The 61,900-nt window shown below is 37.4% G+C and overlaps 1 protein-coding gene across 2 annotated transcripts; it reads left to right on the top strand.

Moving 5' to 3' along the window:
- Nucleotides 1-2,396: 2,396 nt before the first annotated feature.
- LOC117431668 (protein diaphanous homolog 1-like) lies at nucleotides 2,397-41,942 on the top strand. 2 transcript variants are annotated; one of them, XM_058996146.1, is made up of 18 exons: nucleotides 2,397-3,147; nucleotides 24,085-24,111; nucleotides 24,947-25,105; nucleotides 25,547-25,648; nucleotides 25,891-26,021; nucleotides 26,728-26,814; nucleotides 27,295-27,358; nucleotides 27,727-27,866; nucleotides 28,510-28,621; nucleotides 28,730-28,840; nucleotides 29,214-29,332; nucleotides 31,381-31,497; nucleotides 33,410-33,525; nucleotides 34,972-35,036; nucleotides 36,529-36,708; nucleotides 39,149-39,772; nucleotides 41,078-41,192; nucleotides 41,875-41,942. In XM_058996146.1, the coding sequence occupies exons 1-18, from the start codon at nucleotides 3,037-3,039 to the stop codon at nucleotides 41,925-41,927; spliced, it is 2,433 nt and encodes an 810-aa protein (XP_058852129.1). In that variant the 5' UTR covers nucleotides 2,397-3,036; the 3' UTR covers nucleotides 41,928-41,942. The 2 variants fall into 2 exon arrangements, with proteins under 2 accessions (XP_058852129.1, XP_058852130.1); XM_058996147.1 differs by lacking the exon at nucleotides 24,085-24,111 and having other exon boundaries at nucleotides 2,398-3,147.
- The last annotated feature ends 19,958 nt before the right edge of the window (nucleotides 41,943-61,900 follow it).

Below are 61,900 nucleotides of genomic sequence, written 5' to 3'. Positions count from 1 at the left end.
ATATGCTAGAGAGATACAGACAGTTTCTCAGTGATTGCTGTATTCTGTGAACTAGAGGTGTTTTTAGTTTTGTACATTGAAACACCTGCCAACCAAGCACCTACTGAATTACAATCTATCAGATCTGCTGTCTTGCCCAACATGACTAAAACAGACTTGCAGTAGTGAGATACAGCTTTTATATAATGGCAGTCACAAGAGGGGCATCCTGTTTATTTACTCTCCAGATTTCATATGTTTCCCATGTTTTGTCCTGAAGGCAAAGCCAATGTTAAATAAACAGCCAAGAAGGTATGATTTCCACCTAAACCCTTATAAAAGTTTGCCATCGTGTTTTTGCACAATCATCTTTGCAGTTGTATCATGCTTTTTCCCTGGCTATACTATTCATTTACCATAGTTTACCCTAATTTGCCAGGTTTATTAGTATGCTTTACCATACCTCGCTATTCTTTACAATGCTTACCTGTAGTTTGTTCTGTTTTCACTATGCTTTATTACACGTTGCTATGCTTTTACTCTGGGAAACTTTTATAAGAAAACTATGGAAGGGAATACTAATAATCACCAAAGAACCCTAATCATAATTAGGGTATAAGAATGTTTTTGAAATCAAACATCAGCAATATTCAAACTGAGCTGAACAGTTTCTCTCATAGGAGTAGCTTTAAATAAAAACCCAATTGCATATGAACCCTGGATTGTGCAGACCCTGCTGACACCTGAATGTGATACCACTGTCTCATTCATTTTAATGGGTGCTTTGCTGATCAGTCAGCCTTGACAATCCAGATGAGCTTAAAATCTGCATATTACCAATCAGGAATTGAAGTCTATAAATATAAATAGCCTACTTCAGCTTGATAAGATTGCTTTCTCAAATTAGTCTTTTGTGATTCTGATGGGCGCTACTAACTCCTGCATAATTCTCCCAGAATTAAACTTATGGATTGTTTTAAACAAGTCTGTGTAATCTAATTGTACCTATGAACAAACTGCACTCCCAATGCAGCATTTCATTAACCTATACTTCAGTTTATATAACTTTGAAACCAGGAGCTGTGTTAAGCTGTCAAGTTAGGCATGATCTGCATTTAACACAGGTGTCATTCTCACCATTGAAGTTAAAAACAGTGGTCTTGCTTAAGTGTTTAAGGCTTTTTTTTTTTAGCAGACAATTTTGAATAATACAATCAGTTTCACGGTTCATGAACCCTTTGTGCCTTAAGAAAATATTCTTTCAAATGTTCATTTAAGTTTTGTAAATAGAGCCAGACCTGTATACATTGAAAGAATAACCCAGTCCTTTACAGTTACACTTCTAGCATTACCGACAGCTTTGGCTATGGTTAGATATTTGATGATGTGTCCAGGGACAGGCTACTTAGTCCACTGAGTGAAATACAGCTGAAACTGAGAGATATGATTTAAAGGTGACACATATTAGGTAATGTATATGTTGTACCCTGCCCATTCCTCTACTACCACTAGTTACCATAGAGACTAGGAGACAACAGGTACAAACAAAAATGGATATAATAAAGTTGTAGTCTACTGACCTGCGCCACCTAGTGTTTAAAGCAGGTACTAGGAACCTGTGACTTACTTCCAAAGAACAGCACTCATACACCTCATTTCCACACGAAAAAAATAAAACACTCTGTGAATACCAACCAATCACCTTTCTCCTCAGACGGCCGGGAATCCTTTCCACCCACTTCTCCAGTCATTGCATTTAAATCAGCTTGTAACCTGTACATGGTGGTTCATAGAAAAAAAAAAAAGAAAAAAAAACTAGAATAAATCAAACTCCTATACAACAGGAGTCATTTCCATTCATGTTAATGTATGCCTACTTATTGTAATTATCATTATAATAGCGTTGTAGTGTTAAAATAAACACTCCTTCCATGCCTGGCGGTACATTTTACATCTCGTTATCATTAGCAATTGAAACAATTATCCACGAGGTGGCGATAGTGACCTCGATTTAACAAAATAAGGATTGCATATTACTATGAAAGGTTGTTTCTTGTACGTTTCATAACATACCCAGTTTTTTTTTTTTAATGTTGACTACTTATGCATAAGAAGATTGGACCAATACATAATTAAGTATAATGGACAATGCATTTATTTGAAACCTTTCAATAATGCATTTTTGGAAAATATACTATATGTTGGAGCATGCTGTACACTTAGGGTTAATAGACACAAATATTTCAGTTTTCAAAATTAAATTCAGTTTCAGTGTGGTTAAATGTACTTCAATAAAGCTAATTTACAGAATAACAACAACAAAAACTAAACAAATAAGCAAACAAATACACAAATAACGGGATACATGCATTGAAGTCATTTCGTATTTCTCACCAGAAGGTGGTACAGTAGGCTACCCAAAACGAGCAAGATCATGCTCGGCTTTCTATCGCTCAGTTTTGCTTCCTGCAGGTGAAGTTTTGCCATTTTGGTCCCTCCCTCGCTTAGTATTAACCTGTTTTGCTGAGACAGGAAGCGTACTTACAGCAAGTAGTGTTTAGGGTAGCTGGTCCTTGACAGCCATGGAAACAAACTTATGGGAAACCTGGATAATAAAATAAGGAAAACGTGTGCAGGTCAAGGAAACATTAACAATAAACTACTTGTTGGAATACAAACTTTTAGAATCGTAAATACAACTGCATCGAAAACTAATAGCTTCGCGGATTATAATTTAGTACTGAACAGGTACAACTATTGGGAAGACTAGAGGATAAAAAAAAAGATATTCTTTTGTAAAAGAAGTACACATTCTGAGTCCGTTGCTGATATTTGAGCTCTGTTTAAATTTCCCTCCTTTTTAGCAAGGCGGTGAAAGAGGGGGACTTGGAGTAGAATTCTGCCCGGCAGCCTGAGCTCAGGCCTCGGGGTCACAATCTAGAATTCTCCCCCGGGAAGGAATATAAGGATACACGTTGGTTATATACATTTATGTGTTTTAAAGGGAAATAAGGAGTCGTCGGGGTTGGTTGTGTCTTGTATTCATATTTTAACAAAATGGATCAGCAGTGTGGTAGTTCCGCGTCTGCTGGGGTGCCTTCTTCCAAAAGCACCAAAGACAAGAAATCGAAGAAAAACCTGGATGACGGAGACGGGAAAAAGAAATTTGTAAGTAATTAAATTATTAATTTCTATTGTTCAGCATCGGAATATGGTGTGTGTATTGGAATGTAGAAATATATAAGTGCCATCTAAATTAAACTGATTCCCTCTTTCTTACGAAAAGACACATTTAGAGTGATCAAAAATAATAATATATGTTTATTTTCCCCGAGAGTTTTTTTGTTTTGTTTTGTTGTTTAGGAGATAACACAAAGTACCTTTTAATCCTGTTAAAATGTGCAATGTGTTGTACCAATGTGCTGGCTATACAGGGGAGGGAGTTTCTAAAAGTAAGCATGAGTTTACAATGTGAATGCATCTTTCATGCAGCAGTTTTACTTTGATATCTGATTTTAATTCAGTAAGTGTTGCAGTCAGTTCCTTTAGCGTGTTAAATGTGTTGTAATTAAATAAACATCTGCAGATTCTAACGCAACATTGCAAGAATTGTAGGGTGTTTTTTTTTTTTTTTTAAATCGAACATTCAGTATGGAACGTAAAGACAAAATGACCGAAACATGCCGTCCAGCTCAGACTTTCTGAACACTCAAGCCAGACATCACCAGGTTTAACCTCCTGTCATTTAATATCAATGCATGGTGATTAACATCATTCATCTCAAGCCTTGCATACAGCACTAACCGCACAACACCTCTAAATGCAGGCACCTGTTTGGTTTTGATTGTGGAGAATGTTATGTTTTTGAGCTACAGCGTACTGTATTGTAGTTTAATGGGCAGCGGTCTTGTGGGCTGTACAAAACAAACAACAAAGCATGCAGCACAGACGTTTTTTATGAATGACTGCAAAATATTTCAGTAGATGATGCTGCTGATTATTATTATTATTATTATTATTATTATTATTATTATTTGTTTATTTAGCAGACACCTTTATCCAAGGCGACTTAGAGACTAGGGTGTGTGAACTATGCATCAGCTGCAGAGTCACTTACCACAACATCTCACCCGAAAGGCAGAGCACAAGGAGGTTAAGTGACTTGCCCAAGGACACACAGTGAGTCAGTGAGTGAGCTGGAATTTGAATCGGGGACCTCCTGGTTAAGCCCTTTTCTTCAACCACCGGACCACACAGCCTCCTCATATCATGGAGTGATACATTAGTTGCTATAATACATTTTGTTCAATATAGTTCTGGATTGACCAGGATTAATTAGAGACAATATCTGATGTGTTTTATTTTAATTAATTATGAGAGCGACTGTTTTTTATGTGGTGTTTGCTCTACCAGCCTGGAAAGACACTATAACTGGAAGGAGCAGTACAGTAAATACATACTCATTCTTCTGACCATGTGGAGTTCAAGAAGTTATCAACTTTCTTAAACGTTGATATAGAGTGGCCATGTAAACACCTGTGTTTATTCTGATATAAACCTTTTCGATTTAGTGTAAAATGAAACAACAATTTTCTGATGAACCAATCAACAGACCATTTTAGGCAGACATTAAAAATGTAGTCTTGTGATCCCATTCAAGTACAGGGCTGTATCTATTGAGTATTATCCAAGATCAGCAAATATTGCTGAAGTGCTCGTGATCTGTGCTATAGTGCACTCTAAATGGGCTGTTGCACATTATGACAGATATTTAATTTGAACCTTTGCTGTAGCAAGCCAGCGTACAGTACAAGAACCTGTTCAGCCTGTCTTGCTGGCAGACATTTGGATAGGACCTGTTCACATACTTGCAAATGGATATGCATGAAGAAACCTGCAAAATATTAGGTTAGCGGGAGAAAGCTTGCTGAAGCCTGACCTAAAGCAACAGGTCAATATGGAAGGAATGTTGGTAAAATGACAATTCGGAACAATCAGAATGTTCTCAATTGATAGCCACCGTAGAACTGTTTTTGAGTTGCCATGCCGACTGCAAAGATCTACTGCTGTTTTTATCACAGGGCTTGAAAGTCATTTCCTTTTACTATACAGGGCTGCTTGAATGATTTTCATACCCAGAAGTCTGTCAGAGATAATGGCAGACATTAAAAGCAAAATGCATTTTGTGTGACATTGAAGGTATTGCACAGGAAAAGACACATTAACAGCTATTGCAGTTGGCTAATCTGTAATGCATGGGCCAAATGATAAAGCATCGTCTAAGACTAAGTAGTTGAGGCCTGTAACCACCAGAAACCATTGACAAAAAATTAAAAATGTAGGCCGACAATACTACATAGTACACCTGAAGGGTGTGACCTTGCAGTGTGTGAATAGGTACACTAGTAGCACTGAAAGTATCTTATTCATTACACAGGTCTTGGGAATTGTGTTCCTTTATATAGTATTCTCTTACTTATCCAAACTGGACTGGACTGGACCCTGTGATTTGTTCTTGTCGTTGTTTTCAATACTAACTCAATTTATATTAAATCACAAATCATTACTTAACCAATAATAAAACACAGAGTCCCGCTGTATACAAATACATTATAGTACTGTGGATGCTGACGTTTGGTCTGTACTGCTGCAGTATGGTGTTCGTTATGGTGCGGTTCAGATTATACAGTAGGTCAATTCGGAATACTGGGCTCCGGATTAGTGTCTGCTGTAGTGTATTTAAGGTAGACCATCTGCTCCATTAATACTTGGGTGAATGCCATTCCCCTGCCAAAAAACATTTACAAACCCTTGCAGTTTAGGAAGAAAATACGGATGTTTGTGGAGGTGCTAGTTTGCTCAGCTGGTCGCTGAGACTGTGCATTCACAGCTGACCATGTTTTGTTTCTAAAAATAAAAGCACAAAAGGGTCCTGCCAAGCTAGCCAGCCAGTTTTCTGCAAAGGTCATTTAAAATGATCTTTTGGGGTATTGTTCATGTGACCTACAGTAGTTAAGCATGAGTTGTGGACATCTGGTGTTTATTTCAGGATACTACTGTAATATTTGTCAAATAAACTCCAAAATGTGTGCCTAAACCAACTTTTTTTATTATTTATTAAAGATGATCTATAAGACCACTATACATACTAGAATTCTTTATTTTTTTTGTCTTTTGTCCGTTGCAAATCCCCATAAACCTGGTGGGATTTTGATCCAGCAATGTGATCATGCATCTGCAGAAGCGAAACATCGAGTTTCTCCTCAGAATTCTGATCCAGGTGTAAAGGACTTCTTCCTAAATCATGCTTGTACAGTATATTCATACTCGGGCTGGGGCTGTGTTATTCTGTGCTTTGACCGGGCTCAGGAACGTTGTGGTTTTCAAACAGCCCCCTAACAATGTAAGACTTGCCCTGTAAAACCCCTATTGAGATACAGTATTAGGCCCAGATGTCAAAGCCGGTATCTGAATTCTGTAATGTGTTACGAACCTACTGGTGACATTGTTCCGATTTCAGCCTTCAACACTCCAGGAATGATTTCCTATATGGTTGTGGGGTCTCTGGTGAATTGTGTTTTCACAATCAGGTCTTTTGCAAAAATTGTTTGCGCAGGTCACTTTCTGTAAAACACACTTCGCAGTACAGGCAGGATGCAGCCTGGAAAATAGCCTTTTTGCAAACTCTGTAAGTAGTTAGTGTAATTAGTGCAATCTCTCTGAGGTGACCACGTTGGCTTTTTAAACAGATAAAGGATCCGGTCAGTGTGTATCCTAGAGGTTGTCTCCAGAGTAAAGAAATGGTTATTGGATCTTCGTTGACCTCAAGTATATCCTTTACAGCAAGTGTTGCGGTGTTCATTTGTATGTCAGAGTCCTAGAGTGATCCAGCGTACATTGTAAAGTGATTTCCATGGTGTGACACGTATCTTTATGTGGGATTTTGTGATGGACATGAAAGTAAAGAAATATTTGGAGAGGGACTAAGTGCAAACACCTTGCATAAGGATTTCCACAAGTACATACTGCAAATAGTTTGTTTTCTAAGAACTAGACAGGGTCTTAGCCTAATACCCCCCCAAGAAAAAAGAAAAGAACATTGAACGATTATATTTATTTTTGGCTTTGTTTTTGCTGTTCAACTTATTGGTAAGCTTGTGAATCAAGTCTAGCTAAATTTAGTATGGAGCTAATTGGATAAAGAAAGAAGGCCCTAAATAATCATTCAGCAGGCTGTTGTGACAGTGTTAAAGGTTTTTCCCCAGTCAGTAGTGAATGCCAGTGGTAAGCCACTGGAACTTTCTTCGAAGAGTAATTTCTTCTACATGTTAGTGTTGTTTTGCTGTGCACTGTTTAAAGACCTGTCCTAACAATATTGCTGTTTTCTGTTTTAAAATGGAATGGTTTATTTAATTACAAAATTCAGGTAGGAAATGTGACATTTCTGTGAGACTGAAATTACTATAGTAGCAATTCCCAAGTGAATCGATGACCTTTAGAATTTCCCTCTGTTGTGCATCCATGCACTACGTACAATGCCAGGTCATGATTATTTTTCAAATAAGATTAGATAAAAAAAAAAAAAAAAAGTTTGTCGTCTTGTACTGTACTATTTTGTGTACATTCAGTATCGTACTGTACAATCCAAAGCAGACAGTTCAGGTAATAAGAAACACATTGCCTATTTAATCCTTACAGTAGCTTGCTTTATTCTACGGAACATTTCCCCCAAAAATCATTATAGTTAAATATGAAGGGGGACATACTCAGAAATGACCAATTAGGCCAATCTTTTGACTATTGTAGTGTCTCCATAGTAATGCGTTGTGTTGTTTAATGGGTGTTGTTTAAGCTTACACCTAATTATCATTGGGAAGGGTCAGCCCTTCCTTCAATCCAACACATACAATATGAATCATTACATTTATGAAGGTACTGGCTATTTGGCATATTTGATTTGCATTGAAGTTTTAAATACTTACAATGCAATTATATGAGACTGTTCTGAATTAAACCAGACACTGGTATGCTGTGCAGTACACAGTAACCTTTGGCATGCACCACATCAGCATGTCAGCTTAGCGAAGGTCAGACAGCTAGTGGCTGTTAATGTTAAGCATCTATTTCAGAATGTTTGTCAATGTTAATACATTCACCAACACTTGTACTGGTATACTGTAGTGCATGGTTTAGAACCTGGTCCAGAAGTGCTGTACCACTTAATGTGCCAGGATGTTGTTTTAACGAGGTCTTTCTCCCTGTCTTTTAATTTGTATTGATTTTTTTTTTCTCCACAGCAATCACTAGTTACACACTGTTTAGGTTGTTCTATAGTATATGCACTGGAAAGCCATGCATGCTTTGAACAAACAAACAAAAACATGTTTATAATAAATAAATAATTTATTTCTTAGCAGACGCCCTTATCCAGGGCGACGTACAATTGTTACAAGATATCACATTATTTTTACATACAATTACCCATTTATACATATACAGTTGGGTTTTTACTGGAGCAATCTAGGTAAAGTACCTTGCTCAAGGGTACAACAGCAGTGTCCCCCACTGGGGATTGAACCCACAACCCTCCGGTCAAGAGTCCAGAGCCCTAACCACTACTCCACACTGCTGCCCTGGATGAAACAAAAATCCTGCACTGTTGGGAAGACTTTGTACCTTAACACAACCCATCTTTGCACACTGCAAATGGGTGTTTATAATTAAGAGCATTTTTTAATTATTATTTAGTGGATTTCTAGGCATTTTGTTAAGCACAACATACATTATTTTACACAGCAACAATGGTAACAGGTGTGCATACTATTTAGTTCATTTGACCTACAGTAGTTAAGCATGAGTTATGAATAGCTGGTGTTTATTGGGTTTTAGGATACTGCTGTATGAGACTACTTTGCCACAAAAGCGCTAGAGCACATATCATTTTAAATTGGTTGTCAATAAGCTAAAGCCAATATAATCGGCACTGACAGTTTTATGATTGGTTTCAGCAATTAATGATAGAGTATACACAGGCTTCAGTGTATACAAGTAACACATAATACAATGGTTTCAGGTGACAGGTGAGTAATGGTTTGTTTATTCTTGTTTTCTGAAACCCCACGATTGAATTACTGATGTGTGATATGTATTTCAAGTGTTAATGTATACTGTCTTCAAATCGCAATAGAAAACACAAATATTTCATTAAATAATGTATCATGAAAGGATGTTGACGAACTACAGCATTTTGCTGACAACATTTTGTCAGTTAATTCTTATGTTTCCTCTGGTTTGATGCAAATTGCCATTACCAAAATAAAGTTTGCTCTCCCTAAAGCGGATATGTTCTGAATGTTGATGCCTTTAGTTTGGTGCTGAGATGTGAAATTGGAGGTCTTTCAGTTGGGTTTTATCTAAACTAGTTTTGTTGCAGTTTATTTTTTATTTGTGGTATACAATTTAATTAACTTGGTTTCCATTTATTTAGCAAATATTAGTTGATAAAGAGCTTTTTTTTGTTTGAGAGAGAATGCACTCCAAACATCGATTCATGCTTTTTGATCACTTTTACTTTTTCAGTGTGTAGAACTTTTAGTATCTTGGGAACTGCTCACTGACATTAGTTAGAATAATTTACAGTATTCAGCACTGTGAAACTCACTGCAGTTCATACGCTGCCAGTGTAACAATAAGCAGGCAGTATGCCGGCAGTCTCTGCCGTCTAGCAGGTGCTATGAAACTGGAACTCTTGTAGTTTATTAATTGCCCTATGCAGTATTTATAGATTTTATGAATATTTATTGCACGCACACTTAAGCAAGGATGACGACAAGGTGAATGAGTTTTGTGAAAATAATTGAGGATCTAACGATCCTCTGGACTCCATTATCTCAATACAGTATTCCTGGTTTCTCTGTCATCTAAACCTTTAATGTGTATCTTTTACCTGATGAAAGACATTTTACATCTGGCATGCAGTTTGTCATGAAATCAGTGTAAACGTTAAAAGGAAATAAAGACATGCTGAGCCCCCCTATCTCCTTAGCTTATGCCGTAGCTCATTCATTTCCAGTAGGTTGTGATTAGCGCACAGTAACAACAACAGAGGAATTAGAATCTTAATAGTTTCTCTGCATAACTGTTTCGGGAGACCTGCAGTTCCCCGATTTATAAAAGGTTTCTTTGTGAAACCGTTTGAAACAACAGGATTAAAATCCATGCACATTTTAAACCTGCTGTTAACTATTTCAAGACTAAGGTTAAATTACAAGAAACATTGCATGTGTTTCAGGCACAAGAATTACTCTTCTTTATTAACTCATCACAGTGCAGAATGGTTTGAAATAATAACTGCCTGGTTCTGTAATAAATTGTATTTGATCTTATGTACCTGTGTGCATATTGTGCTCCTGAAAGGTGAGGGTCAATGGCACTCGTTTTGCTTGTGACTGGATCCAAAACCTAGGCTTCCAGAGTTGAGATTAATGCATTAGCTTGATGTGACACTCAATAAGTAGTTGCACTTCATGGGTATTGCACTACTTGCAGTAAGTGCCCTATTGAACAATACAAGTTGTACTTACAGTTACATGCATCCTAAGACGGTGAATTTGCTTGAGCACAATTGCTCAATATCTATTAGCTTGGCTCCAGGGATACAAATGTATTATTTGGTATGTGTATTTACAGTAAACAACTAAGTTGTGTGTTTCGTAGATCCATCCATCACCTGATGTTTTTTGTTAGAGAGCTCTTTGTTTGAGGAAACTGGGTATTACTGTAGTCTTGCTTATGAGCCTATTACAGTGGCTTTGCTTCCCTAGGATTCCCTCTCCTAACCTGTGCCCGGGATACTGTACTTGACTTACGGAATTAAAAGTTCAGCTGTCAAAACAGCATCAGTCTTACAGGCTTATGTAAGATGAGGCTGAACACACATACAGTAACAAGGATAACTGGGTGTTCTGAATGTGTGTATCCAAGTGTAATGTTATTCATTAATCTTTAGAAACAGGGACAGACACAGTCACTATCGTCAAAGATGTAATCATGATATTGTAATTTTAGATTTTAAGTAGTTTAAGAAGTGAAATATAGAAACATAGAAGCCCACTTTTCTGATGACTTCGATGTTCCTGCAGTGACCCTTGGACAGGGTTGCACAAACTTCCAGCCACGCAAGGTTCTGACAGTGTTCTGCCCTCTCACACATTGCAGCAACTGGAATGACAGGGAACAGAGGTCGGGAAGATGTGGTGGGGGGAAGTGAGAGCAATTCAACTAGTGATGAAAGATGGCATTGCTGTTTATATTGCATCTATTCTGTGCAGTTTCCGTCCTGATGGAAAGGGTCACACTTTCAACCTAAACTGACTTTGCTGGCAGACAAAGTGGCACCAGTCCGTGGATAGTAAAGGACAAATAAAACCTAAAAACAAACATTATTTCCATTGTTTCAAGGTTGTGACTAGTGGACCATTGTATCGAGGGGTTTTGAACATATAGTAGACTGTAACCACTGTTTTGTGTGTGTGTGTGTGTGGGCGGGCGGGCGGGGGGTTGAACACATTGTAAGCCATTACCACTGTTGTGTGTGGAAGGTTTCTTTTGTGTCTACAGTCTGAGGCCAGACTTCTGTTGGAAGAGAGACTTATTGTACAGTACTGTGTCATTATCTGGTGTACTGTGGTATTTTAAAAGTATTATTTCATAATTACTTTAACAATAGAATGAGGCTAGCCACTTGGGGGATGAGTTTCCCTCGGTATACGTGTACTACATGTAGCCCGTCCATTATTAGAGATAAAGTAGATAAATGAGAAGCTACAATAAGTGCATACAGCCTTACCTCTACTTCTGATGGCTTTGGTTTATGTATTCATATTTTGTCTTCTCTTATAATTAACGTGGTTTTTTTTTCTTTTTGTTACATTTTGAAATGGTGGCTATTTTACTCTTATTATTATTATTATTATTATTATTATTTATTTCTTAGCAGACACCCTTATCCAGGGCGACTTACAATCGTAAGCAAATACATTTCAAGTGTTACAATACAAGTAATACAATAAGAGCAAGAAATACAATAACTTTTGTTCAAGCAAAGTACAAGTGTGACAAACCACAAATCAATAATACAGCAGATAATACTGATAGTTACATCAGGATATGATTAAATAGTGATAGTTACATCAGGATGTGATTAAATACAAAGTACTACAGGTTAAACACTTGGCAGATTACAGTATTCTGAAGTACAGGATTAAATGCAGTAAAATAGGGGGCAGATAAGAGCAAAATAAAGCACATTTACATGAAGGGTGATAGTGTCCCAGGATACAAACAGAGGAGTTCTACAGGTGCTCTTTGAAGAGGTGAGTCTTGAGGAGGCGCCGGAATGTGGTCAGGGACTGGGCAGTCCTGACATCTGTAGGAAGGTCATTCCACCACTGCGGAGCAAGGGTGGAGAAGGAGCGGGCTCTGGAGGCAGGGGAGCGTAGCGGAGGTAGAGCTAGTCTTCTAGTGCAGGCGGAGCGGAGAGGTCGAGTGGGGGTGTAGGGAGAGATGAGGGTCTGGAGGTAGCTGGGTGCAGTCTGGTCAAGGCATCTGTAGGCTAGTACAAGAGTCTTGAACTGGATGCGAGCGGTGATCGGGAGCCAGTGGAGCGAGCGGAGTAGTGGAGTAGCGTGGGCGAAGCGAGGCAGAGAGAACACCAGGCGGGCAGCAGAGTTCTGGATGAGCTGGAGCGGACGGGTGGCGGACGCAGGGAGGCCAGCCAGGAGGGAGTTGCAGTAGTCTAGGCGGGAGAGTACCAGGGCCTGGACCAGGAGCTGGGTAGCATAGTTGGTGAGGAAGGGTCAGATTCTTCGGATGTTGCTCAGGAAGAATCGGCAAGTGCGTGCCAGAGTGGAGATATGCTGGGAATAAGAGAGGCAGGGGTCCAGGGTGACTCCAAGGTTCTTAGCTGAGGAAGAGGGAGAGAGTGTGATAGATTCCAGAGGAACAGAGATAGAGAGATCAGAGGAGGGGGAGGAGGAGGGAAAGAAAAGGAGGTCAGATTTAGAGAGGTTGAGTTTGAGGTGATGCAAGTGCATCCAGGAGGAAATAGCAGACAGACAGGTAGAGATACGGGAGGAGATGGTGGAGTCAGAGGTGGGGAAGGAGAGGAAAATCTGAGCATCATCAGCATAGAAATGGTATGAGAAACCATAGGATGCGATGAGGGGGCCCATCGCATCACTGACCATGACCTTGCAGTAAACCATGTTTGTTTGCTGCTTTCCCCCATCTTCAAAGGACCTGCATCCCACATTGTAACGTCACTTTGACGTCTGCTATCTCTCACTGCTTAAGAGGAGATGGGCAGCGAGCCAGCATGGTAATACCGAGCTAATCAGTGGTACACCCTTTGTCAAGAACTGTATCAGTCAGTGTTCCATACTAGTTCTCTCTCTCTCTCTCTCTCTCTCTCTCTCTCTCGTGTGTATATATAATATATATATATATACACACAGTGTATATATGTGTATATATATATATATATATATATATATATATATATATATATATATATATATATATATATATATATATATATATATATATATATATATAATGTTTTGTCTGGATTCATAATTTGACCCACTGTATCCGAAGCTAGTGTGTTGGTGTCGTTGTGTTTATGTTATGATTGGCCAGCAAACAACAACAGTTGTGGATTTTGTATTTTTCTGCTTGTGCAAATGAGTTGCTTTAAGCAATGCATAATCTGCTTTGGCATGCCTTGTCATGTAGTATGCTGTGTATTGAAGTCAGGATTTGTGTTTGTCATTTAACAAATTGCATTTTCCTGCAGATTATATTGACATTATATTCCTACACATTTATGGTTTCCTTTTTTTTTAGCTTATCAATGTATTAGCTTATACTGTAGCGTTATAACTGACTGTTAAGCACAAAAGAAAAAAAAGAAAATATAGGTCTATAACTGTCATGGTCGAGTAGTAAGCTACAGTGATTTTTCCAATGTTTATCCTGAAGCAGGACAAATATGCTAGTTGGTTTAGATTGAAGCTACATCTGCACTTTAACTAATTTGTGTATATAAACCTAACGCAAATGATTCAATAACTGTCCTCAAACACTTTGCACACTTTTATATTATACAGGTTCTAAAGGCAGGTTACAGTATGAAAACAGGGCACAACCTAACTGCTCTCACTCTGTCCCGTCAGTCAAAACTCAGACCACATAGGGTCAAAAAGAAATAAACAAAGGCGCAGCTACAGTAACGTTTCAAGGCAATTCTGGTGATCCCCATAGACCGCATTGCCCCCAATTAACTTCATGCAGGGAAAACTTATTCTCCGGTTAGATTGTTATGCTTTCCACCTCAGCCTCGCTTTCATTGTTAACCTGGGAATTCTTTAGAAGGCAAAGGGAAAAACCCAACCTTAACTTTAAACAGAACAAGACCAATCCTCTCACTCCCTCGTGGTTATGCACAACTCAATGAATGGGTTCTTTCTGCATGACCCAAGTGGAATTGTCCTTGAGCTCCCATTTTATAATGCATCTTTCTCCACCATTGCAGACGTTTGCCTAATTTCCTTGAGATTAGGTTGCAAAAGTATCTGTTTTGTATGTGCATGCTGGGTTCTAGCTGTTGCCTGATCACAGAGTTAAACAGAACTGTTGTTTCCTGTCTTCAACCACAAGGAGAAGTGGTGTGCCTTCCCTGCAGAGGATGCGCAGTTTGTGCTGTCTTGTATGTCACTTTATGTTGTTGATGAAGCTTCATCACAGTATGTCCATTATCATGTGGTTAAGACACCAGCAGCTACAGCTCAGTGGGTAACGCTGCTGCAGTACACTACAGTGTATGCTAAGCTAGAGAGCCACACGAGGGAGAAACCAGAACATGCTTTGCACTGCTTCCATACTGTAGTTACAGTAATTATGGGTCCTGTGAAAGACTGTAATACAAATAAATGCTACAAAAACTGTTTGTTTCTGTCAAGGAATCGGCTTCAAAGGTCATTTTAAAGACCTACAGTGTGTGTTTCTACAGTACATAATACACACAGATTTCCATTGCTGTTGTGTTATGGTGTGGGTCCAAGGGCTGACAGACAGAGAACCCCCAGTTCTGTAACCGGTGCCACACTTGTTAATGTTTTGATGGTAATTAGTCCTCCACTTCCTCTCACCCCCCCCCTTCACGACTTGAGCATTGACACGCTCGATTAATTTCAATACTGCTCCCTTAGCATGCTGAAACAAAGACAAGACACACAGTATTGCAAAAACGAATCTGTTGAGTGCTCAAAGATTTCATTCAGACTTGATAGCTTGTACATTCTGAGCCAAGTCATGTACTGTTATTATTATTTTTTATTTTATTTTTGGACTAACCGTTATGTCACTGAAAGGAAGTATTACATTTGGTGTAACTAGAAACACTACAATGTACACTACTTCTATTTAAAATACCAGCTGCACCCTTGTCACTTGACCCACCTCTTGTTCTGCCCGCTGCAGTCTGTGTTGTAAAGGTCAGTCCCAGCTTGTAAATGAGTTGAGAGTTCCACTGAGAGTGCTTTTCAGAGTGCCCAGTGTGTTTGCAACTGCCTATGCGGTTTCCTTTTAGTATGAGACTACTGCTGTCAACGGACAGGAAATGTTAACGTAGGTAGGGCATTTGTTTGGAAAGCAGCAGTCTCTAGAAATTAGAGTATCGGCTCTTCAGACCCGGCTCTAAGTTAACCACTCCTGCTGAGTAATGTCTGGTTTTTACACATTATTTCTACATATAATTACCCATTTATACAGTTGGGTTTTTACTGGAGCAATCTAGGTAAAGTACCTTGCTCAAGGGTACAGCAGCAGTGTCCCCCACCTGGGATTGAACCCACGACTCTCCGGTCAAGAGTCCAGAGCCCTAACCATATAAAGCAGGGATGTCCATTCTTGGAGGGCCGCTCCAGGTTTTTTGTAATTAGAAACCGTATTTGCTCAAAACGGCTTATTTTCTCAATCTTCTCTTTACCTGGGCAGTTATTTGGATAAGGGCATTAGAGTGTAGTCGCTAATTGGCCACTGTGAAATCGATGAAGCACCACTTGGGTTACGGTTCAGCAATGGTTACTGGACTAAAAAACGTTTGAGTTAATTTTAACACAAGTTGCAGGAAAACTACCCTTGCTCTCATTCGGAGACGTCGATTTATTTAAATAGATTTCCTCCTCCCCCAAAGCTTTTTATCTACTTTCAAGCCTTTCTACATTTTAAATTAATGAGGTATTGCATGGCATGGTTAAAATGAAACCCTGTCATAATAGTAAAATTAAGAAAATGCCTGAAGCTTGTCTGTGAGCTGCAAACAAAGTGGAAGTGGGGGAATACTGTAACAGACATAATTGAATAGAAAAATTATTTTTTAAACGCTGTCACAAAATAAGTTTGCTTATGTTTGTATTGATGCTATTAGCTGAAATAAATCGGGGATTACTTCATTCCCCAAACTCTTTCTCCTGTACTTGAACCCTCTAACAGCTGCTGTTTCCAGCCATGAAATGGGAAAGCAGAAACTTTACTGTTTTTTTTATTTATTTTTTAACATGCCACAGAAGGCTTGATTTACCATGGCAAAATAATTTTAAAAATGTTTTCTTATTACAAATAAACACTAAACAAAATATAAATCAGTAATACTTGATTAGTTTCATACATGTTAATAAATAACATTTCACATTATTGTGATTGCCTTGCTTGAGGCTTGGGGGCACCAGCAGCATGCCAAAGTATAACGTGAGAGTGAAATAATGTCGAACAGTAGCTCTAGTAACAAAAAAAAAACAACCTTAAATACAAGATTATATCACTGAGTAAAGGAGAGGAAAGGGTCTGCTCTCTCTTCCTTTCTTGATCTGCAGGGGATTCTAATATAAATAATTGCATGTATCTGTTTCCTGTTTTAAGTATTGCAGTAATGACTCCCCCATGTAAGTACATCTCAATGATTTCCTGTTTGAAATGCTGCAGCAGGTGTGGTGCTGCTCTTAGGGTGTGTCATGTGTGATTTGGAAGAATGAAGTAATGGTCTGCCAGCTTGTTGCATCTTACCGTGGTATCAAGCATACTAAAGCGTTCCGTTTATCTGGCTGTCATGGCAACCAGTCAGCAGTGTCATTACTGAACACTGAATCTTACTCATTTGTTGAATGTATTTCTATATATACCCAAGTGATTTATTTTATAGGAATGCAGCACATCAGGGATTACAAGGGCAAACAGTACACATTATCTGAAATGTAATTGTAGTAATTAACAAGATACGTTTACATGAATTAAATGTGCAGTGTTCCCTCGCTATAAGGTGGTTCTTTATAACACAGAATCGGTCGATGGGAAAGGCTCCCATTTGCCCTGTAATGAGATTCCACCAGCACTTGCATTCTCATTATAAAGCAAAACACAAATAACACTGCCCCTTAAATTACATTTTCTGATTGGACTAATGGGTGATGTAGACAAAGAAAAGTGTAGTATTTGGTTTGTACTTTTCTGAAAACATGATTGAGTACACCTCTGAAGAAGGAGGCCTCCCTGTTTGTTTTTAAAGGGTTGATCAAAGGCAGATGTATGTACAGTAAGATGGCATGGCCTAGTGGCTGTATTGTACATTGGGCTTGGTAACCTGAGACTTCCTTTGAGCTTACAGTCATTCAATTATTGTCTGTAAAAGGTTTTAGGGGTTACTGTAGGTTCCTCCACCTCTACCACACTTCTCCCAGCTACAGTATACTGTAACTGTTATTCAAATATCATATGATGATGACAATATGTTGATCAAAACACATCATTCAAAGGCCTTGAATCATTTCAAAGTAATTTCAATTAAGTTCTGTTTCCAGGGGTCTTTTTTTATGTGGTTAAGGCAGACCTGTCTTGTTCTTGGCAGCAATTTATAATTCATATTACTGTAAACTGTCAGTTATGAACCCCTTGTAAGATGTGAGAATTTCTTGTGAAATTAAGTATTGTATCTTGATTTTTCCTTTTGTTACTAAAGCAACAATCCCAGTTTCCACTTTCAGTTGGTATAAGGTGGTGTCATGTTAAGATAATAATTGGAGTTTTAAAATGTCATGTATCATGTAGCTGTCAGATGCATATTTACACATGAGGGATGAAATCACTGGAAAGGAATCCAAGCCAGTCTGTCATCTGGCAAAAGATCTTGGTTGTGCATGGAAGTAAAATATTTATACCTACAAATACTCTAGTTATGAAATCCAGCATTGCTATGTGCACTAAGGGAGTGGCAAAAGTGCCTCCAGCACTGCTTGCACATTTCTGATTGTTTTTTCAGGCTGTGTTGAGAGAGGGCTTTCCTTGTCTTCTCTTTTTTATGACATTTGTAACACGTACCATACTGTAGCCCCTGTTTGTACTATGCATTGTGTTTTTGAACAACCATTTAATCTTAGCTACAGTAACTACTGTGCCAAAAACATATGCCTGTACTGTACTGATGTTTCTTAATACAAGTCTGTCTTTTGTTCTTGTAAGGTGGTTTATGTTTTCTGTTTAGAGCAAAGGGCCTTGAGAGATTGATGGACTGTGCCATTTTTTAACTTTTTTTTTTTTTTTTTTGTCTGTCTTATGTGCATCTTATCTGTTGTAGTATGCAGAACCCCTCCACCTACCCTGAATGCCTGGCATTCCAGTATGGTGAAGTAACTCCCAAAGATCCAACACAGGTCATGTACTGGCCTCTGGGAAACATACAGAATTAAATGTAGGTTGTGATAGACTGAAAATGGAGTCTTTTTCCAGATGATTGCATTTCTCTTTGTGCCTCCCTTATGAATGAGAATGAGTGGGCTTCGTTCACAAGAGATTCAGTAATTAATGCTGGCAAGCCTGTCTTACACACACGCACACACACACACGCACACACACACACACACACACACACACACACACACACAGACACACACACTGCTGTAGTTTATTCTTCCCCGTTAAGTGTTGTCTGTTATGGCTCCTTTACTGTTTCAAGCCAACATTTATTTATTTTCTGACACTCTGAGCCAGTTGAAGATGTTTTGAATCTTGGCCATTGAAAAGAGTTAAGCTTGTAAAAGGCATTTTTGTTTATTTCCTTTTTCATTGTAGCGGTGAACTCCTAACCCCAAGGCAGCACGTGAATTGCTGGGGGCTTTGGGGATGTTCTGAGTTGAAAAAAGACAGTTGTTTATTTTAATAAACTTATTTTTGGAATTTGTGTTTTAAAAACTTGGAGAGACCTTGTACTGTAGTAGTGTTCTTTAGGTTACCTTCCTCACAGCCACCACTGTAACCGCTAGTAGGCCACACTGACTCTGTTAGTTCAAAGAAAAACAGAACATTGATTAATTGATTGATTAGAAGTGTTTTTGAGTTACTGTACAGTAATCTGTTTCCTTGAGGTGAACAGCTGTTCCTTTGTACTCTTGCAAAACTATTTAAGGAATGCTGCTCTGTAACAGGATTCTAAACCAGAATGGTCTCTTCCACAGGGACAGTTTGTTACTTTTACGTATGGCTTAGTGTACTGTCCACCTTTACTGTGAAACCTGCCAGGGATTACTGGGGTACATTTTATTTGGGAGTCTTTTGCACCACATCCTCCAGCTACTGCATCATCACATGACATCCCCCAGCTGTTCATAGTGTTGATTCCCAAAGGAAGATTACCGTTTAGGAACTGTTATCACTACTGTACATTGCCTAATTTATTTGACTTCTCAAATATGTTAATCTGAAGTGTGTACAGTACACGGCACCCCTGCTCACAGTCATTTTCCATTATATTATACGTTAAGATTTCTTTGCGGCTGTACTTGATTTATTTCGTTATGTACTTTTCAGTGTACTCTGCATCTTCAGAAACCAGACTGTGTTGACTTCCCAGTTTGTTTGCTGTGAATTCCATTTCGCCCTGCTTGAGGTGGTATTGCTGTTCTGTCGCTCTGAACTAAACCGACATGTGCTGTTTATTCGTAAAATAAATAACAAAGGGACCTACCTTTTTAGGGGTATGTTTTTGTTACATTGCTTGAAATTCTAATGTGTAAACCCTTTTTCAATCTGTATTGTCCAACATTCTGTAAAATTAGTCCTCTATTATTGTTTCACTTTCATTCCTTGGAATCTGTTTCTCTGCATTTCAATTCATGGTGAACCAGCCAATCTCAATTGTAGGAATGACTGAAATGCTTTGAGGAAAGGTGAGAAAGGAGGTGTCCTATTCCAGCTCTCATTCTGAAGCATGGGGCTGGAAATGGTCTGAGTACGTCACTTAATGTAAATTATACTATAAACAGATAGACCACTAATATAGATTAGCTAATAACACATACACAGTATATTGTGAAATGGATGATGATTTTTTCAATTGGGTTTTTCATAGTCTGGGTGGGATCCATTTCAGTAAATCATGATGCGCTGTAGAAATATTGTGACTTAAAAAATTGAACAATACGTTGTCAACTGTGGTACTTTACAAAAAACATTTAATGAATTTATCAGCTTGAATTGGGCCACTTCCCTGTCCCAGTTTTGTTTTTGTCTCAGTGTTCTAGGGTAGTATCAAGTAAATTGTATCTTGCCCTAGTAACGTCATGATATAAGGAACCATCAACGGAACTGTTTTTAGGATATACAGCACGTAGTACTGTCCCTTTATGCTGGGAGACTATATTATTGTAATAAATCTGCCTCTGATGAAAGGGTTTGGGCAAGTGAAATGGTGTTCATAGCAAATACACAGTACCAGACCTGTGTACTGTAACCGTTAGGTTAGCGTGTAGCTATCATTGACCCACAATCAAACTGTTTTATGATCTCCACAGGGAATGATCTCTGCATGTATTTGTGGTTGTGAATCAATGTTTGTGTTCAAATATTTACTTGAAGGATTATTCTGAGTGGCAATTTATAAACTAACTGTATTCCTGAATAACTATTTAGCTACTGAGACCTGTCCCTTGCATATTAAAACACACTCTTGCTAGAAGGTACAGTATGATTGACTTTAAGGGAGTTGGCATCCTACTAGTAGACATGAGTCAGCCAGCAAATACACATGCTGTATGCCTTAACTGTACAGGTACAGTCATTCTTGGCTTTTATTCTGTAAAAGACCAAAGATATTGAGACCATGATAAGCACAAATATGAGAAACCGTGTGTGGTTCTTGCCTGTGCTTTAAATTTATCTAGGGCTCTGGACTCTTGACCAGAGGGTCATGGGTTCAATCCCCAGTGGGGGACACTGCTGCTGTACCCTTGAGCAAGGTACTTTACCTAGATTGCTCTAGTAAAAACCCAGCTGTAGAAATGGGTAATTGTATGTAAAAAATAATGTGATATCTTGTAACAATTGTAAGTCGCCCTGGATAAGGGCATCTGCTAAGAAATAAAATAATAATAATAAAAGTGCCAGGTGCTAGTGGGATGCATATTTGACTCACAATCAGGTGGCATAGGGAAATGCAAACATGGAAATGTTATTTTGCCCATGCTTTTATGCATGTAGTAGATAAAGTTTGTTTACAGTAGCTGTTGCCTGACCAAAGATCATTTCAATGTGATATTTCTAACTTCCTGCCCCACTCCCCCATCTACTGTAACAAAAAAATATATAGAAATGCTTTTCAAAGTGCTGTGTTTAAATTATCCAACAGCTGGAAAAGTGATCAGTGGCTTGCCATGCTGCTGTTCAGGCGATGTTTTACATCTTTCAGTGCATGACGTTGGTCCTTGCAAACACACAGCAGTTGATTGTACACTTTTGGCATACAGTTTACATAGACACAATAGACACATTGTAAAAGACGCATTAGGTTTAGGGTGTGGTTGACATAAGCAAGTTGCTAATAAATACCGTATGCACATTACTTAATTTTAGTGATGTGCCACACCCACTCTCAGAAATGACTAAATAATAGCTGGAGGTGGTTTTCAGAGTCGTTGCAGTTTTCAATTAACAACTTACAGTAGACAACATTATATTCTGCAGGTCTTGCTTACATTCAGCATGCATATATGAAAAAGGAAAATACAATGTTTAACATGCTACAGTACTGCAGACCGGAGAGATACAGAGCACTCATAAGATCACATGTTTACTGCGCGGGAGAAAGCTTTACTGTAAATACAGTTTGTTATGCCAACACTACAATGCTGCTCTCTTACAATTGCACGATACCACAGTCTTACAACATCCTGTAATCAAGGCAAATTAAACAGACAAATCTGTCTTTCCACAAGTCAAAGTGCACACAAACAGTATAGAAAAGAAGAAAAGGTTGACTTCAGTAATGATTGCTGTAGTTATGCAGGCCTACCGAATACAGGCAGCATATGAGAGAATAGCAACCTAACTACATGTGGATATTATAATAGCAGCAACTCTGTAATTTGTGGTTCTCAGTTTACATTCTCCTTCAGGGTGGGGTCATAAGTAATGATCAGTTTTCTAGCCTCTGATCTATTCTCCATACTGTTCTCCTAACGGAGACAAATTTCTGTACTAGTCTCAGACAGTACACTTCAGCATGAAGCAAAGTTAACTGCCCTAGGACTGAACTACTGTACAACCTCCCCAATCAAAACAAGCACAGTACCCGGTTGATTCCCGTACTATGTTAATACTATTAAGCTGTGTGTTGTTTTTAAAACCCTTTTGATTTTGTCATTTTGAAATAGGATTATGTTTACTGTGTTTTAAAAGGCCCCATCTTTGGTTTATGAAACAGGCTGTCCTTATACAGTGGGTGGTGTACAGTAGAGCTTATGAAATGCTCCATTTGTTATAATTGCAGACTTCATGGTGTACTTTAGGTGGTGATTATTGTTTTTAGTTAATAGTGTACAGGATATTTCAGTGTAACTTAGAATGTTATGTTGCATAAAATGTAGCAGCATTTGTGCTTGTACTGTACATGTACAAGGCTTTAGGAAAATGATTGTCCTGACACTATTTTTTTTTCATGAATTGAAAGGTTTGTTCTTTGCGCTAGTTGTACTACAACAACTATATTTTACATTAAACAGCACCCCCTGGCAGTGCCAAAAAGTACTGAATGTACTTGAGCAGTAGGCCTAATAAGTGGAGCTGTGCTGTCATCTGCTGGTTTAAAAATGAATTTGCAGGCTGAGACTAAAGTTGCTGTCTGTTTAATTATACACTTTTTTAGAGTACAGTAGTCTTCATGTATAGGAACACCTCCTAAGAGAATTTTTCATCTTAGGGAACAATCTTTTGGTGGAACAGAATTTTCCCAAATAAATGCTCTGCCTAAAGGAACAGAAACTTTGCTTAAAAGAACACCTTTTTGGCACTGATAGCGATTTGTTGCTAACCAATTAAAAACTGATACAGCACTGTAACATAACTCCTCATCATCAAATTCAAAATATTATCAAAACTGACTAAATCATCGTGAGAGTAATCTAGAGCTGCTGCTGCATTTTTACTGTATGTTGGGGTGCTTTGTTAATTTAATTTGTCAGTTTATTATTATAATGTATTGACATATACTTGCCTGTTGCTTTTCTCTTACTTATTTTGTTCATTTCATAAGTTGAGGGACATGCGTTATGACATAAGTAATAAATACATTTGTATTTATTGATTCATATCACGATTGGACTTGGCTTATTGTGTCCGATGGTCAGCTCTGTCTGAGAGAACACTACGGCTAAGAGAACAACTCGTTTGCTTCCCGAGGGGTGTTCTCTTAGCCAGAGACTACTGTACTTGTTTATGAAATGGGGAAATAAACTACAGTAGGTTGCTGGTATTTTTTAGCATTGCAGTTTGGTGGAGTAGCGCTTTTCATTAGTTCCGTTTAGGTGTGTTTTATTTTACCTTGTAAAATTGACTAAACTATTTAGATTGCAAGTGATTTGACAATATCGCGATTGTTCTATTCCTTTACCTTTTTTTCTCCTGGGAACCAGATTTCTTTGGTTTCTTCTGGGAGGGTTCTGGGTGCCTCACTGACTCTGTCTCCTGTTCTCTCTTTCTCTTTCTCTTCCACACTCCACACAGACTCTGAAGCGGCTGTTTCCTGATGAGGTAGGAGGGTTTTCTCTTAGCTGCCTATACCTGTCTTGGTACTTGCATGAAGCCCTGGTGCACCTTTTCTTTACTAACTTGATTTCCAACAATTGTATAAAATGAAGTGAGCCGTCTGTTGTTGCAACTGCATTGATAACAAATGCTTGCTTAAAAAATGTCTGCATCCTTAACTGACGTGCTGAAGGCTGGAAGCATTGTGCTGGACATTATTGTACACTTACCGCCTGCTTACAGCTTGCAGGCACAAACTGTCCATTGCGAAGCTTGTTACTGTGGCTACACAAGTGGCTAACATTGTAAGTAAGACCGCTGACCATCCGAGTATACTCAGTCATCCAGTATCTACATGAATGAGCACCCAGTCACTGTCTGCTTAATACACTTTAAAGACCTTTCATTGGGTAAAGTGTAGGTTAGATGAAAAAGAATGCTGTTTACTGTATACTACAGTATATGTTACTAAAGTATCTGTCTGGTCTCCAAAAATGACAGAACACTAGTGTGTAATAGAGTACCATTACTTTTTTATATATATATATAAATGTATTAATTTTCAGCAGATATTAACACATCTACTGCAACTGATACATTTAAAGATTTATGGATAATCAAACCTTACCCGCACTTACATATTTTTGTGTTCTATAATGTACAATTATTATTGAAGCTGCTGTTTTAATGTTAGAAGAAAAAAAAAAAAGAATACAAAATGATACCGGAGAGGTGAAGTGGAGTCAGGCTATTTTTGAGGCGTTCCTAGTTCCTGTCCATTCTGAAGATCTACATCATTTCTTGTTGCATGTCTCTAATTGTTCTTTGCATCTCCATACAGCTGGAGCGCTTCACCAGCATGAGAACGAAGAAGGAAAAAGAGAAGCCGTATGTCTCCCAGCGGCACCCCTCTGCCTCACATTACGAGGTCCCGGCTCAGTCTGCTATGCTTAACGACCTGCCTGACGATACTGTGCTGGAACTCTTTGAACAGATGCTGGTAGGTTCTGAGCCTATTGTCTTAGTGATTCTCTTCCCACTGAAATAGGACTACAGGCATGTCATGCAAATGTAATGTAAGTTATGCTGGCAAGACTAAGAATTTTTTTTACACATTTCTGTGAAAGATGACTGTAAAAATCTTGGGCTTGCTATTAGTCTGATATGGGTGACTTATCAATGTAACCAGCCCACCATTTTCATGGAACAGCCCTTTTAATGTGTCCAACTGATCTTTTTGTAAAATAGAAAACAACATATGTGCTACTTTCCAGTGTCAATGTTAAGAAAAATAAACTGTTAGGCCTTTGACTTTCATGACCTTTTTTTCACCTGTGAACTTTGAGTATTACTTTTCCTTCATCAGTGTGAATGAGAAAAAAGTATTACTTGTGGAGTGTCTATAGGCTTGTACTGTAAGCATGTTCTTTCTCTTGTCCAGGTGGATATGAATCTGATTGGTGAAAAACAGCAGCCCTTGCGAGCAAAGGACATCTCTATTAAAAGAGAAATGGTCTCCCAGTATCTGCATACCTCTAAAGCTGTGAGTGGAGGCACCTGATCTATATAATGCCCCCCCCATCCACTTTCATCTTTTTAAAATGTTTTTTTGCTGAATCAAAGAAAGATGTTTGCATCTTGTATCCTGCTCTGTTTTTACTATTTTGTATTTCTTACAGTTCTCCCTGGTTATTTCATGATTTTTTTTAGGTTTTTTTTTAGTTTTAAATCACAATTCCGGTTATTCCTCTATTAGGCTTATTTGTCTCGTTTTGCTTTGCTAAGGGCCAAAGTCAGAAGGAGAGTTCTAGATCAGCGGTGATGTATATCCAGGAGCTGAAGTGTGGCTTAAGAGAAGGTCAGCTGCTAAGCTGCCTGGAGTCCTTGCGAGTTTCACTCAGTAACAATCCTGTTAGGTAAGAAATGCTGAATATTTAAAGATGATGGGCAGGGTTAAAGGAGAGGTCCCGATTTTAAATTGCATTTATTTTTCAATTCAGGATTGCCAATTCTTTCAAGCAGAACACTATATAAAACACTAAATAGCTACATTCTGGTACCTTTGCTCCAGGTCACATGGTCTCATTGCAGCTATACCACTGGAGTGAACTACAGTGAAATGTATTTGCTTACGATTGTAAGTCGCCCTGGATAAGGGCGTCTGCTAAGAAATAAATAATAATAATAATAATAATAATACAGTACACATGAAGTGATTAGGCACCAGGAAGCAGCAGCAACTTTTCACATATAATGTTGTCTTTGAAATGCCTGCATCTCCCTAATTGTAAAAGAATAACATTTAGCTTGCTTAGCACTCCTTTAAACTCCCATGTCTAGTGTGTTGTCATATTACTTTCATATGATTAACTACTTTAATTTAACTTCGGTCTAACTGTATTAATGCTTCCCTGATACTGTAGAAATGGGTTTACTTCTGAAATAGCATGAACAACAACATTCCAAGCTGTCTGGGTATCTCACTACAAATCTACTGGTGGATTTCTTTAATCTTCTTCCGTTTTGCCATGTATAAGGATTACAGCAAAGTATATAGGTGTCAGGATCTGTCATTTGTGTTAATGTACTTGGAATAAATGGCTTTTGTATATTTTCTTGTAGCTGGGTCCAGAATTTCGGGGCTGAAGGTTTGGCATTGCTGCTGGATATTTTGAAGAAGTTACAGGATGATAAAGACGATCCATACAGGTAAATTGATCATTTCATTAAATGTTTTTATTTGGTTTCTTTTCTTAATCCGACCCATTGCTAACACAGTAGAATTTTTTTTTTTTTAATACCATGTTGTGCTTCAGTAGTATAAAGCAATTATTGATTCATTTTAGGATATTTAACTAAGTCAAGGAGCTGGTACTGTAGAAACAAGGTACCCTGTAAACTTGACACTTTTACTGTCTCTCTAAAGTGGTCAGTTATGCCCTCAGCAGGTGTATCATAAATTGTGTTGGTATTTTTATTTTAAATCAAATATGGTAGGGGTTCTTCGGCTGTGCCCTAACATGCAGATTTTAGTATTGATACTTACTTGTATAGCATCAACCCTATTAAGAATTAGTTTGTAATATTATGTTAGCCAGGATATTATTGTCCAGCAGTCTTCTTACCGTTTGTAATTAAAATGTAAACTATTTTATATTTATTAACTGATTTTATTTGACCTTTTTATAGTGCAATTGGTGTTAAGTGTCAACATGAGGTCATCAGGTGCCTAAAAGCCTTCATGAACAACATGGTAGGTGACCTTACTAAAAAAAAAATAACTATCAGTGATAAACTAGTATATGATGTAATTTTATTTAGAAACATGTGCTCTACCTTCCAACAAGTATTTAGACACTGTGCTACAGGTTATTATTTCAGTTTGTCATATCACTTTGCAAAACCCATGCAGACATGGGTTCTCTCTCTCTCTCTCTCTCTCTCTCTCTCTCTGAACTTGAATGTATACCATGTACATGCACATTTCTAACCTTATTATTTTAATGTTAAATAATTATTGCTTTGAGAGCCATTTTCAACATTTGGGCACTTCTGTGTTCTAGTAAATTAGCTTTGTTTTCATCCTTAAGTATCAGTGTATGTTTGTTTTCTCTTTGATAGCATGGTTTAAAAGCCATGCTGACGTCGGAGGATGGGATTCCCCTGCTTGTCCGAGCTATCAATCCCAGAGTACCTCACATCATGGTAGATGCTGTGAAACTGGTATCTGCGATCTGTATCTTGGATCACTCTGACAATCTGTAAGTAATCGTGCTGTAGATACCTTTGTGATGGCTCCCATCATATGTACCTTTATGGTTCTAAACACAGATAAAGGCCCCAAATGGATAGATGCGTAAACAGTAGGTCTACACCTTGCTATGAGATTGATTCATCATGTATAGAAGATCCATTCATGCAGAAATTGCGATTTGATCAAGAGTTTTCATGCCTTTAACAATTTCAAAAACTCTTACTTTTTATTCAGATGGAATTCTTGTTAATTCAGTGTTGCACGCAGGTTCTAACCTTTGAACACTTGGCTATGTGCTTATAGATTAGAATGTAAGTCATGAAATATTTATCCTTTGTACATTCTAACTAAAATGAGAATGTGTCTACTCTGTTTCTAGCATTTGTCTGCTAGAACGTCTCTCCGTTCCAAGAGGAATTACTAGCAAGTTTTTTAAAAGCTCTCTATCCTTGTGTCATTCAGACCGAGGTAGCATCCAGTTTTCAGTTTGTTCATTGCAGATCATTAGAAGGTCATTTCATTCTTGATAATGTTAACCTTAATTGTGCTAGGACTGCTTTAGCTTGTATCTTAGTGTTAAAACACAATCTAAGTAAAGTTTCAAGGTGTATGAGTTTACTAATTCTGAAATGTTTTTAAAATGTATCAAGGCATGTCAGTGAGCGTGTGCTGGAAGCCATTACAGAGCATGCTGAGAATGAAGATATTGAGAGGTTCCAGCCACTGCTTTCTGGAATGAGAAAGTCAGGAGTAACTTTGAAGGTAAATCTTTATTTTAAGAACTTCAGAAACGTGTCCATTTTTATGTTAGATATTGAATGTACAATACATAGAATCTCTTGAATTAACAGCATGTGGGTTTGCATTTAGGCAGGTTGCATGCAGCTGATCAACGCCCTCATCACTCGAGGCGATGAACTGGACTTCAGAATTCACATACGGAGCGAGCTGATGAGACAGGGGCTGAAAGATATCCTTACGGTACTTTTTGTTTGTTTTTATTAAGCATTTTCCTGTTAACCATACCTAGCTTTGGAGCGGGTACCCTTTTTAATGTCAGAAACAACAAAATAAGTACATAATACACGAAGAATTATATCATTATAAAGTTAATCTTTGATTTAAGTCTAACAAGGTTCTTGAGGGTCATTCTAGAAAGTTAGTTGTCATAAAATAGTATTTGGGATTCCAGCGAGAACTCTCAAACAGGACTATTGACTTGATAGTGAACAAAGAACCTTTGCTGGTAACAATAAAACTTTTTGAAACATGTTATTACCAAGTAGCTACAGTATATTTGACACAGATGAATAGGACATGATCTGACATTTGTTTTGTTTTTGGGTAAATCTAGGAACTGCGTCAGATTGAGAATGAAGAGCTGAAAGTGCAGCTGTCTGTGTTTGATGACCATTCAGAAGATGACTCTGAAGAGCTGAGAGCCCGATTGGAAGATGTCCGCATAGAGATGGAATATCCTTTGCACTGGTGTCTGATTTGTCAGGGATACACATACTGTGAATTGGAGTAAACCAGTACCGTAAGTGAAGGTGTTTCAGTCATTTACCATCAGAACCTTTTTCATTGCCCAGCTTATATTCAACTTGCAGGTACAGAACTTAGTGTTTCTTTCAGAGGAAAAATATAACTCATTCACTTGTCCCACACTTTCAGTAAAGAAGAATGCTACATGCGTGGTGTGAGTCTTTATGGTCATATATTGTGCCTTAAAAACGACTTGATCTGGCTACTGAAAGGTAGATAAATGAATTTTGAATGCCCCTTTAAGTGTTCATATTACATTTCATCTTTGCTCTCATTTATCTTATAATTTAAGTACTGAACATCACAAGTACTGTGTGTTGAAAATCCAAGTTACTTAGCAGAGCTTGCTCTTACTTCTTGGGGAAGGCTACGCAACTTAAAAATCAACAGTTGGCCTATTTTCCTTTCCAGAATGTCAGTTTGGAGCAAATCCAACCTTGTTTCTTTAGTTAGTTTTAAAAGCCTGCCATTATCAAAATCACCACCAGATGGCTCCCAGAACATACTGAATTGAAATACTTCATTGATAGTATTAAACAAATTATTAAGATAAGTTGAAATTGAATAGTTTAACCCCACAGTAGCAAATTGTGTTTGTAATTCATAATTGCTTTATTAATTTAACTTTTTATGCATTTATTTTTATGTCCTATTCAATTATTTGTTATTTGTTTCCTCATTGATTACAATTCAGTTGATGGGTGTTATCTGGCCACAAGATGTGCAGTTATCCTTCATTGGATTTATGCATATAGAATTTAGTCAAACTCTTTTAATATCACTTCAAGGACACTAAGACTTTATCCAATAACCTGTCAAAATGAAACCTAAAAAACACAATGTGTTTGGAACTTGAAATATACACCAGGCATTGCATTTGTTACAAAGGTGTTCATTATTAAAATGTATACATGTATATTAAAAAAAAAAAAAAAAAAACATAATGAAGCCCCCCCCCCCTCATTATATATACACATACATACACACACACACACACATACACATACACACACACACATACACAGTTTACTAAAATTACCTGTATAATCAAAAAGATTGTTAAAGGAAAAAGAAAAAAAAGTGCTTCTGATGACCTAGTTTTACCTTATTTCTATGCAGATCGTTGCTGCACACTTACTTCATGACAAGCAGGTATTCAGCAGCACAAAGGAGCTCTGATTGGGTCATTATTCCTGCGTGGCTCCTTTTCCAGCTGCAGTTAATGTGCTGAATGGCGTCTCCTCAGTAGTCTGTCACACAGACAATTATCTGCAGCATTAACACAACAATTGCAGAGAATGCGTAGGGTGATTTGCAATTATCGTGTTTAAATATTCATGCAGAAAGTTTGCAGAGGATATAAAAAAAAAAATTAGGAACATTATTAAAGAGCAGCATGACATTTGCCTAATGATCTCTACTGTATCACCATTGATATCTTGGGTTACTGCTGGGAGGTACTATACATGCGTATTTCTGCATCTAATTCAGATACACTGCATCATATGCTGGCTTAACAGATGTACAGTACAGTATGTGAAGTTAAGAGCCCTTGTTGTTACCAGTTAAGACAGCCAGTACGAAGTTATGGATAGTTTTGAAACTTTGGCCAACTCGCAAAAGAGCCTCATTAATTCAGATGGCTTTGGTTTACTCGGGGTGTTAAGAACATCCACAAGGACAGGGTGCCCATCTTTGTACTGCAGTTACAATGAAGAATTATTTGCTTAATTTTGGCTTACCATCTCAAATAAAATACACAAATGCAAATAAGATTGTAGCCCAAAATGTGTATATTATATTGACAATCTCCACACTATTTACTCCAAATTGTCCTTTGCATTTTACTTTGACCTCAGTGAAATTTAAGGTGTGGGGTGTGGATGACTGGCTGCTGTAGTTTATACAGATGCACTGTGAACTATGTGTGTTGTTTTTGTATTGCGTCTGTAACTATCCTTAACCCACCTGGCCACTGATGTGACTGAAGTTTTCCAGGTCCTTCAAAACACTGTGAAAGACACGAAAGCAGAGCCTTACTTCCTGTCCGTTTTGCAGCACTTCCTCCTCATTCGCAATGACTACTTAGCAAGGTAAGGAATGGGTTACACATTCGATTTACCACTTCATTGATAATCCTCTACTTGATCTGTGTTGTGATGTAGAAATTATGTATAGGGTACGATATACTGACATGCCTGGCCAACTGAAGATTTCTGTATAAAATCTGAGCCCCCTCCCCTTACATCATATTTCAGTCCCCCTCCCCAATGATGCAAGACTTGAACCAGGTCTCACACAAAAGTAACTTAACAAATAGTGGGTAGGCCATCTTAACCAAGGTACGTAACCAAAAGCACTATACAGCTATTGGCAGTCTGACAGATAGCTAGTTCTTGAATATGATTAAATGTGATTCGTGGTTGGTATGAATCAACCTCCCTCTATATTAATTAACTGATTTATTTATTTTTGCCGCAAATCCGCATGAGATTCTGTCAGAGAATTTTAACATCAGCTTGGGTCTATTTACCCCTTCCATGCCCCAGTCCCTAAACTTATTCATGCATTTTTCTTTTTTCTTTTTTTATGGAACACTGTAACCCTATATCAATAACAAGTCATAACAATTCTGACAACTTGTAGTTGGAAGCGTCAAACATAAAAACACTGTTTTATTTTGACATCAAATTCATCACGTGGAATTACACAATACATTTTCTTTGTATTTTTATATGTGATTGATGTGACAAAAAGCTGGCTATTGCCTCAGGCTCCCTGCTAGAAATGAGAACTCAACCTTGGTGTAATATTCTTGTTTAAATTAATTTACAAGGAATAAAAAAAAAATGTTTTATTTAATCCATAGTTAATGCATTCCTCAGAAGCTATAAAAAGGAAAACAGAAAGGAAAACAGAAGTTAATAGATGCACACAATGTTCTTATTTGTGTATATCTATTATGTGTGTCTGTATTGCTTTCAGGTGCCAGACTGTGTGTTAAGTCATCAGCCTGTAGTGTCACCACTCTCACACAAACACGCATTATTAAAACTTCAGTTGCCTGGCTACAGGGTAGTTGCAGAGGTTCCGAAACAGCTCTGGGATTAGACCTGTTCATTTTAATTTAGGAGGGAAGATTGCTGTCTGTAACACTGAGTGATTAATGGGTTAAATGTTAGTGCCACATTGTGCACTTTTTCATTTGGAGACCTTATTGAAGCTTTCCAGAGAGACTGAATTGCAGGCCTGTTTAATGGGTTTGCTGTGAATGGAGATTGAGAAAAGAGTGAGTGATTTTTACCATAGCAATTCTATTACCCCCAAGGTAATACTCTATCACACAATATAACTGTCTGAAATAGAGTGCAGAGAAACTAAACATCTAAGAAATTAGAAAGGGGAAATACAGCAGAGAGGGAGATTGCTTTAACCCTGATATAAACAGTTAATATCTCAAACAACCTGAGGGCACCTTGATTCTGTAAATAGATAGAAAAAGCAAATGAATCCCTCAAAATAAAACTCCAGCCTGAAATTCAACTTGTTTAAGGACACTTGTTTTCTGACAGTTAACTGGATAAGCTTAATACATTTTAGGTTTAAGAAATTATAATAATTTTTAAAAAGTGTAATCAATTTCAAAATCCACTGGATGTCACTCTTACTCCACCGTAAAAAAAAAAAAAAAAAAAAAGTTTTAGTAGAAATACAAAATACCCCTGCTTCAATTGATGTTTATTTTTTAGACCACCTGTGTTTCTAATTGTATTTACTGTATCGTCTTGTACCACTAAAAAAATAACGACTAATTCAGGAAGAGTTTTTCTGCATATTTCAACTAAAGTAAGTGTTTTAACTGCAGACTGCATACTAAACACACATGCACTTTTATATATGTGGACTATTTTTCCCCTTGGTAAATCTAAGAAAAAATATAACTTCAGCTGGGTCAAATGTCAAGACTTTCTTCTTTTGTTTTATTTGAATGCTTTTCTTTTCCAGACCACAGTACTTCAAACTTATAGATGAGTGCATTTCCCAGATAATCTTGCATAAGAACGGTGCAGATCCTGACTTCAGATGTAAAAGGTTTAACCTTGATGTAGAAGGATTAATTGGTAAGGCCCATTCTTTTGATTTATTTTTTACCCATTTTTCAAATGCTGTTGCGGAAGGTAATGGGGTTACCGGGGTGCAGCAAAAGAAGCCTTAATTGTTTATTAACTGTTCTTTTAAAAGGTTGTTTAGGAGCAAGCTAACATTTGTTAGTTCTATTTTTACATTTGCTCCTCCATAAATTCAAACATAGTCATAAATGCAGAGGTAAAACTATGAGTTGGACAAATGTTTTAGACTTGGGTCTGAATTAAAACAATGTTGATTTCATTGATATAATTTAATATATACGGTGGTGCCACAACTTTGATTTAGACCAGGCCTTAGTTTCTTATATATTTTAAATAATAATAATAATAATTTTAGAGAAATGAGCAAGGTGTTCAACCTACTAAAAGGATTCAAGAAGCAGCACAATTATGTTATTGTAAGAAAATATTCATACCATAATTGTGTACTGTATTACTATTGGATTAAAATTGAACATATTTGTCTCCCAGCATCACTGGGAGTAATCAACTAAGGGCATAGCTGTAGGGAAGCAAGCACATAGACCCTTTTACACTGGCATGCTCTATCCGGGTCGGCTATGCGATTTCACACTGCTTTTGAAGAAGCACGATTGACCTGGGTGACGGAAGCAAATACACAATGCGTGGATCAATGCCACAGAAGAGCTTGTTACGGACAGTTCCATCCAAGCTTCTCTGGATTGAACCGTTGGCCCAAATGTTGATTATGGGCAAATATTTCTTCATCCCTGCTGCAGTCTATCTAATGGTGTGTCTCCGTCAACAAAAATATGTCTAAACAGAATAAAGAGAAATGTTCCTTGTGGAAGTGTAACCGCCACGCAGGCGTGGCTGTTTGTTATATCCCCGGCTTCTGAACTGCTGTCATGCATTTTCTCTCGCTCGACCTGGGCCAAAACCTGTCGACCCACATCCTGAGTTGGGTCGCTGCAACTCTAGTCAACCCAGGTACGACCCAGATACGTGGTTTCACACTACGTGGGATTGTGACCTGGTTAGCCAGAACCAGGTCGGGTCCCGGGTAGGAGTGCCAGTGTGAAAGGGGCTTCATATACTGCTCTGATGATCAGAAATTAAAGTGCACTCGGAGCAAGTAACAGGTCCTGTATAGGAACAGTGTCAAAAATGTCATTTATCTGTCTCTTCTGCCTTCAGTATTCTTCCTTCACTTAACATTTATTGAACTTAAGTGATCACGTCTGATCTGCAGTGGGTAAAAAGACCATCATTTAAGTATTCTGTGATTTTAAAAGAAATGTGCATTTTGTTTTTATCCCACCATAATTCAATTTATTAAGTAGGTGGGGTTGGATTTTTTTCAGCCATTTCTTGCCTACAAAATTATATTTGATATTCAATCTTAAAATAACTTTGTCTCTTTTTGTAAAGTACTTTATTGAATCTTTATTTCTACAGATAACATGGTAGACCAGATCAAAGTAGAGAAGAGTGAAGCTAAAGCTATTGACCTGGAGAAGAAGGTACAGTAATCCACATTAATTGAATACACATTTGACTGCTGGGGAATTTGCAACTGACAACTAAGGCTTTAAAATCCAGTACTTCATATTGGCATGAGCAATTTCACTGCCTCTCTTCTTTTCTCAGGGCTTAAAGCTTTTTCAAATACAACATTAAGAAGCAGCACCTTTCGATTACTCAGTATGTACTGAGTTGTGAATGTACTTTTTCTTTCAAAATTATAAACTTAGCTGCATTAAAGCAAGATACAGAAGCATGGAACCTATTCAGCACCACAAACATGAGGCCAGTAATGATGCTGCTAAGCTTCATCACTGGTATTAGCACCTGACCTAATGTTCATTCTGTTCTGGGGAAGATGCATTAGTACATCAACTGAACTGATTAATAGCCTATGGATCCTTTTGCATTATTATTTTAGGAGAGCAGGTGTTTTACACCCACTGTCTTGACCCAGTTAAAACAAGAAGCTTCAATTTGCTTGCTCCAGAAACTCTTTTTGTAACTATATTTAATTGCTATAAAGTCTAGCCTATCTGAATGTCATTAAAAAAAAAAAAAAATGTTTGACACCCTCTTCATTTTTGCTGCATTGAAACAATTCATTTCTGCCTTTGAGCGACAGCCCCTTCTCTCTACCCCTGCACCCTGGTGTCAGCAGGTCGTGCCTCCTGACAGCTTCGCGATGGTTTCCTTTATTCTGAAAATCAGACAACTATAATAGCTCCCCTGGAAAGAAAGAGGTTGACCCTTATCTGGAGATTGCAAGGCCATGTGTTTTTTTTTTTTTAATTAAAAAATAATAATTTGGCTGTCAGCGTTTGCGGAGATGTGCAAGTGCAGTGACGTGCGGGCAGGCCCCCTGAAATTTCATTACCGAGCAGCATTTTTCACACTGATTATTGTGATAATCTGACCTTCCGTCGGGCCTGCCTGATAGGGGATAATTACATTTGTGACTTGGGATACAATTAGACTGCTGTCAAAGTCACTGAAACATCTTGTGTGTGCATGTGTGTGTCTGTCTGTCTATATATAGAGAGTGTTTGTGTCAAAATGATTTGACACAAACACACCTAGTTTATAAGAGGGTCTTTCGAGTGAATAAGTTATAGTGCAGTTAAAATTGATAACAGAAAAGCCTTAATTATAAATAATTGATCGTGGTGTTGGAGAAACTGTGGTATAAATGAAGGTCCTGGCATCTCAGCTGACAGTTCCTTCTGTTTCAATGGCTAGATTCCCAACAGCAAACGTCCCCTCTGCCAACACAGCATTGTGATTCTAGAATAAAGGAAAGGCTTTGGAAATATGGCCTCATGCATTTTAGTGATGCAAGACAAACCAATAATTGTGTAGTGTACAGTGTATTGTGTAATTAGCGGCCATTTAAGTTAGCGATTTGCATGGATTTTTCAGAATTAGCTGACAGATCCGACTGTACTGATTTGTACCTTTTTCTAATCTTTTATATACTATTTTCCTCACCAGCTTGATACTGAGCTCACTGCCCGACATGAGCTCCATGCAGAGCTGAAGAAGAAGGAGAGTGATTTTGAACTGTATGTGAAAGATCTGAATTCAGAGAAAGAAGCAGTGATCTTGGACAAGCAAAATAAAGAAACGGAGAACAAACAACTGCAGAGCAAGATTGACAACCTTCAAGAAGAGGTGTATATCTATCTATATCTACATATATCTACAGGAAAAAAATGGATACATAAACTCAATACCATGATGCCTGAAGGTTTACATAGAAATGAATAGTAGATGGTTACATCATTAACTGTATAGAGAATGAAACACATTAATTGATTTAAATAGAAATAAGTGAGTGTAGTTCAATGGCATCAAAAGCCTATAAGTACCTCCACTGTTTGTATCAAACATAATTTCCCTTGATAAAGGTATGTTAAACATACTGAACTCTACTTGACACTCTTGGTTCACTTGACTGACCTCTGACTGGAAACAGATCTTACATTCATTCATTCGCAATGACCAAGTGCAGCTGGTTACAGTATCAGTTCACAATGAGTGAGAAGCGAAAAATGAGTTCTTGTTCAATTGGCTTTAAAGCTCAGGTTATTTGGGATAACAAACTTGTCAGCAGAACTTTCAACGTGGATATTTTTTCATTTGAAACAATCGACAATGCTTGATTTCTGTGTGAAACTGAAGGTTGTTTTTGTTCACCGAGCTAATTCTGTCAAATTAGGCAGTACAAGCCAATAACTAAAAGTACAGTCAACAGTTTGGTTTGATTGTTTTCGTAAAAATAACGCTGTAGTTATTTTATTAATTCTTATTTCAATCGAACTATATGAATTGTACCGAGTTTGAACAGTACTGTGTACTGTAATTGATTTATTCTTTGCAGTTCTTTCAATCGTTTTCATAAGGACATTTAACAAAATAAACTTATAAATTACTGTAAATGTGTGAGTTATGTTACTTGTATGCATGTTAATGCCATGGTTCATGTGCACGCATTGTGGATAACATACACCCTGGATAAGTCAACACTAAATGGCATTGACTGTGTGTGTGTGTGTGTGTGTGTATATATATATATATATATATATATATATATATATATATATATATATATATATATATATATATATATATATTTTTTTTTTTTTTTAATTAAGAAAGTACACATACATGTTGCAGTTTATTTGTTAACATTCACCAAAGGAAGTTTTACCTCAAGGGTCATGGGCCAATCTGTAACAATCGCTTATCCAGAGATTTAGTGCATGCCAGGATTGAATGAGAAGTCATTTTTTGAATATAAAATTTGTCATAGAACTACATTATATAGCAGAGCACTCAAACTGAAAGACTTGTGAATGGGATGTTTAGTTTTTTTTTAAAACTGACGGTTCATTGCATAGAAAGAGGGTTACTTGTATCTACTGTCAAAGTGAGTTAAAGTATCATAGAAGTGCATCTAGTCTGCTCGACCATGCTAAACATGCTTTCACTCTAGTAGTTTTTTCTGCTACAGACAACAACAAATGAAACCCGTCAGTATGTCTACGTTCTTAATTTAAAAACAAAAACAAAAAAAAACAAAATATATTATTATTATTATTATTATTATTATTATTATTATTATTATTATTATTATTATTATTATTATTATTAATTAAGAAAGTACACATACATGAGTTGCAGTTTGTTTGTTAACATTCACCAAAGGAAGTTTTACCTCATGAGTCAATCTGTAACAATCTCTTATCCAGAGTCTCAGAATGAAGTACTGGTCTCTAATCTGGATAAAGATGCTCTTCAGTGTCTACTGGGTTCCAGCCTGAAGGTCTGATGACAATTGAAAAACTCATGTAGTTTCAATCGAGGCAAAGAAATGTGTCTTGCTATGGTGTTTTTAAAATGATGTATCTGATTTTAGGATGTGAGACATTTTCAAAATCTGGCATGTGTATTTTATCTGACAGGACAGTGTGGTAACAAATGTACATTATGTATTGCTTCTGACTGTTCATGAACACTGTAGGTGTGATCATTAAAATCAGTCATGACTAAGCTTCTGTAACCAATAGAAGTGCCTTTAGATGTAAGAGCAGTTTATACAGAAAAAGGTCATTATGATCTCATTGCCGCTGAAGCCAGTTTGTTGTATCTCCTGTCGTGATGGGACTTGCTGTGTTTCCAGGTGTTCAAGCAAAATTGCAAATTCAGATTTTGCACATTTTTTTACATTAGCACAATGGAACTACCAGTTTTAGAAAACTAAGCAAAAAGAGTTAAGTGGTGATTTGAGGCAAGACTGCATAAAATAGTCACTTTAACTTGGGTTGGTTGGTAATAGGTTTGACGGTACTAACATGTTCTGTACCAGTGCAGTTGATTTTAATTGAATACATACAAATCAATATTAAAACATTAATCCACTACTTCAGTTTGTACATGTTTGTTGAAAGTTGGCACTTGCATCATCCTTATGGGTTGCATTGTGGTAACTGCTTCTCAGTACTCAGATTGTCAGAAGTAACCATTACAGGTAATTATGTTTGCAAGGCCAACCGACACAGCTGAAACTGTAGTAGATCTGTTTCCATAACAATCTGTATTCTTTCTTCAGATTAACAAGCTGTCTCTAGAACTGCAAGATGCAAAAACCAAGATCATCACAGTGCCAGTTCCAGTGGCAGGACCACCACCAGCTCCCCCACTACCAGGGCATGTGGGAATGCCCTTGCCTCCTCCTCCACCTCCCCTTCCTGGGCAAATGGGAATACCACCACCTCCGCCCCCTCCCCCTCTACCAGGGCAAACAGGAATGCCCCCTCCACCTCCTCCCCTACCAGGACAAGCAGGAATGCCCCCTCCACCCCCTCCGTTGCCAGGGCAAACAGGAATGCCACCTCCACCCCCACCATTGCCGGGGCAAACAGGAATGCCCCCTCCACCCCCTCCGCTGCCAGGGCAAGCAGGAATGCCCCCTCCACCCCCTCCGCTGCCAGGGCAAGCAGGAATGCCCCCTCCACCCCCACCATTGCCGGGGCAAGCAGGAATGCCCCCTCCACCCCCTCCATTTCCAGGTGGACCTGGGATGCCACCTCCTCCCCCTCCCCCTGGCGGGCCAGGGGCACCCCCACCTCCTCCCCCTGGCTGGGGGTTTTCTGTCCCAGTTCTTCCGTTTGGGTTGGTGCCCAAGAAGGACTACAAGCCAGAGGTGCAACTCAAAAGGGCTAACTGGTCAAAGGTAAGATACAATAAGGGGAACAGGACTGTTTTAGCAACCAGCTTAACAATTTATATCTCTCCAAAATACTTATCTTCTCTTATTGATTCTTTGGTAATTCCAGGATAAATAATTACAAAATATAAATGAAATATACACTTTAATGCATATTAACTAAAATGCTGAAAAGCAAACACCTTTTTTTAAATTTGTTTTCCCTTCATGTTCAACCCCCTTAAAAATCATGTATTAAAATACCAAGTGGTGCCTGGGATTTAAACCTGGGAACCGAGCTACTGTATGGTATTGCTAGCCTGAAATAGTGAAAAAATAAATAAATAAATAAATAAATCCAAACTGACTGTATCCTTTTAGCCTAAAGCTACAGTTTAATAGCTTCTCTCGAGTTCATGAGCGTTATACTTTTCCTTTTTTCATTGAGCTCTTTTCATTTTCTGAGTGGTGAAAGGCCTTTGACGAGGGTGTCACAGAAACTGCTTTTTAATAATCCCATTTCTTTTAACTGGCGAATTTAAGTTAATTAGATTGGCTAGAAAGGACAGCATTCTTTTGTAATTTAAATTCTAATAATACAAAATCCTGACGCACACTTTTTCTCCCCCCTTCCTGTATTCGGGCACACGATAATGAAAGGCTGGTATCCATGGAAGTCTGTACCTTTCAGACACACTTTCTGTGATGAAAAGAAAAAGAAAGAATAAAAACCTTAATTGTATGATGGGACTTATGAAAACTGAACAAGAATATATGTTAATTACCATTCCTTTCTGACAGGGATTTATATAGACCCATTGTGAAAGGAGATGAGAAAATTGAGCTCTTGATTACAGCAGGATTCTATTGCTAAAAAGTAGTTAGGATTTAAAAGTATAAGTCCATTTCTTAAAGACATAAACTTCCACAAATAATGCATGTTTTAATTAAATGATTATGTAACTGTTTTGAGAAATATATACCTCCAAAGTTGAAGGCACATTACTCTGTAATCAAGGACTGACAACTGCTTTATCAGATTTAAATTACTGAAGTTTATGGAGTGTGGACGAGAAACTCCGGACCCACACTAGAACACTGACATGAATTGTAATTGCTGGTCCTCACAATGCAAACACACACACACACTTGCAAAGCTTTGTCTGGTTTAAGGTTTTGAAGACAGGATACCCAGGACACGCAATTAAAGCAAATTGCCCATGAAGTAGATTTACTTTGGAGTGGGTAATTCGCCCTCGGTGAAACAAAATACTGTATAGGCCCATATGTGTTTTGGTCACCATCCAATTTGTATTCTTGTCTATAATATAGATTGCGCCAGAGGAACTGTCTGAGAAGAGTTTCTGGACAAAGGTGAAAGAAGATAAATTTGAAAACAATGAACTGTTTGCTAAACTCACCCTGGCCTTCTCCGCACAGACCAAGTGTAAGTAGCTTTGATTCACTGAAAAAGGGCAGGGTTGGGGTCAATACCTGCCTCACTTTCGTCCAATTCCTTCAAAGGAATTGGAATTGATATTTTTAGAGACATAGTAACTGTTGTGATTGTTCAACTGCTTTCATTTGAAACCAATGTAATTGCCTAACTGTGACTTCAGTTTAAGTAACTTGTTGCCACTGTGAGAAGCTCATTTGAACAGAATACTGCTAATTGCAATTTTGATCAATGCTGTGTTGGAATTGATTAAAAGGGAATTGGAATTGATTTTATAAAGGAATTGGAATTGAAAAACAGGAATTGACCCCAGCCCTGCTCATCAGTTCTTTGTCTTGGAATGCGTCTCTTTTGAAGACATTTTGTTTCAAAACTAAAGGCACACAAAATCAAGGGAGGAAATATAGCCAGCTTGCATTTGTATGCTTTAAACAGGCGCAATTCAAATACATGGTTAATGTTCTGTGGCTGGCTTCACAGACTCTGATTCACACTGATATTGCACTACCTTATCTAAGATAGTAAAGTAGTCCAGTGTTAGTGCAAATCTGCATCCGTGAAACCTAAAAGTTGAGAATGAGGGTAATATTAGTGGTAGGATTGGTTTGTTATGTATGACTTTGCTAACTTTTTTTTTTTCTTTTTTTTTCCCCCCAACTTTCGGCCCTTATAGCATCTAAAGGTAAGAGTGCATTTTTTAAATTACATTTTACATTAATACACTGAAACTCTGCCGAAAAAAAGTTTTGATTATAAGCACCTATGGGATTCTGTGACAAAGAGCATTAGTCATTTGCCCTGAAAGATTTATGGGCTTTACCTGAACTAGCAACCAACTTGCTAATCTAGTGCATTTTCACTGTAAATGGGTTTTCTGGATGACTGTGTGGGCGACAATGCTGTGCTGAGAAGAATTTGCTAAGAATTGCCTGCAGAACTCAATTCTGCCTTGAGGGGCTCTCATGTTTTACACTGCTGCTGTAAAACTTTTAATGCAAGTGCACTTTATAGTTTAGGATAACAAAAAGGATCTACAGTAGTGGATAACTAGAGAAATGTATCCAATCACAGGAACCTAGCAAAGTTGGTGGTATAAATACTGTAATTCTTTGTGGTGAGCTATTCTTGCACAAAATATGTCTCAGGATGGGATGGTGTTGAATGCTGATCCCTCCAGTATAGGACAGGAAATAAGTTCATATCTAAACTTTTAAGCTATTTGTCTTTAACGATTATAGAGCTGTAAATTGTGTAAGTAGCAACATTATATCAAGTCACACGCCCTTTAGTGCTTGTAATTTAACTTAAATAGAATTTCAAACAGCCAGTGTAGTTGTACATGATTTAAAGCTACAGTGCTAACTAACAGTCCTATAAAGCAGCTTTCAAAGCAAGAGGGATGTCACATTGCTGTAGAAGGGCTTTATTTCTTAGGGGAAAATCTCTCCTATTTGCAAAGTTTCTAATGGGGAAAATGGTTGATGTTGGCGGATGAGACATTCGGTTAAAAAAAAAAAAAAAAAAAAATCCAGCTTTGCTAATGGGGTCAGCTCCCTTGGGTAGTAATAGGTGTAACTATAAAATGAGTCAGGCGGACCAGTGTGAAGGGTGCATGTAAATGCCAGAGAGGATAGCAAAGGTAGTTCTTCTGTTTCATTATATTCAATTAAAGGTCACAGCTCGGTACATAAAAAAAAAAAAACAGAAATATGGTTAATGGAATCACTGGCTGGGGTCATTAATTGAACAAAATGCCAGGCAGAATTTTTTTTCAGAAACTACATCTGTGCATGTCTGTTGCAGAAAATTGGGTTAATTCAATGTGTTTGTTTTTTCAAAACATGGATTATATGTTTTATAATTAGATTTATTGATGTAGATATTTTCATTGACACTTCAGTACAGAAAGCCAGTATTCCAGGTTTCCCAAGACGCTTAGAGCACATCATTGTGATCTGGCAGAAATTCAAACAGCTAGAAAGGAAGGAACTCCATGTGACATTCCTGAATTTAGCTATTGCATAGGGTTCAGTACCACATGAACTTCTTTGGGCAGCATTTGATTTTTTCAGGGTGTCGAGGACAATAACAAATTTAGTGAAAGCCTAGTTCAGAAATTAGGAATTTTGTTTTTCAGAATTCACCACTACATGGCAGTGTCTAGAAATTGGAATAATTTCTCCACTGGCTTTTACCATGGCAATGGAAGTAATTAGGGCGTCAAAATGGGTAGTGGGAGGAGAACGCTTGGCTTCTGGAATTCGACTGCAACCAATTACAGCATACATGGATGACATGACAAAGTAGCCTGCACTAATCGGTTATTGGGCAAACTAATCGGTAACATTCAATGGGTACAAATGCAATTCAAGCCGATGTGTCTGAGAAGCTTGTGAAAAGTCTTGGGAGGTGGTATGGTGGGGACCTAAAGGACAGAGTTTGTGTGGGAGAAGTGAGACAAGAAGCAGTGCAAGGGTTGAAGAGCCTAGACAGCAGCGCTTTACCGGGCAAACTTACTCTAGTGCTTTTAATTTGGTTTACTGCCCAGGCATCTGTTGCCACTGTGTATGAGGTTTCCTTGATAACAGTAGAGAAGCTGGATGCGTTAATCAGTTCATATGTCAGGAAATGGTTAGGAGTTCCACGCTGCCTCAGCAGAGTGGGACTGTATGGTAAAGGGATACTGCACTGCCACTCTCGTATCTAACCGATGAGTTTAAGTGCGCCAAGGTGCGATTGGAAATGACGTTGGTAGAGTCACACGACAAATGTGTGAGGGAGGCAGCACCTGTGTTGAAAACTGAAAAAAAGTAGGCGGCAAAGGAAGCTGTGGAAGATGAAAAGGCTGCCCTTTGTATCAGTGATATCATGGGGCAAGTACAGCATGGAAGAGGAGGCCTTGGTCTCAGTTCAGCTCCTCCTACATAGCACAAAGTAGTCCCAGCTCAACAGAGGAAGCTAGTAGTCAATAAGGTGCAAAATCAGGAGGCGAGGGTGAGGTGCGTAAAAGCAGTTTCCCAAGCCAAGCAGGGAGAATGGACGAGATGGGACAGTGTGGAACAACGCAAGATCAGCTGGCGAGATCTATGGACAAGAGTGGGATCGTTTTTTTTCATCAGGTCAACATATGATATTCTCCAATCACCACAGAATCCTTAATCTATGGGTAGGAGAGGATCCGTGGTGTCCTTTGTGTTTATCGCCAGCTACATTTAAGATACATTTTGACAGGATGTAAGGTGGGTCTTAGCCAAGGACGGTTTACTTGGCATCATGACCAGGTTTTGCGATATTTGGCCTTAGCATTGGAAGACAAGCGCAGCATGACTAACAGGTTGCCACCAATTCCAGCAATATGTGATACAAGAAGGACAACATTCCTCCGTCTAGGGGAGCAACCTCCAAGTAAAGGTATTAAAACCAAAACTCGTCTAGGACAACTGGACTGGAAGCTGCTAGAGACTGGAAGATGCTGCCAGGTGTTGTCCAACGGCTTATTTTTCCACCTGAGATTGCCGCCACTAACCTTCGACCTGATATTGTCTTATGGTCTGGATCAGCATACCTTGTTCACCTGGTAGAGTTAACAGTGCCATAGGAGGATGCTGTGGATGCGGCATATGAAAGGAAGAAACTTCGGTACGCTCAACTAGCTGCTGAAGTTGGACAGCGAGGATGGAGAGTCCAGGTTAGCCCAGTGGAGATGGGTTGTCGAGAATTTTTGGCACTCTCCACAACCCGGTTTCTCAGACATCGGATTCAGTTGTCAAGAGTTGCGACGCATTGTGAAGAACTTATCTGAAGCAGCAGAGAGGAGCAGCAACTGGCACCAGTTGAGACGAAAAGATTCTGGTTGGGGACCTCAAGCACAGTAGAAAGAAAGGAAGGTAAGTAAGCTGGGCTTAGCCAAGTGGGGGACGGAAGTGGGGGGGATGCTGGGACACCAGAATCACTGTCGAGCCCTCTTATGGTGTTGTGGACTAGTCGACAAAACACCAAGGATGGAAGGTGCCCACTTGAAGACCCCAGAGAAGTATGTTACTCAGCTCAATCCACATGGTTGTCATGCTGATTCTCTGGGGAGGCCGCACTGTGGTTAATCCCTGGAGCCAGCATTGCAGCCGTTGTGTGTGCTGGTGCACCAAGGAAGCAAAATAGGCTGATCCCTGGAGCCAGCATTACGCTTCAGCCATCAACACCAGGCAGAAGGATATCTACATCATCAGATGGAAAAAAACGCAGATGGATCACATTAGTTTACAGTAAAAGAAGCTATGTCTTAGTTGGTGCTTATCTTGGCGAGCGCTGAGTCCAATATTAGTATGAAGTTTTAACACCTACTCTCATGTAATGGAAATCATCATTAATATCACTGTGTGGGAAGCTTGTAGAAAATTGCAATTCTGTCACACCTACAACTGCCAATATCTTATAAACCATTTCAGCTTGCAATGGTTCACTGTTTTGGATCCAATTTTCTTGCCAGTTATTTTACAAAGAATCCACAACCATTGTCAAAGCTTTATATCTCACAAACCGTTTAGGTACAGTAAGGACATCGGAAATACTGGTGAAAAAAATAACCAAATTTCACTGCCACATTGTTTTAAGGTCATATCAATGATACAGATCTTTTTCACATATTTTACATCATATTTACAAGCCATTTGATCCAATGTGATTTTTTATTCTTTAGATTAGGACCTTCCTTTTTTCTTTTCTCTTCCATCCAAATATATTGTTCATGCATGTACTGTAACACAATGCAACAAGTTAATTTATTTAGTTCTTTAGTTAGTTTGTCCATACATGTGTTCATCCATAACTTCAGATACTCAGCCATTATATTATGTCTGTGTTACCTACATGTGTACTGTATTTATATTTGCCTCCTGCAGCGAATCACTATCAGACTCTTGTCTTCAGAGGTTAGAGTAGCCATTAGAACCTGCTTTCCCTAAGGACAGCACTAGGTTTAGCATCTGTCTGCAAACACTTGTTTCTGTCAACTGCTTAATAACACTCACATTGATATGTGCCAAATTGTGTAAAGTATGCTAGCCGCGGAAAGGGAACTACTGCTAACTCAGATAGTGTACATGCTACTCCCCCATAAGGGGATTTGAGAGCTAAGCCAGGGTTTTATAATTCACTGAAACCATGCCAGCCACTAATTCGGATTTGTTTATAAAGCTTCATTTCAATGTAAAAAAGTTGGGACATTGGGGCATAAAAAGTCAGAAAAATACGGCATGAGATGAGATGCACATTGAATTTCAGTTCATTATGGAACCATATTTAGCTCCCATTAATGTATAATGTGTTACTGAATCCGTGGAAATTGCAGATTTTCTGTGGGCACAGGCTAATGTGGAAGATTATATGGCAGTGTGCATGGCATTAAGTAATTTGTCTTTAATGTTTTAGCCTGCTGCGTATTTATCAGGAAAGTCAGTCAAAAACCTCTGTGTTCATATGGCTGTAGACCATTGCACAGAACTGTGGTTGAATCAGGGATGGGGGAGAGAAGGGGGGGGGGGGCAGGAAAAAAAAAAAAAAACACACACACAAGCAAAGGAACATCACTGGCTCCAAGAACAATTGCAATGCCAATGTGTTTTATGAGTTGTCTGTCACAGATCATCACTAATAAACTGTATCCGTATATCTGGATTGTCAACGGCTACTGATTACGGTCCTTAGGCATCTGAAACCTTTAGGTTTTTATCCATTTTTAATATCAAAGTTAATGTCATAGCTGATTTAAAAAAAAAGATTATTTATTTATTTTTTAAAACAGCCTGAAGTGATGCAATATAAAATGTTATTACATCTGACACAAAACACATTGTGCCCTTTTCAGTGTTCTCTGTCTATTTCCATCTGTCTATTTTTATATCTATCTGTTTAGCTCTTTTTCTGTCATGGGCATATAAGCGGATGGGGAGAGGGAAGGTTTGGAGAAGAATCATTGAAAGATACATAGATTGTGAAAGAAGTAGATGTAGAAATCTAGTAGTGGTCCCTCATTACTAATCCCTACTGGGAGAAGCTGACCTTTATCTGCAGCAGCCTACAGTAACCTTCTGAAGTTATCAGCTATGGGCCATGGATTGGAGTTAAGTACTAAATACCCCCCCAAAGAAACTAGTGGACCATCAGTAGCCGCATGGGAAAATAAGGACATTCGAAAAGGAAACCAAATGTAAACTTAATTAACCCTGTCATATTTCAGAAATGGCTATAAATCACTGTACTGAAATGAAAAATAAAAACTAGGGAACAACAAAATGTGGCCTTACTCCTGATTTCTAGTGACAAATGAATATAGGATTTATATCTTCTCGCAAATTCAATTGACGATTTATTTAACAGTTTTATATGTATTTAAAAAAAAAAAAAAAAAAAAAAAAAACATTTCTGATTCAGTGTTTTATGTAAATCAAATGGGCAAGTGAGTTACATCCAAGTTTTCAGTTAAAAAAAAAAAAAAAAACACACACAAGCAAAGGAACATCACTGGCTCCGAGAACAATTGCAATGCCAATGGGTTTTATGAGTTGTCTGTCGCAGATCATCACTAATAAACTGTATCCGTATATCTGGATTGTCAATGGCTACTGATTACGGTCCTTAGGCATCTGAAACCTTTAGTTTCTTAATGTTGCATCCTTTTTTCAGAAAAATAAGTTGGTCGTTTACAGCATGTTGGTCTTAAAGAGGTAATTTAATACAGACTTTTCATATGTTTGGGACTGCAGATGACGGTCTTAATTTTGAAGGTGAATTTACATTGCTACCAATAGGAGCAACTCAGGACTGTAAAAAACAGCCGTAATTGCAGGACATTTTATTGAAGTGACCTTTAAAGGTTTTTCTGTACATTGATTTAAATAAGTTATTACGTTTATGCCATGTTTTAGATTCCAGGGAGGACTTTCTTTTAAAACAAAACCTCAGGTGTGTCTGTTTGAGCACACAATACAATCTAGAAGGGTTCAAAGTTCTATGCAGTTAGGAGACTTATTTGACCACTTTTATGAATTGTTTTCTGAAAGATTGCAATATTAAAACTAAACTATTTTACTAGATTTAAACATTCCCATTGATCTGTAATATTGGCTGTGATTTTGTTTCTTTGAGAGAGTCCACACTCACGCTACTTTTTTTGTTGTTTGTTTGTTTACTGGAATTTTAATATATTTTAATATGCTAGCCCCCTGATTGATCCAGTTGTGTTTTGAAGTGCAGATTTGCAAGCTGGACCAATTAGTTCAAAGACAGTGCTATGATTCCTCCAATTATTAATACATATAATTATACATACTTATTTTAATGTGTTCAACCATCCTGCAGGAGTCAATTTTATATAAAGAATGTATAAGACTTATTCATCAACCTTGGGGATTTTACCCTTTCAGAACACACCAGTCATCGTGCCATCTGGCAGTGAAACCAGTTTCACCTAGGCTGACTAATACATTCAATGACCTACCTAATTAACTCAGGGTGGAAGCTGAAATTTGCAACTTAAGTATTTAATGATCTATTAGATCAAAAGCGTTATTAAAAGCATTGCCAGTATTGGCAGGACAACAGAAATCTCAGAGCTTTCAGTAGCTGTTTTTTTAATTTTCTTTTGTATCTGATTTAAATTAAAGTGACCAATTTGAGCTACTGTGGATACCTACCACATAGATATCCATCCAATGTTTTCCCCCTTTATTAACAAAGTACCAACATTTATTTTTTCTACCTTGTACCCAAATCCGCTTTAGGGATTTTACGTGGTGTGCTTTGGCAACGCACATAAAATTATTTTCCATAATTCTTTTACAGAATCATTAGTATCCGCTTATAGTTTACCATCTCCAAAGGAGATGCATGGAGAGAGACTTGCCATGCTAAAGCAACACATATATTGAAAATATAAGGTGCTAGCTGTTTAAGGATTCTGGATTAATTACGTTTAAAACCTGTTTGCTTTATATGTATCCTGCATAGATACAGTATGATCAGATGCAGGGTTTTCATAATTATAATTAACTTCTTTTTCTTTTAAGAAAAAAAAAAAAAAAGCTTTTAAGGCTTTTGTATTTTTTTTTCTTCATTTTCTGCCTTAGTGTAATGTCACATTAATTTGCACTGATTCACTTTACTGCAGTTTTAATGATGTGCTGTGCTTCTGCATGTATGGGTCACATTTCTTCTGTTCTCTCTTTGTTCTGAAATCCAATCATATCTGATTTTAGAGATGGGCAATCCAATCCAATAACTGCTAATTTTCTGAATACAGTGAGTGTATTCTTTTTCCCAATGCAATATACAAATATGTTTTTTATTTGATGTAATGCTCTTCAAATATTTGTTTATCTGCTACCCAGAGTTTATTCAATATGTATTATTATGACGCCTGGGATTTTTGAGAGCCTTTGTGTGTTTTGTGCATGTGTGGGTGTATCACCACAGGGCTTTCTAAGGCCTTCAGGGGAATCTGCCAGAATACTCACAATTTCTTCAATTTATTTTATTTTATACACATATATACACGTACAGTCATCCTCGGTTAACTCGACACCTCACAGGGATGCCATTTAGTGTTGACTTATCCTAGGTGTCGAGTTAACCATGGGTGCACATGAGCCATGGCATTAACATGCATGTAAGTAACAGAACTCACACGTTTACAGTATTATAGTATTTACTAGTTTATTTTTAGTTAAATGTCCTTATGAAAATGGTTGAAAGAACTGCAGTGAATAAATCAATTATTTTATACAGTACTGTACAAACTCAGTACAACTCGTATAGTTCGATTGAAATAGGAATTTATAAAATAACTACAGCGTTATTATAAAAACAGTTCAACCACAAACTGTTAACTATACTTTTAGGTATTGGCTTGTACTGTCTAATTTGACATGCTAAAGCCATAAAACCTCTGTGGCAGCTTGGAAAATCGGACAAAGCAAACCTTAATGTGGGTGTTTCTTTTAAATACATACACACATACATACATACATACATACATACATACATACATACATACTGTACACATATACAGTACATATGTTGTATATTTAAGGATTGCCTTGTCCGATATGTATTAGCAGTATAGATGTGTCTAGGACTATGTTTTTCTACTAGTTCTGCATTACCAGAGCAAATAAATTCAGCAGACTTTAGATCTAAAGTGGTCAACTTCATGCCATCTTCCATTACATATTTATTTATTTATTTATTTATTTATTTATTTATTTATTTTATTTGTTTCTGGGTTCCTTGAGATTTACATTGAGGCTTTCCAGACTGCTGGTTTCATCAATCTCTTCATTGCCTCCACTGTGCCATGCTTCAGCTTCATGGATAGTTGGAGTTGTCCCCATTTAGAATCCTACTTGTGGCAATTATGACAAGAGATGCAGTTGAGTGTGTCAAAAAAGCATGCAGGCATAAGACAGACACTTTATTAATTAAGATGGTTAGTTTCCAGGGGAGAGTACTTTAAAGTGGAGTTTGATGTTTTTAGTAGCTTAGTTTACATACATGCACGGTGCTATTATAATTGAGAATTTGGTATTGTATCCGTGGTACAACAGTTTTGCATTTGATTTTTTTTTTTTCCCCCGAAAATTGAAAACTCATTTAGGCTTTATTAATGAAACATACTGACAGTTACTCGGTGTGGCCAATTAAAAACCTTTCTCCTGGCATATTTGCATTGCTTAATTATTAATATTCAATATACAGCATTTGCACATGTCCATTTTTTTCTTTTTGTTGCTTTTGTTACAATTAATGAGCACAATTATGATGTGAGAATGTACCAAATCTAAACTACATTTTCCATGTTATGAAGTTATTACCAGCTATACCATTATTTAATAGCAACCTTAGAAACCTTGTACCGGCTGTCATTTTATGTGCTGAACATTACGAACCATTTTCCAGTTTTGTTTTTTATCAGTGGGATCAGGTTCTTGGGATTTGTTTAATAACATTAACATGTGTCATGGTCTTTTCCTTGTTTAATGATAATATAACATGAAATGACACCCGTGACTATTTAAAATCTAGATTCTGGTTAGCTTTGCTATAAAATGAATGCTTCTAATACGATTTTATTGGAATGGTAAAGCCTTTATGCATTGGTGGTAAATACAATGAAAATGTGTGCTGTTGCTTTAAATGGATTTGGAAATTAATTGGGCATGTTGTAATAAGAATAACAAATTATAGCTTCTAGTTCCTAAACTGTTTTTTTTAAAATGTCTATTTTTATATATATATTTTTTGTATGCCCCTTGAGCAGTTTGGATAAAACATATTCTGCTGAATTTGTATTTTTATTCTTCTCCTTTGAAGAGAAGTCCTGTAGAGTGCCTATTGATTATCTCCGCATTGTCATCACGCCCCCTCCTCTCACATGAAGGGTCACATTGCAGCAGGCTGATTTTGTACTTTTGATGCTACTGATCTCAAAAAAGTAGCTTCAAAGAGCCAGATGACAAGACTGCTACATTAACACCCTGTGCTTATCATTTAAGTATGCAGGGCTTTCAAGAAGATTGATGCACACACAATTAATTCCTGCATAGAAGAAAAAAAAATAATAACTTCATTAACATAAATGGGAACAGGATAATGCATAAGATGACTTCTTTCTGAAGTTGTTATTATGATGCCATATATGAAATGAAAAATGCTACCCTCATAATGACAGCTTTTTTTTCTTTTTTTTTTTTTTCTTGAGTAGAACTGCTTTCCAAACCCCCGTTGGGTGTAAATAATAAGATTTCCGCAGTAAAATGCTCTCACCCCCCACCCCCCATACACACACACACACACACACACACACACACACACACACACACACACACACACACACACACACACACACACACACACACACACACACACACACACACACACACACACACACACACCCTTTCTTGAAAATTTGCATAGTTATAGAAATCAGAATCAAGTGCCTTGAGCTGATCTGATAACTGTGGGCCTGCATTTCATTTTTTTATGATTATCATTTTTAAATTCAATAAATTACAAGGCTGAGCTGGGGCGTTTTCTAAAATAATTAGAAAGTAGAATTTTAATTAATATTGTGCCTGTGCAGGTTGCAAGGTGTTGATGCAAGCACGTTGAAGTGGAGAAATAAAAAATAAAAAAACGTGGCAGAAATAATTTTGTATTTTCCACTGTGGAAGATAATATAAGTTGGCAGTTTTGGTGTAAACCATAAGCTGGATCAAAGATGAAAAAGTGAGATAAGCAAACATTTACCTTAATTTGTACAAGTTTGCTTTGTAATCTTTTTTTTTTTCCCCTTCTAATCTTGAGTACAAGTACAGTACCTCTCCACCAGCAAGTATACACTAGGCTACTACTGTATATGCAATGTTACCCACTTCATAACACAACCCTTACGGTATAAGGTGGTATGGCTATATCTCCTAATGTACCCTAAAATGCCTTTTTTTATTTTTTTATAGCATTAGCATTTTTTTTTTTTTATAAGGCTGAAATTCAATGGCACAGTATCCCGACTACAGCGTTATAAAGGTGGAGCACTGTTCTACAGTATATTTCTAATGCAAGTGGTAATGTGTGAATTGTGACTTCTCCCCTTAGATACTGTTACTACCAAGTTCAAAACATTCTAGTGGTGGTACGAATTGTGACATTACACAGGTATCACTAGCTCGTTCACAGGAATCTGTGGGGTGCACTGTTTTGTCAAGCTTTAGAACAGTGAGTTGTATTGTAACATTGAATCTAATAACAGAATATTTAAGCTTTTAAACTTTACAAAATGTTACATCTAAGTAAAAGCGTGGTCTGTTTTTACTCCAGACGCTTTTACAAAGCAATAGATATGAATATGTAAACCCCCCTTTTCCTCTGCCGTTGTTGCTAATCAAGGTTAGCAGTATGGCGGTGTTAAATTAGTGCATTAAAAAGTCCCTGAAGACATTCATTTTGTCCATTTACAGGTACATTCAATTTATATTCCCCTGCCTGCAGGTTTTAATTTTTAACTCAATTTAAATTAAAAATACAAGAGTAAAAGCTAATCTGCGTAAATGTACCAGGGGCACTCTTCCTGCACCCATAGAAGCGCTTAAAGTACTCCTACTACAGTTTTACATTTATTTCTAATATTTAATTCAGATTAATTTTAAATTATTTATTTTTGAAATATTTTAAATATTCTATTTCTATTTTTAGTTTTAGTTTTATTTTTTCTTACTTTTACCTGAAGTACATTTCAAATGTTTCTAAAAGGACCAGGCTATCAATTAATGGAATTTATTTTTTAAAAGACTGCATATAAGGATCTCCTTTTCGAAACTGGTAATCTGTACTGATTTCACAAGTTTACTTCCCTCTCGGGTAAGAATCAATATCCACCCACAGGACATGTTACATTTTCTTATGTTTTCCTCAGGAGAGATATATGCTAAAGCTATCACTGTACAATGTGTATTCAACCACAGATACACAACTGTTGGTTCAAGGCTTGTCAGTAACCACCAGTGAAAGTTGAAGTATGTTAGAACACTATTGTCATGTATTGATTGTAGTGGTTATCCTGTACAAGTCTCATACCACCGATGTACTGTAGATTTATTGCATATCTGTAACCATGCATCTATAGATTAACACAAAAATGTGTCAAGGGGGTGAATTTACTAGAAGCATACCCTTAACATTACCCCTTAAGTTCAGAGCGTTTTCATTAAGCAGTTATACATGCACAGAGAAATGTGTTCATATTTTTGGAATTAAATCATTCAATTGGCATACATACGAAAACCAAGGTGGTTTGTATTTTAGCACTGAATCCCCATAACGCCCTCTGACGATTCTTAACTCTCCCCCTTGTCTGTCTGTCTGTCTCTCTCTCTCTCTCTCTGTGTCTCTCCCAGAGTGGACACTGTAGGCTGGTTGCTGTCTGCAATTATCGAAAAGGGCAGCTCTTCTCCTTGCAGGCAAATTGAAACCGTACCCCTTAGTGCACAAATGAGCCCACCTTTCAAAAGAGATTTTTACATTAATAATTCATGGCACTTAGAGCAAGAAGATAATGATAAAAAAGGAAGAAGTAGAAAAATAATAAACTCATTTCTGTTTCCAGTTAGCCCTGAGAGATTGCATCTCCTCTTCTGAAAATTGTAGGAGATGGAGCAGGACACTGTCAATGGTTCATTGGGTTTTTATTTGGATTTCTTCATCACATCATATGAGCGTGTGCTTTGCAGTCTGTTTCAGAGGCTTTTTTTTTGTTGTTATTCGAAGGGTCTGTTTTGGGTTGAACTAATACATTTTATATATGTCTACAGATTGGTCTTAGTCTTGGGCCTGGGAGTGTTCAGTTTCACTTGGTGTTTAATGTTGTTAACATAAGGTGCTTAGCACCTTCCAATAATTCATAAAGCAGTTAAGAATGGCCCATAAGGGAACTCCTTTTATGATTAGTTCAGGTTCCAGAATGAGTGGTGTGGGATTGTTTTCAGGCTGTGAAATAAATGCTGCACTTGTAAATCCTGCTGCCATTTTAGAGCTTTAAATAGGTTATAAAAAACTACAAGAGTCTATTTAGTGTGTTTTTGCAAAAGACCACAGCGGATTTGAAAAGTTAACTGTTTTGATTCCCCTGCTTTCAAATGAAATAAATAGCCCGATTTTTTGAATACACTAAAAACATGTCTCTGAAAATAATATAGTCATTTACTATACAAGATTTGATTGTTTCTCGTCGCACCAATGTAGGAACAAGTTTAATTGTCAGACTGCAAAGCATGTTAAATGTGCCACAATCTTATTGCTTATATCTCAACAGAAATGCCTCTTTACATTTCCTTTTTTTTTTTTTTACTTGTTGGGGATTTCTCTATGAAGAACATTTTACTCTTGGTGGTCAAAGTGCGGGCTTCAAGTACTCTGTATAAAAAAAAAAAAGGTTCTGTAACTACTGTATTTTAAAATCTGTTTTTCTAGCACTATAATGAAACCACCTCTCTCCATTTCAACAGCATTTAAATTCCCTGGCAGGGAAAATCCATTTTTACAATGCCTGATAGCACCAGGCATTATTTGAAATGTCAGACACCCTGCTGGTAATGATTCGCTTTGCCAGTAAACTCATTTGTTTTGATGAAGGGATGTTTGCATCGCTTCCAGCTTTACTTTTTTGTATTCAAGACTGGAGTGCAAAATGTTTTCCATGAAGTTACTTTTGTTGTTTATTTATTTTAATTTCCCTCAATGTATGTTGAGTGTTTCAAGTGGAGAGTGTTCTTGATCAGTTAACCATTTCTGCTTTTGTTAGAATTGAATTACTTGGAGTTGATAGTGTGAATATCAGGGTGACACGCTTACCGATCAGAATGTGTAAGTGATTAGCAGTCATGCAGTGTATAGTCTCTCACTTTCTTGCTGTAATTTGCTGTTACAGGTTTTTCCAGTGAGTAATAGTTCTAAACATCTTCTTACATCTTAATTTCAATTAAACCATTTTTTTCTAACAAACCTTACTTTTTATCAGCATCTGTTGACAATGTCACCAATTTATTTTATTTATTTATTTATTTGTTTTTAATTTCCTTGCACAGTACCATTTATTACACATGAGCGCTCTGTTTCCAGAAATAATTGTTTTCTTGTAGAGGATGTCATTGAATTTCATCAGAGTGAAAATATTAAATACATTTGCACAGCTGGCTTATTTTCTATCGGAAGGACACATTTAAGTGGTAAAGTTCAAGCAAAAGGGAGTGCAGTTTGTTTCCAGTTATTAAATGTACTAGTCTTTTTGTATTCTGAATAGTTCCAATGAGACAGGCAGTAAATGCATGTTATTTCCCTTTCCTTTTTAAAATAGATGTTTTGGAAAATAATTTTAGCCTGGATAAATCATTGTTACAGGAGACATTTACTTTTATTTCCCACTGTTTTAATATTACCCAGTTATTAATTTAAACGTTGAATAATGAGACTTTCTGAAGCAAGTGAACTGTATAATGCCATCCTGTGAATACTCATACTGAAGACCTTCTGCTGGTTTACATTGAAACATCTCCTTGACACCTATACTTTATTAAACTAGAATTAAATTTATTAGTTCTGTTTTAAAATTCACATGATCACTTCTGCTTTGAAATGATTCATAATTTCACTTCTCGGACAACCTAAAGCCTACCAAAGATAAAGAGGATTATATTGTGATTGGCCTGACGTTGGACAATGAGTACTATTTTGCAAGCTTTTTTTTTTTTTTGCTATCATTTATAAAATGTTTAATGTGTGGGTACCAAGTACCCTACTCTCTTCAGTACAGATCATGCTAGAACGGTAAGGCTATGTAACCGAGAGCACTGGGTTGGAGACAAGTTAGAAGTCTAGGACAAATGACTGTCTGCAGAAGTAGGACAAACGGTAGCATTAAGCACAGAAAGACTGATGGAGGAGGAATCAGCCCTCTTTCTCAGTGGAGCTAGCATGTTGGAGCTGAGACAATGCTACAGATGCCCAATCGCCTGACCCACATACAGACCTTTCAGGGGATTTGTCAGATGTATTGATAATTTTAAACACTAATGAATGGCTATGGAATTGGACTTGCTGTAGGGCAACACTTAATTTTAACATTTACATTTACATTTTTTTTAGTTTTCTTTTCAGTTGCAGCAGAGGATGTATTTCTAATTAACAAGTATCAACAAGTACAAATATATTGCATTGCTAGGATAATACAAAATGATGATCCTGTCAGGCCTGCTTTATACAATAATCACCTTTATCAGGATTAATTAGGAATTTAAATCTAATCTGTTATTTGATCGTGCTGGATGCATTTCTCTTCTCTTTCATAAGATTTCTGTTTAAATCATTGTACTGTGGTACACAGAGTTCTCTTCTGTTACTACATTGTTCTAACCCTGCATCTGAAATATTGCTTCTGAGCTCTCAACCTTGGCTGTGTGTTGTTACTTTATCTGTGTTATAGCCAGACCTTGACTGCAGCTATTCAATTCTATTAAAATTCGCTGCCCATAATGTAAGCAAAAATCAAAAATTAGGGCTTGGCCAATTCAAAAGCCAATCTAGTTGTTTCAAAGAACGAAATCTGTAAATTAAATCAATTTTACTACCAATGCTCCAGTAATATAGGAGGTGAGGGCTACCTCCGTGCAAAACACAGAAACACTATACACAGAATCTAGGAATTTCCTAGTCCATATAACTAACCCCTAAAGAGAGCTTGTAGAACTTGTGATTCAACCAGCTTGCACTTTTTGCTGTGAAGCAGCTTTAAGGAGTTGTTATAAGGCTATAAAGGCAGTTTTCTTGTAGCAGTTTGTAAGGGGGTTGCAAGTTATGTGTGGTATATTGTTTACTTGAGGATTCCCACAAGCAAGCATTCAGCCCTCGTGGTGTAGAAGCAGTTCCATTGTTGACGATTTTTTCCTCAAAAGAATCTAGCAAGAATCCACTTTGTAACAAGTTGAAGGAGCATTTTAGAGACCATCAACAAAGGAGTTGTTGCATTCTCAATGTTTCAATGCCACTTGCTTCTCTTTTTGGTGTCGTGACCTGTGGACACTGTGATTTACCTTGCTTAAAAAAAGCTGGGAGACCAATCCAGTAATAAGTCCCGTCAGTTGTGCAACAACAGTAAGTGGGTGTCAGCAAGTGGCTTCTGAACGAAGAGACACACTGAAGAAACATGTTTGAAATGTAGAAAGTGCAGTCTTTTGGTCTCATGTAACATAAGGGGTTAAATGTACTTTTTTCATTTTTTACCGCTTCACTTTTTTTTTTTTTTTTTTTTTTTTTTTTTTTTTTTTTTTTACTACAAGGTACTGAAGGAGCCCCCTGAACATTAATATTTAACTATGCAGCACTCTTGCAGTACGCATAAGGGCTAGCTACCAAGTATCATTAAAAGCAACCCTCCAGCCTTTTAAACCGGGAACCAAATTGAAAACATGTAGAATATTTACTGTCAGGATTTCCCCTACCTCAAAATGAATCTCATGGGGTAGGAGAGTTGGTTGTATCGCATCTGTGAATCTAAGCATTATTAAAGAAAAGGAATACAAAAATAATGGAAGGAAGCCAGTCAGACTGATTTTATGCCATTAAATATTTCCTGTAATCAGTGCACTGGAAATGGCATTGTATTTCTAACGATATTTAAAATAAATAAATAAATAGCATAACATAAAAACTCTGTATATTGAAGTAGTTGCTGTGCAGAAATTATATTCATATACCTGACTGCCCTTGTAACAGACCTTGCATCCCCGTGAGTGTATTCTATGTGCAAGGAAATGATATAGCCTAATTTTTCTTATATATAAATGTCAGGGTTACAGCGAGGCTTGTCAGTCAGTTTCTTACAAATACCTCTCATCTTACTGCCAAACTTTGGAGCTGTTAGTCGGAATGACTGGCAGCTTCAGTCCTTCCAGTAACAAATAGCAAGCAAAAAAAGACAAAGCTCCAGATCATGGAGGCTAGTTTGTGAGCTTTTTTAGTAAAGCCTTTTGAAATTTGAAGTACATCCAGTTAAATGTGCCTTAGCCGAGATTGCTCCCGCAATGATGTATAAAAAGTACCTCCAATTTTCTGCTGTACTGAAAAATAGGAAATTAAATTAGTCCAAGACTGCCGTGTTTAAAATTTCATTTGTCTTTGACTGAGGGATTTTTTTCCCCCTCAAAAGAGAATCTAGCTCCAATTGTGAGCACGTTGTTACAAATTGAGTCCGTCAGTGTTTTTTTTTTAATTAAATCACCATTTCAAATCAGCCATGGAATTAATGGAGCCTTAATGTTCAGTAACTTAAACTTAACCTCTTTGAAAATAAGCATACAGTAGTTACTTTATTTTTTTTAGCTAAATATTATATGTATTAAGCACAAACTGCATAGGAATAATCATTAAAAAAAAAAAAAAAAAAAAAAAAAAGCCTGTCTTTAACCCATTAAGTACCAAAACATTTGTCTTTGGGAAAACAAATCGGAGCACAATGTTTGCTGCTTTTGATGTAGAGCTGCACTCCAGAAAGAGAGATGTTGCTGTAGCATGTACTGTACTACCAGCTGGCAACTAACAGGCTTACGTTACATCCTTAATTGGTTAAAATAGTTAATCCTCAAATCAAATCTGGGGGTATTAAACTGGTGTATCACTGCAAGACTACTAACTGTAGTAGTCTTATGAATTGAATTGCCAGCCTAACCTTGAGCATGGACATCCTGTGCTCTATTTAATTAAACTAATATAATGGTGGAAGATCTTAATACCACCATAGTTTACATTTTTTAAATAAGACCCTCCCTTCCGTTTTGCATGTCTTTAGCATAAAGGAGTTCTGAGGTAATGCCTTTTACCAGTGTAATGTGTTTTTTTGGGATGCTTACTGTAGCCTAGGTTAGAAAGGGCTCCTATTGTTTCAGGAATAGCAAGGTGTTAAAAAAATCTATATATAAAATAAATGATACACGGTAGGTTGTAAAGTGGTAAAAACCAGCAGTTGGTTGAATAAATTGCAGGAAAAGCGAGGAGTCAAGAAATAAGTGCTGTCTGCCTCAGGAGCGCTTGACCCTTGTGTATTCATAGCTCTACAGGGTTATTCATCATACCCCCTAGGAGCAACGATCGATGCATGTTCTGTGGATCATTGCAGCACCACCATCTTGTGCACGCTGAACTATATTATGAAGAGAAGAGAATAAAAAATAACGAAATAATCTGAATACAATAATAATTATTATTAATATGAACTGTACGTAAAGGTAGTTTAACAACTAAGATGCTGTGTGCCAAGTGGATTGCATTCACTGCTTCAGTGGTCAGCCTACACAAATTGCGTTTGTCATTTATTTGTTTGAGGTTGGGCTCCTGTATAGATAGGAAGATTGAAGATAACCGTTTCTGATGGAGAGGTTTTTCAGGAGACAATGATTTGTTAAATCGCTGTGTGTGTGTCACACTGTCAGATTGCTGCAGCTGTAAAAAACATTTTTTTTTTGGGGGGGGGGGGGGGGGGTCAAGTTTAGCATGTCTGAGCGGGAGAAGTGGTAATTGCTGTGGCACATGCTGTTGTCAAATTGAGGTCTTGGAAGGAAGTGAGAGAGATACAGTGACATAGTCATTAGTAACCAGCTCATTCTTCTACTTTCACTGGCATCTACAGTTAACATGGGCATCAGCATTTGGACTTTGATTTATGGAAAGCTACAGTAGAACTGAATTTAGTGAAAGGGATTTCATTTTAAATACATTTGCTCTAGACATTTAAATGATTTTAATCTTAAATATATACCGGTATGTCACAAATCACAAGGCAGACTGTGTATGGAGAACATTTATTTGAACTTCAGTTTGGTATACATTTGCAATTTTAACACACACACACACACACACACACACACCAGTAGTAGAGGTTTAAAAAAAAGACGTGTAGGTATCGTAATAGGAAATGTTATTTTAAGTTTTTACATTTTTTTTGTAAAGCTATATCAGTCATATGCTATAAACTTAATCAGTGAATATAAATGTATCAAAACATTCTGTGTGTGTGTGTGTGTGTGTGTGTATACACACACACATACATGCATGCATGCCATTTACTCAATTTGTGAATATTTCATTTATTTTCAGTACACAAAAGAGAAATCACACTGTTCTCAATATTAATTCACTTAATTAATGGAACACTTTCTGTCTTTTACTTGGTATTTTTCTAATAAGCTTACCAAAAGTGTGTTGATAAATGGAATCGATCTTACTTTAGCCCTGTTGCACGTTGCTTGCGCTGCAGGCAGCGGGTATTGCCAGGGGGTCCTGTATCCAGCAGGTTGCATGTTGTTGCTTCACTTCACATTCTACATTGATCATATTTGTCATTTTTTCTCCCCTTGTTGCTCAGGCTGAGTTTGGGGAGATTTAAAGACACACAAAAATAACCTTGGGTTGGATACCAATATTGCCCTGATGCAGTGTATTCAGAACAGCTGCAATCATTAAGTGTTTCTTTTGCAAAAAGCAAATGAACAGAAGTTAATAAAGTGGAACATGCTCTACTTGACTGAGGGATGCATATGGTCACACAGTATGTATTTTATATACACCAAATTAGGGATGCACGGATTGTTTTTTGGGGGGGCACGATTTCAGATTACCGATATTCAATATCAGTAATTAGCAGATGCTGATTCCCATATTATTATTATTGGTAAAGGAAATAGCAGGTGACATCCTTGCTGACATGGAACTTAAAAACATTATATACATGTGATGATGGGTAGATTTACAAAATCGGTCGTATTTCGAGGTCACACTACACTAAAACCTGCATTTTATTATAAATCTGCATTTTTCATGCTTAAAATCTGCTTTTTACAAATTGTGTTTACAGTATTCATATTTCACTTCCGTTTTAACATTGTAAACGTGAAATAAAGTGCAGTTACCATGAAAAAATAGTGCACTATTAGAAGTAATGAAAATAGTCACGCTTCTATTTTATGTAGATAAATACACAACAATAAGATTGTGTTAAAAGAAAGGTAAATACTAATGTGCGTCAAACATACTATTTTCAGACACACAGCTTAACAGAAAACTCAACTGATTTTTATGTAGACTGTATATATTATATATATATA

Source organism: Acipenser ruthenus, chromosome 22 (genome assembly GCF_902713425.1).
Source record: "Acipenser ruthenus chromosome 22, fAciRut3.2 maternal haplotype, whole genome shotgun sequence".
Taxonomy (NCBI): domain Eukaryota; kingdom Metazoa; phylum Chordata; class Actinopteri; order Acipenseriformes; family Acipenseridae; genus Acipenser; species Acipenser ruthenus.
Note: the sequence above shows the minus strand (reverse complement) of the source record. Positions and strands in the feature narration are given on the sequence as shown.

What these genes read in the sequence shown, in the direction of transcription:
- LOC117431668 (XM_058996146.1), top strand. Translation starts at nt 3,037, where the DNA reads ATGGATCAGCAGTGTGGTAGTTCCGCGTCTGCTGGGGTGCCTTCTTCC. An exon ending in GAGACGGGAAAAAGAAATTT is followed by an intron (nt 3,148 to 24,084) that starts GTAAGTAATTAA and finishes CACTCCACACAG; the next exon opens with ACTCTGAAGCGGCTGTTTCC. An exon ending in TTGGATCACTCTGACAATCT is followed by an intron (nt 27,867 to 28,509) that starts GTAAGTAATCGT and finishes AAATGTATCAAG; the next exon opens with GCATGTCAGTGAGCGTGTGC.